This window comes from Helicoverpa zea, chromosome 5 (genome assembly GCF_022581195.2).
Source record: "Helicoverpa zea isolate HzStark_Cry1AcR chromosome 5, ilHelZeax1.1, whole genome shotgun sequence".
Lineage (NCBI taxonomy): Eukaryota > Metazoa > Arthropoda > Insecta > Lepidoptera > Noctuidae > Helicoverpa > Helicoverpa zea.
Genome location: NC_061456.1, coordinates 1,147,353 through 1,219,441, shown reverse-complemented (window position 1 = coordinate 1,219,441; position 72,089 = coordinate 1,147,353). Strand labels below are relative to the sequence as shown.

Below are 72,089 nucleotides of genomic sequence, written 5' to 3'. Positions count from 1 at the left end.
AAAGTTAAAAATGTTATCGTGTTCAGTGGTTTTGGACTACAAAATCTTTTTGCTTTTAGGTTGTATGACAAAAACGGCACGCACATCGCAGACTTCCCGATAGTTAACGCTACATTCAGACCGGGTCTTTTAGCCAAAGACAACAATATGGAATATTTTGCGCAGAGCACGTTCAGAGCTCCATGCAGCCACGCCGATGGCAGTATTGAGGCTGACGTAAGTGAACAAAATGTAAAACCGTTCATATCTAGCAGTATAAATGAATACGGCCTACTTAATGGTGCTTTTAACCCAGTGCAGTAGTGCTGTTAATAAGTAAAATATTTCTGCTATGACCACTCTTCTCGACCACATTTGGGCAAGTTACAATTGGAGTTCAGAATTGCAAAAGAAAAAAAATTACAAGATCACTTTCCTTCTACAATTTTGATCAACTTAATCCTTGATGCCCTCTTACTACTTTTCAGCTGGCCAACAATGGAGCTCCAGGAGTTCAGCTTAGCATTGATATTCCAGCTGGTGATGTGAACAAGGGTCGTAACTTAGGAATACGTCCTTACATAAATTATGTCAAGCACTTCTTAGGGCTCAACATTACAAGTTTTGAAGATCTGGCTGAGCTCATACCGAATGATGTAAGTTTAAGTTTTGTTGATGAGTGCTAAATGTGCCAATGTATTATGGAGATTTGTGTGTCCCTTAATTAGATCAAAAGGATGAAATTTTTTAAACGCTTTTGCTTGCAAGAATCATCCGAACATGGATTGATCTTCATCTTTATATAACGACACCAATAACATGAAATTCTTACGAAACTAATAGCAAATAAACAAATTGTTTCCAGAAACTTCTAATAATGCAAGATTTGTATGAAGACGTCAGAGATATTGATTTGATAGCTGGTCTATGGGTTGAGAAGAAGATGGAAGGGGGTCACATGCCTCTTCTTCTTGCCAAAATTATAAACGAAAATGTTCTAAGGTCTATAAGGAGTGACCGGCATTGGTATGAGAGACCCAACAGACCGTTTGCTTTTAATTTGGGTAAGTGTTGTAACACAACTTAAAACAACCGGCCAAGTGCAAGTCAGATTCGCGCACGAAGGGTTCCGTACTAGCAAAAAATCACGTTTGTTGTATGGGAGCCCCCCAAAATATTTATTTTATTCTTGTTTTCAGTATTTGTTGTTATAGCGGCAATAGAATATCATCTGTGAAAATTTCAACTCTCTATCTATCACGGTTCTTGAGATACAGCCTGGTGACAGACGGATGAACGGACGGACGGACGGACAGAGGAGCGAAAACAATATTGTCCCGTTTTACTCTTTGGGTACGGAACCCTAAAAAGAGGATTTTTAAGTATTTTTGTCTTTGTCGGCTACATTTGAAACATTGTTTTTTTTTTAAATAAGTTTATTCTTATTTTTAGCTCAACTCTTAGAGATAAGGAAAGCATCCTTAGCATCGTTATTGTGCAATGTTGGTGATGGTATCATACAAATACCTAAGCAAGCTTTCCTCAATATTTCTCCTCAGTAAGTTATAGTTCTGAACTTGTAAGACATTCATTAAGTAACTATGTACATATATTTACTAATTTCAATACTTATTTCAGGAATCCATTGGTGAGTTGCAGTGAAATACCGAACATCGACTACAGTGCTTGGTCGGATCCATCCTGCAATAGCAACACTGTTTAATTTCTACAACTGGCTGCCCAAGTAAAAAAACACAGTAAAATCCACAATAGTTAAAAAAGTTTATTATAAAATTCAGTATTATACTTTGTTGCCGATGAAGATATATGGCGCAAACTCATCTCTGCTCGTGTGACTTCCCTGACAATTATTGAACCGCATGCATTACATTATCCTTGCATTATCCTTTATGAGGACGAGTTTTTCTAGCTATAAATATATATTTTTTGGATTGTATAGATTTGCAGTTTACCTTGCATTTGCATTGTATAACTTTTTCAGCCTACTATTGTTATGTAATCGAGTCTTTGTATACATATTGCTTTCTTAAAAATAGTATCTATGGAGTTAGTGTGAAATAAAAACATTTGACATCGATTTGATAATTGAAAATATCGGTATGTTCAGATGATTAACAGATTGTGTATTTTTGCTTTGTCTATCCAATCAAATTTCTTCGTTCCTTTATTTTCCTTGCCTTTTTTCATCTTTACCTACATCTGCATTTACTTCTAAATAAATTAGTTTACCCACATCGGGACTAACAAAATTAGCCTAGAATGCTACTTACTTAATAAGGAAAAACAGCGAACAACACAATTAGGCCAAAATCCCCGAAGCAATTTGTATCAATCACACATAAACTAAGGAAGTATAAAGAAATAAAGCGGCTTACAAACTTTCAATCCTTAGGGATAGCTCGCACTAGCGTGATTGAATTAGTTCAAACAAGTTCGGGTATCGTTTGTGGCTTTCGGAAAAAATTCCCTACTTCTTATATGAAAAACTTAAGCAAAAGTAGCTTGCAAAATAGTCGTTAAGTCAATGGTGTCATTTAAGTTACTATCGCTACATACTTCTCCAATGTCACCACAACAGGAAATTATCCAGATCTTTTTTTTTTTTTTTTTTTTTTTTTTTTTTATCATGCGATTAGTCTTTCTGACTATGAGCAGATAGGGTGTAGGATAGCGGTCGGGTGGAAATGTCCCCCATTAGGAACATCGTCCGTATCAATATAATGGCTCAATCAGTGCTGCCGAGTTTCAATGTCCGTTGACGTTTCAGTCTGTTTGTGGAGGATGGCAACGCGAGCTGGACAGCTAGTTGATTCGGGTGGTTCTCCAGTCTGGTTTTATATTTCCCGGCAAATGTCTCTATTTCTTCCTTTACGGTTGGCATATGTAGGTATTTGTGTATTTCTGAGTTTCTTATGAACCATGGTGCGTTGCTAATTTGTTTAAGTATGTAGTTCTGTGATCTTTGGATTTTATTTATGTTGGATACACATGTGGCTCCCCATAGTTGTATTCCGTAAGTCCACACTGGTTTTATAACAGCCTTATAAATTAAAATTTTATTGTCCAGGGACAGTTTTGAGTTTCTACCCAATAGCCAGTAAAGCCCTTTGTATTTTAGGTTAATTTCATCACGTTTGGTCTCTATGTGTTTTTGCCATGTTAGTCGGCGGTCTAAGTGCAGACCTAGGTATTTTACAGAATTACTGTGTGGTAACTCTCTGCCTCCCAGGTGTACAGGAGGACATGTTTCTCTTCTGAGTGTGAATGTGACCTGGATTGATTTACTGGCACTCGCCTTGATCCTCCATTTGTTGAACCACTTGTTGATTTCTGTGAGGCTCCGTTGTAGTTTTGCTGACGCTTCAGCTGGGTGTTTGCTAGATGATAGTATTGCAGTATCATCTGCATAAGTTGCGATGGTGACATCAGGAGTTACCGGTAAGTCTGCTGTAAAAATTGTATATAAGAGCGGGCCAAGAACTGAGCCTTGTGGAACTCCAGCTGATATATCTTTGAAGGCAGAGGTGCAATTCATCTCTTTCACTTGGAAGATTCTGTCCGCAAGGTACGATTCCAGTATTTGATAGAATGTGTGGGGTAAGAGTAATTTAATCTTACATAGTAGGCCTTTGTGCCACACCCGATCGAAAGCTTGTTGCACATCTATGAATGCTGAGGAGCAGTATTCTTTCCGTTCGAGACTATCGCTGATATATCTACATATCCTGTGGGTTTGTTCTGTAGTCGCATGTTCTGGTCTGAATCCGAACTGGTGGTCCGGAGTCACTGAGTTTTCTTGCATCGCTAGCGAGAGTCTATTCAATAAGACTTTTTCCAGGATCTTCGACATGATTGGAAGGAGACTTATGGGTCTGTAGGATGACGTTATGTGTGGTGGTTTACCTGGCTTGTGAATCATGATCACTTGCGATACCTTCCACAGTGCAGGGAAGTACCCTGTACTGATGATACAGTTGAACAATGTTGTCAAGAATAATACTGCTTTTTGAGGTAATTCAGTGAGGGCTTTTTTGTCTATCAGGTCAAATCCCGGTGCTTTTTTGTTTTCTAAGTGTTTAATAATTCTCTTTATTTCCCGTGGATGTACTGATTTTAGAGGAAGGTCAAGTTGAAAGTCTTGTTGGAGAATTTCGTCAATTTCCGCTTCGTTTGAATCAGAGCTAGGTTCATTGGCTACAAAAACTTTGGCGAGGTGATCAGCAAATGCATCTGCCTTTTCTTGTTTTGATCTGGCCCATTTGTTTCTTGCCAGTTGTAGGGGTGGCTTCGGATTTGTGGGCTGATTCATATTTTTGCAAGTTTTCCATAATGAGTAATTTGTATTGGCAGAAGCGGACAGTGAGAGAATGTTGGCCTCCAGTGTTGCATCGTTATTATCTTTAATAGTCTGTTTCAATAATTTTGTGTAGTTGTTCAATACTCTTTTATCATCAGGGTGTCGACTAGTATGCCAGACTCTCCGCAATCTTCTTTTCTCAAGAATCATGGCTCTTATGCCCTGAGGTACATGATTATGTCTAGGATTCGAGTGATTCGTCTTTTCTGTACTCGCCCAGCAGGACTCTTGAACCGTGCGTGTGAAATCTAGGACAGCATCATCAATTTCATCCCTAGTTTTCAAGCGAGTTTTCAGTTGCAGTGACTCTTCGACCAAAGTTCGAAACAGGTCCCAGTTGGTGTGGTTATTGTATAGCCTTTGTCTTGATTCAAGATTCAAGATATTAGTGCTGATTGTTAGGATAGCTGGGACATGATTTGAAGAGCCATCTAAGCAACAATCTATATTGTAGAAAAGTCGAGAAAGACCCCTCATTATAAAGAAGTCTATTACGTCAGGCAATCGGGCAGGGTCGGACGGCCAGTGGGTGGGCTCGGATGTGGCTATTGCCGTCAGATGGTTTCTATCCAAGCACTTTTTAAGTTCTCTTCCCCGGGTTGTAATCAGTCTGGAACCCCAGTGAGGGTGTTTCGAGTTCCAATCTCCTCCAGCTATAAATCGAGGGCCAAGGGTATTTATATACGTCGTGAATTGTTCCTCTGTTATGTTGTGCCTCGGCGGACAATAAACAGATGAGATATTAAAATGCCCATCCCTATCTTGAATGTTGATTGTGGTAGCCTGTATGTGATCTGTTTTGAACTCGGGAAGTTCGTAGTGTTCTACAGAAGATCTTATAAGGATAGCTGTGCCTCCATGTGCTGTTCCATCGGGATGGTTTGTCGTATAAATGTTGTAGTTCCTTACGTTTATTTGGCTGTTTTTAGTGAAATGAGTCTCAGAGATAAGCAGGACATCAAGATCATGCATTTTTAGTAGCATCTCAACGTCATTTTTGTTCGGCGATAGTCCGTTTATGTTCCAAATGGCTATTTTAGTTTTGTTTATCATTGCGATAATTTATTGACTAGAGTTGTCAAGAGCCCCAACATGTTGCTCATTTGTTGTAAGATAATGTCGATTTTTTCTGATTGCTTTATGAAGATTTCTTCTATTCTGCAAATGAATGGTGCTTGCTCGTGGGATTGTACATCTGGATAATCGTGTTTAGAAGCTATATCCTGTGACTGACCTTTCACGACTTCTCTATATTCTTTTCCAGTTACTGGGTATCTGTTGGACTGGTTTTCATATTGCTCGTCTGGTTGAGAGTTCTTGGTATTATTAGTATTAGGTGGTGATGCGGTTTTATCAACTTTTTTCAATTTGCGTTGTTGTGTTTTTCTGCTCAAGATTTCTCTATATACCTCGCATCCTTTGTAGTTTGATGGGTGTGGCCCTAGGCACAAAGCACAGGTGGCTGGTGTGTTTCGATCAACTTTAGGACAGCTTTTGGTTGGGTGTGAATCCGCACACTTGAGGCATCGAAATGGCCTCATGCAGTAGTTTTTTGTATGGCCATACTGCTGGCACCTCTGGCACTGAACTATGGTGCTTCTTTTTTTAGGGTCTTCGATAGTAACAATTTGATGGTAGATGTGTCTTATTTTTTTTGCTTCTTTGTTATCAGGTCCTGGTAGTAGGTTGATGAAGAAAGTTGAAGTTGGCTTTTTATCGGGGCCAAATCTGGCATTGATAATTTCCCCAGTCACGATGTTACCGGTTGCTTCGAATGCAGCTCTGATATCATCATGTGGAGTTGTGTGATGTAAGTTTCTTATAACGACTCTACAGCTCCTTTCCTCTTTCCTGTTGAAGGTGTGGCCTATAAGACCCTTCTCCCTAATGGATGTTATCAGGGTTTTGTATACTGTTACGTTTTCGCTCACGATTCTTATTTGATTTTTATTTATTATTTTATAATTGAATGATGATTTATCAACAAGTGATTCTAAAAATTCTGTGAGTTTGTTAACATCGTCGATTCCATATAGAATTATTGGTGGGGGTTTGCTCAGCTTTTTTTCCTTGGGTTGTTTCACTTCTTGATTTTTGTCATTTAAAGGTAACCCGGTGAACATATTTGATGTTGGAACTTTTTCAGGGGATTGTTGATTTGACAATTTTCTTTTCTTATTTGGGTTTCTGTTGACTGGAACTCGTTGCCAGTCAGGTAATTCGGAGTCCCCAACAATTCCTGCTTGAAGGTCTTGTTTATTATTTGCCTTGGCATGGTTATTCAAGGTGTTTCCAACTGAAGCACTCCTTGGTCTTGCAAAGAAAATTGGGTTGAGGGCTTGCTGTATATATTTTTTGTTTGTCTCAGTAGAGTTGACTGTCACGGGGGCCTGAGTACCCACCCTCGTGGAGCCTGGAGTAAGCAAAATTTTGCCCCCCCCAGATACGATGGGGCAGCCTGAGTTTCCCTGAGGGCTCTTCTCAGTGAAGGATTCTCCAGAATTACTGGTACCTTCCTGGGGTAATGAGTTGTCAAATCCTGCTTTCATTTCGTTTTTGGCATACGTATCGGGCATGCAACCTAGCCTTTGGTGAACCAACACCTCCATACAAGGCAATATGTTTGGTTTCTTATTCGGAGTACCTTCTCCTAGACCAACTGCCACCCAAGGCTCTCGAGTTTGGTCTACCCGGGTCCGAGCTTTATTTAAAGAGGCGGCTCATACTCGCCTCTGTCATCCAACCGTTAATGGGTTTAGCGCCATTTTGTAGAGGTAACTCAGCCATAAGCAACCCCAGCACCCCTCTAGTTGGACCGCCCAATTGTCCGCGACTGCACAAAGCAGCTAGCTCCCATATCTGGGTGCCGTTTCGCTATCCGCAACCTGCGACGCGTGCGGCGGCATAGGGCCTATGCCTCTGGGAAGGGTCTCCCAGGACCACAAAATTATCCAGATCTAAAACAATAATAGGCGAATAGTTGCGAAACTCCAAAATCTAAAACCAGCAACACATATTTCAAAACAAAACAAAGCTGTTATACCAGTAGCAGCGTAGTGGAACCTCACTCAGGTCGTGACTTGAATCCAATGCTGTTTCATTTGGTTTTCATTGAACGTCCTCATCTTGTTTTTCAGGAATCATTGGAGATTTTGCCTTTATATCGACGCTTTTTTCGATGAGGTGATGTTTTTTTAAATGAATGGTGGTGGAATTTGATTTGATGAATGAAGTTGGGCCGTGGATGGAGTCTAAGATATTATTTTAGTATTTTTTGTACTTTGCTCTATTTAATTAGATAGACGTTTTGATTTTTTTTCTTTACATGAATTATATCTACTTATAGTGTGCTTGAATACGTCATCTACATAAATTAATGTTTTGATAATAGTCTGCAAGTTACTGTTACTGTTACAGCCTTTTTTTTATCGTCCCACTGCTGGGCACAGGCCTCCTCTCACACGGAGAAGGATTGAGCATTAATCACCACGCTTGCTCAATGCGGGTTGGTGATTTCAGACTATATAGTCCAGGTTTCCTCAAGATGTTTTCCTTCACCTTTTTATCAGCCATTGGTGTCCAAGATATACTTAGAAAGTACATACAAACATAGAAAAGTTGCATTGGTACTTGCCTGACCTGGAATCGAACTCCCGCCCTCTCTCGAGAGGATGGTTCTTTACCCACTAGGCCACCACGACTTTTTTTTAGTAGTCCGCATAGTTCATTTTAAACATAATAGCTCACTGTGATTGTGTTCATACAACGTTTGTTCAAATCCTGTATAAGAAATACCACAGCTCTAAGTAACCACAAAACCAATACAGGAAATTACAAAATTCCTATACAATTTTCCGTAAAACTCCGAATAAATTATGGACATGTGAACATTATTTGTCTTTTACACCTGATAATACCGACCACGCCTCAAATGACAGTGGTGAGTGCATATTTGACGTTACGGCATTTATTTAATTTGATATACCGTATATATGTCTTACCATAATTACAGCTTTCTAGAACATTCGTAATAATATTGTGGGGTTTCAGTTTCGTAGAAGACTGTGGTACCTTATTATTGTATTAGAGGGAAATTGCTGTGAAAGTATTGGTTATTACGAATGAAAAACAGAATTGTGTCGGACGTAAATAATAAATTGTGTTTTTATTTAAACAGTTGGATTATTACAGTTTTTAATGTATTTCTGGCGCTTTATTATGGATCCTATCTTTAGTAGTTTCGTAGTAACATACCTACTCAAATATCTAAATATAATAAGATTTTCTACATTTAATTCAATACTATTATGTTTAAAAAGCGCTCTTCGTCCTCTCCTCTAAAAACTAACTTTGCTGTGCCCGACAGGGTCCATAATTGTTTCTTTTAATTTTACCCACCAGCCTGTACACATTATGGAATGCAATAAAGTCATTGAGTATTGAGTATTTTATTATCTATTTTTTATAGTATTTTTATATGCTTTTCATCGACATGATTTAGCTTTTCCATGCCATCGTCATCATCATCAGCCTGTCGCAGTCCACTGCTGGACATAGGCCTCTCCAAGTGCACGCCACTGAGATCGATTTACGGCCATTTTCCATGCCATACTGACGTTATTTCCCAAAAATGATTAAAATCCCATCTGTTATGTTCCAAACCACGTCACCGGTGTCACTAAAAAACCTTAATATGTAACTTTTGACAGATTTTTCATGTAAATTCAGAGGTCAGTTCGGTGACCCAAATAAACCGTAAGGGGGATGCGAAAAGGGTCGACTTTAATACACTAAATGCATATTTGATGATCTCATAAGCTAGGAGGGTGTCGTTAAGCCACGTAAACTAAGATAAGCATGGTTTTAGTTGTTACTACACGCGCCAATATTAGTAAAGTTTTGTTTAAGTCACTATTGAAAATGTACATTGTGCCTTCATAGCCTATCTTGTGTACAGCAATAGGTTGTAATATAGTATTTGGGTCCCCTTAACGAAGGTATGATGGTTAAATGCTCTCTTAGCTCGAACAATAACTTTGGCCGAGTCTATTGTTTTAAGTGTCAAATGCTTTTGACTTTAACTAATTGTATAAAAGGCGGACTGTCGTGCAACAGACAATAATAAAAGGATCACTAAGGATTTTAGTCAAAAGGCTGACACTTCCCGCCCAGCTCGCTTTCTCAATAACTGAAAATCTATAGACACTTTCTACCGTCCAAGTTACCATAACAATAAATATTAAATCTTCAACTCCTGTATTTCTTACTTACTTTAAAAACGAACCCAAATGTTCGATCACATCAACGTCATTGTCAAAGTAGAACTTTCTGGAAAGAACTTTACCATTACGAGTCATGGGCAAGCGGATAGATTTCTTTCACAGTTATTATTAATGATAAAATTTAAATTTTAACGCTTTCCGTCGGAGCTGAGTGTTCAAGCCAAAGAGTTCCTTCGAACTTTTCGAAGTATAACGATAACTTACGGAGTGGTCCAAGTTATAAGCGTAAAGCGTTTAATGCAAATGTAATAAAGGTAAATAGTATATGGACAGCGAAATTCATTTTAAAAAGTAAGCTGTATAAGTTCTATATAATTTTACACAACATAAGAATTTAAAAAATATGTTAATTTCCGCACCAAAAAATGGAATGTAATATAAAGAATGGCTTACTTTTTATCTCGTAAAATTAAAACTTTCGGAATAAATAAGGCCTGCGTATGTGATAAAATGGAAATTATATTTGATAATGTGGTCCCACTATGTGTTACCTAACCACAAAATAGCTAGCTATCTGTTTCCAACTTGCACCAAAAGTTTAAAGACAATACAAAATTTAATTAAACTTTAGTCTGGATAGTTTATTGGTTCGTTGCTGAGGTTTTGTTTTATGAGGCTAGTTCTCTTCGTCTTTTCTTCACTGGGATGAATTTTTAGTGATGCACGCCATCCCGGCTTTGAGATGGGGAAATTGAGCCTTGTAGGAACATGGTATGGTTGGAATGTTAGGAAAATTGCTCGAATTGTAAAGCAATTTGTAGTAATGAAGGAGAACTTTTGAGAGCGAAAGTGTTGTCTTAGACTTAATTGATAAACGACTGAAAAAATTGTATGTAGTGTTCAAAATAGCATCTTTAAAGTGAAATAATATCAGCTAGCTTTTCAGCCTCCATAACAGATTCTATTTATCAGAAGCAAACTCTTGCTGTCAATAACTCGAAAGCAATAACAGACACTAAAACTGCGAAGAAAAAAAGCAATCCAAGGAAACTCAAGCAATACTATAAACTCAAAAGTATCCATGACAAATGTCTCGAAACATTACTCAAACACTCCGGTAACAAGTTATATTTTTCATTTGGAACCGTCTGAGGCACACAATAGGGCCTTTGTGGCGGGTCTAACGAGAACGCTCTATCGGATGCCTTCAGTCGCTTACACTTTGAGAAACTTTATCCCGACTCTCGAGGAAGCGACGGCCATCAAAGTGGGTACGATGCGTTTAATGTACCTTCAACTTTATTGCAAGGGCGAGCACTCGCTTTGTGTACGGATTCATCATTTTTGTTGTGGAGTAGTGTAATTACAAGGTTTCTAGATGGGGCTTTTTTAATATCATAATTATCATGATTATCTATCATTTATAGTAGTAAGGCGTCATTATTTTCATTCATAGTTATCCCCTCCCATATAACATCATCGTCGTCATGTATTTAATATTTTATGATTAAGTATGAAGTAAGTATTACATTGACTTTTCTTGAATCAACTGGTGAATGAAGTTTCATCTAACTTCATTGCGTAGGTTTTGTGCAAGAGTTTGAGTTATTATTTTGAGTTGATGTTATTATTTTTATACTCTGCTTCTAAAACATAGGTTAAATATTTAATGCCGAAGATGATAAAATGCAGCATTGTAATTTCGTATTCCAAAATAATACTTAACCAACAATATTAAATAATCTTGACACAACTCTAAACTTTCTGAAACAAATCTTAAACACAAACCCGGAAACATATTTTTTAAGCACAAAAAATTCGAAACATCTGTCGCGGACAACTCTAAAAAAATGCGAAAGGACAATTTATTCTGTCCTTAAAAGAGTAAATACCATGAAATATTGTCAGAGCCAAGGAAGACAAAAGTTTCTGAGGGCATCAGAAAATAAATTGGTATTTTCTTTGGAGAAGTTGCAGTACAACTTTGGTTGAGTTGTCTAACTAGGAACCTTGGTAGCTGATTGCCATTTCTGAGTCGTGATTGCCAACCCTTTGTTTTGATAAAGGTGTCATTAATATTTCCAGAACTTTGTCTCCCTTTAGAACCTTTGATTGGACCTATCACACAGCAAAGTACAGTATTCTTGAGAACGTCAATCTGTAAAGTTAGTTATTTTTTAAAAGGCCAAAATATATATCAGCTTAATGGAGAATCAACCTTTATATTAACCTCTCTCTCATTCAAAAAAACTTAATGCTTACTATTGAAAATACAAACCTCAAATTAACTGTAACTTAACCAAAACACGCTATCAATTCAGGCAAAACCGCAATCTAAAACAAGTTAAACTTAAATGAAATTTCACTTTCAACTTACGCATAAATATTTGAACAGGACAGTATTATTACAACGGTACGTATTACGGTAATTACCGGGAATCCCCCGACTTACCATTCCCCTATTTTGAACAATAGCTGTATATTACTTGAACTAAACACTTGATATATAAATCTGAAAGGAAATAATAGAGTAAGTAAATGCTTTAGTATAACCTATTTCGTTAATTTAAAGTTTGAAAGAACAGCCTGATTATTTATTAATGTAGGTATCGTTTAAATATCACGTATTTCAACTGTATACAAAAAAAAAAAAACAAACAATATATTTAATCATTATTTAAGGAGATTATGTTTTAGATTCAGTTCATTTTCTATCAAAAATCCATTCAGTGTTCCAGTATTAATTATTCTCGAAACAGATGATACATACCTAAAATAGAACAAACCTTAACGTATTCTCTCAAAATACAATTTTCCTTCGTTCACAAAGACAATATCGCAAGAATTCATTTTGCATCAAACATTTTCGAAGTAAAACTAACAATTCTGTATAAATGAGACATACTGAAAGGATCGCCTTTTGTCAACTGTGAGGCACATCACTTTGTTTCAAGAGTTACTACCTAACAAAGCCTGAGTCCCAACAAAGTTAAAAATATCAAAGGAAATGGAAAAACGAACTCTATTGTTAAGGAAACAAGTATCAATTTGGAATCAAAGTCAAAATTGTGTCTACAATCTATGTCATTTCAAAGGAGACTGCCGAAGCTATCAAAGCTTGGCTTATATTGTACGACAAGAATAAAGTCAATATACTGACATATTATTTTATAACATAATATAGAGACATAATAATATAATCAAAATAATGGATATTATTTTACGATTAAAATGATGTGTTATGTGCAGTGTATTATAAGTTATTGCTACGCATATGCATATTTCACATTAATAGTCGTTCCTTCAGGACTTACATATACCTATATCAGCCGTGTTATAATTTACTAATCTACGAAGAACATTAAAAACTTAAAAAGAAGAAAAAGAAATCAATATTTAAAATAATGACACTATGATCACAAATCCTTAAGCCAAATATGATACGCAAGTCTATAACAATTTATCTAGGCGCCTTCGTCCAAAACCAACGATGCGTACAGTTTTAACTACTCCCGGAGCGACGAAGCCTTTCATAAAGTTACCTCCTGATAATCAAAGAGAATATCTTTCTCTTTTAAACAGTGTTTGATATTATTGTCTTTTTGGGATATAATGGCGAATCGTTCAAAGTACCTGTTTAGATTATTTTGTTATTTTGGAATACAGGGGTAATCTATGCTTTTACTAGTTTACACTCGCGGATTTTCCGGCATTTTAGGGGAACCCTTATTAAAGTTAGCCGACATCCGCTTATAACCAAATTGCATCTTAATCAGTTTAGACGTTTTAGTGTGATTGCGTACTACACACGCAGACTTACTTTCGCATTATGGTGAATATTTTAAAATTATTTATATTTATTTTTTATCTAATATATATGTAGTTGTAGCTAATGCTGCCAGTCATGTCTGTAATGTGCAAAACCCCCTTATACAACACTATTATTGATTTAAACATGACATTATTTTACAAAACAATCTACAACAATTTTTACAGTTTTCCTTTGAAATTGTTAGTTAATTTTGCTCTCAAAAGTATGTAGGTGCCTACTCCAGTTATTAAAGCGACAGTCTTTTGTGGATAGGCACTACAACATGTACTTCATAGACTATACGCAGTTACGCACCTATATCACACTGGAGGGAGGATTTTAATCATACAGAGATTCTTTAACCATTGCCTGACTGGAGTGAGATATTAAAGTAAAACAAAACTCTTTTGTTACCCCTCTCCCTTTGCTTCGCGTGTGTAATTATTCGTTATTTTTTTCGCCATTCCGCCATTTTGAAGGCGTCCCGTGATAGTCTTTTTGCGCGCGTTGTTGTGCCGTTGATATTTTTTCGGTGAAGGGTGTGAATTGTAAATGTGGGGTTTTGAAAATGTGTTCCTTTGGTGAATGGAGTTTTTTTTAACTGTAGATACGTAGGAATAAGTGGAGTTTGAATGTGATTGAATTACAGAAAAAATAAAAATAAGAAGTGAAGTCTTTACCTTTTCGCCATTCACTTGAAAAAGTCTAAAAAGTTTTTGCAGTAATTTAAACGTATTTGCGTATTTATCATATTTTATTTAATCAGTGAATTAAAATAATTTAGCCCTAAACATTCAGTTACCACACCATAAAATAAATATGGCATCTCCAGTGTCCCAAAACTGCAAATGCCGTAGTAATCCCTCATAGTCCCATGATTTTGTGAACAAAGGTAGGCACAGATATCGCCGGGTCACTAGGCCTGCTAATCAGCTAATCTTTCCCAAAGTAATGGCTTGGAATAAAAGCATCGTTTGCGGACCTAAAGTCGTGTGCACATTTCGGTCTTTTGTAAGGACTTTCAAGGCTAATTTAAAAGTGAAAATAGTTATTGTCGTCCATACTTTTTTCGAAAGCGACTTTTTTTGCATGAATCTGTAGGAATTGTTTTTGTCTTGTCACTATTTCATTTATAGCATCTGTCGTCGTCTCATAGCTTACAAATTAGATTATGGGATTTCCTAAAATGCTACTTTGCAAGACTATTAAACTGAATATAATTGCGCCGTCTATATTCGATTTAAGTTGTATATACCTACGGTCAGTTTTTTATTTAATAAAAATATAATTAGGCATGAAACACTGAAACTCATTCAATTTAATAATTGCACTTAATTACAACATCTAAATAAAATAATAAACATATTATTTTTAACCAAATAATACTAATAAATAATCGTTTTACTCGACTACCCAGAAGGGTACTTTTTTATTTTAAAATAACTTTATACACTGAGTAAAATTTTAGTAGTAAGAATAGACACATTAAACACCACATCTCATAGTATTTACTTAGTTTGTTTAACTTACAATGTAAACTAACCCTTACCGAGGGTTGTACCTTTAATTAACGATCGGTCAGGGAAGGCAACTGAAATAATTTAACCGTTGTAAATTACAGTTATGATAATGACTGTTACGCGCTAAAATCCTTTGTTGTTTTCTACTTTGATATTAAACTTATAGTTGTTGAAACAATTAATTTTGAGTTTCGTTTACGAAATAATGTTGTACATTTTTTAATGAGTAAACTTTACATTTTAATAGTATTAATTTCAACAAGAATATAACTTAAAACTATGTTAGGTAAGAGTTTAAAAAATATTATAAACTTCTAAATTGTTTCTTGTGGTTTCAGCCGTTACCGAGCTATTTGGATTCTTGGGATTCTTCTATTCTTTCAAAGATTGTGTGATCTTATTCCGTATTCATCATTCGTCCTATTCTGTATTCATAACTAAAGTACGAAAATCAATTAATCAAAATCAAATAAACCAATTACTACAGGTACAGTACACAACCTTGCAAATATCATAACATTCCATTATCAAGTTACCGTAAAACGTTAAACACAGACGTTTCGCAAATAGTCCATTTATGAAATTGTTCATTGTTAATCAGTTGATCCCTTAGAGCATTCAACACTTTGGATACGCCATTGACATACCTTCTCCTTTGCTGAAGATGCAAGACCGCCTATGATACTTGATTGGGAATCTATGCATCAACTTTATGCGTGTGTTTGATAATTTTGTGGTTTGCCTGCGTAGCGATGTGATCAAAAATGCATAAGTGAGCTATCACAATTTGTATCATAGCATCGGCCCTCTCGCTTAGATAAGCAAATGTTTGGCAAAGACATTTGTGTTCATGGCGGCTCCGGATAGTTGAACGCTCTAAGGTTGATCCCGGTTGTTTGTAAGAGTAAAATGCTAATTAGTGATTCGATTAAGTGATATCCGATTGAATTGTGATGCGAGCAAAACTGATTCGATACTAAATGAATATCGTAATGAGAGAGAAGATTTATATCCATTTTTGATAAACATGTATTTTCGATGAAACAAATGGAATTTTCTCTTCAATTCATTTAATTTACCTTTCTGTGGATATTTTCCCGTTGCGAACTGAATTCAAAGTTGCGCGAATGTGTGATATTTTGCTTATCGTAATATCATTTTATTCAATGTTTTTATTCGCTGAAAATGTGAAGGCGTGGAAGCGGTAGGTAGCGTGAAAGATTATTATCAATTTCATTCTGAAGGCTCCGACGGTAACATTTCTGTTTTTTTTTTTTTTTTACATATCTTCATATGTAATCTAAAAATAGCTTCATTGAAAAACAGTGTAAAAATATTCTAAGTGAGATAGAGGAACTCGTTACGCTGATAAAATGAAGTTTCTAGTAATTAATTAATTCTAGCTGACTTGTATATGTTATACTATTTACCTAATTGCTTATATTCTGTATTGCTTTATACATAATTATGGTTTTCTACATAATTCAATGAAATTCTAGTCTTGATCCAAAAGTACGTAAGCCATTACTGCAAATCGTTGAAAAACATACCAAAATACTGGACACTTAAAAATATTATGTATCCTTTCCAAAACATATCGGTAATCGCAAACAAAATCGAATCGTATACACACGCAAAAACTGATAAACAGCAACCACGTACCCAGATTGAAATTCCGATAAAATTAAATATCATGCCGTTTCTAATAAGCCATTTCATTTCTGGAGGATACAAAATTGCGAATCATTCTCCAAGTATGTTTCTTTGGAGAATTTCACGCAAGGTTATTCACCATACGTATAAAATGTAGGTATGTATGTATGTACGTACATAAGAGATGTTTGCCAAATACATTAAGCGGCTGGCTAACTCAATTTTATGGATGAAACGAGTTTCGGGAAGGTCGCGGAATTGGCTTTTCAAATTATTAGGATATAAGGATTGTGAGGAATATTGTCATTGTTCGGAATTCTTTTCGTTGTGCATGTTATATTTTAACTTTTGTATTATAAAAAAATACAAGAAAGGAAAAAAACCTTTTGTGAAGAAATTACCTTTTTCGTGTTAGGTTCCAATGTTTTGAAGCAAGATGTCCCAAAGTAAATCTCAAGATTAGGTACAATCAAGTGCCCCCAAAATAATAGCCTTCCATAGTGGACCTAATATCTTAATAAGAAAGCCTAAGAGAATTCAGGCGTGACGCACACAACCTCTTCAACAGAAGTGCTTCTCCGAATAACCTACTGAGAGTGGCCTAAAAAAACGAGAAAGACTTTTCTTAGTACGTTACGGTCAGGGATAAAACCGCAAATCGCATTAGGACTGTATCTGACATTACTTGAAGTAGTCTACATCAAAAGGGGTTACTTGAATGGAGTGTCCTTCTTGAACAAAACTGCGAGTGGTCGCGTCCTAATTTGAGGACGAAAAAATTGTGTAGAAACGTCTTTGACTTGAAAATGTTTGTTCTTGACAGCATGTTTTCCTGGTTTCACTCTTATAAAACCTTTTTGGTTAGTCGGTCAGGTGAAACCTGTCTTTGAAGTAAAAATCTTTTAAATTGGTGGTTTTCTGACTGATTACCGAGAACTTTACTTTGGTATGAATTATAATATAGGGGGATTTTGTAACGATGGCAAAAATAATCAAATGACTCCTCACGCTGTGAGTTAGCAGTGGTAAGGGAGCGGTGGGGAAATAGAGTGACCTTGGGGATGGTTACAGGCCAGTCGATTTTTATTAAGTAAGAAAATCTAGTGTCCTAAGGATGCGTGTTATAGCTACTATTCATTGTATTTTTATAAACTCCATAAAGTACCCATTCCAAGAATACCAGGACGGCATAAATAAAAGAAGACACTTCAATCTATTCGCGAGAAAATGACTCAGATACACGTCATTGCCAGTACATTATGAAAACGTCACGCGCAAACTAAAACGGTAATGAAGTGAAAAATGATTTCAAACGGTCCACTGTCGCTTTGAACGCTCTTTTGTTTCTCAATGTTTGTTGAAAGACGCTCTTTGAAACGGTTATTTTTTGGCATATTGTGTTTTTAAAAATATCGTGGAGTGGGTGCGTATGCGAAGTTAGTGACCCCTTGAATGGAAAAGTCTTTTAAATAAATCCTTTGACATACTTTCCATGTACAATTTACTTTCATGTAGAAGGTTTGTTAGAAATTTGTCATTTGTGGTATTCTCAAAATACTATGAAATCGAAATCCAATTGTTTGATTTGCCATCGTAACTGGACCTAGTAGGGATTTGGTTAAAACAATAATTAATCCTAGCTTTCTTACCTTGATACACCATCGTGATAGGGGCATAAAAAGTGAAGATTCATTTAGAAATTTACAACAAACTTTAAACCCAGGCACCCTAACTCAAAGCAACAAAGCAGAGTTAGCCAACAAAATCAATATATCCATCACTCTCAATATTGATAAATGGATGTCCAATATGATGACTTGCTAACGGCGAACGATGTCATTTTTCATGGCTTATTACTTTTTATTGAACAACTTTTTCCTCATAGCTTCTGTGTTTAATCACTGGAAGTTGGCCGACGTTTAATGTTATAGAGAGTAATGATAAGGGCTTTCTTGGTCAGTTGTTGACATTTAAGGCAAGTAGGTATGTTTTTTTCTTAAATGGTCCAGGTTGCTTAGTCATATTTATTCAGAGTTTGAAGATACCTGACTGTTATTCACCAAATTATAGACTTTATTTCATAATGTTTTACACTGTCAATGAATGCGCCATATTTAAAGTATTAAGCACTTAATTCAACATGTACATTTTTTTGGTAAGTATAAGTAGCATTTTTTTTAATAATTAACAAATTTAAATTACCTGATTAGTAAGTGATCACTAGCAATAATTCACTACAGGAGCAAAGCTCTTTACTCACACCGATAATAAAACAATACTGTCCCGTGTAGCAAAATACCGACTCCCAAAGGACCAATCAAAAATCGGAATCAATAAGTTTCTGCTCGGTCACCAGGACCATAACCGTGCTTTAGCCCAATATCACCCCGACCTTAAAGATTTTCCGCACAAATAAGCAATATCGTAGTTTGTCCAAACACTTGTGTGCCAATAACCTGCACGTGTTGGCTCGTATCTCAATTTGATCGCACACTTATTGCCCTCGAAAATCCTTTGGTCATCAACCAAAATAACACCTTCCTTCATCATGACAAAGTTCAAATTTCCTTGACTGCTGCCTAGAAGGTTTATCAGATTTTTCCCAGTTCAGTAGATGAATTAATATCAGATGAAAATGACAAGTAAGATTTTGATGCCAATAAACACTTATGAATATTTATTATTTGGTTAATAATAGTTCTGTGTGTTTAGGCTCTTGAATTATGCGTGGGGGTTATGAAAAATTCATATCTGCTTATTTTGCTCTTGTTTTCATCCATATTATAGGCGCATTGTTTTGTTTTTGCTAGTAAATTAAGTTGTTCATTTATTACAATTATGTAAAAGAAAAAGTTTTAATTTTACTCTATTTAAACTTGACCCAGGACTTGAATAACATAAATATAGGCTATTATTATTTAAATTAATAATCTTATCCATAAAAATTCAAAATAAATAGATCAGCTCCCAAACAATATTCAATAGCCACATATTTTATCGGGAGTACCATCGGATCGTCACATACAGCATTCTGACGGCCTTTCCCTTTGTGTTCGTCACATTTTTCCACAAACGACACGACACGCGCCACAATTTGTCACAATTGTTCCACCCCTGCGTTTAATATATTTCGGCGGTCTCGTCGGTCAGCACTTGCATGTTATTTGGTATCCCCAAACCCGAAAATATTTGATTAAACATGGAACTACCCGTCTTGGGATCGTGCTTGTTACCGAATTCCGGGTTTTTCGGTTGCTAGATATATTTATTGAGCCAGTCTTTTCTACATTCTACTTTCATTGTTTGCATTTTTTTATATTATGAACTTTGAGATCACGAAAAAGAATACTTCTTATTCCAGTAATCGGATACAACTAGAAGATTCCATAAGCAATCCTGATTAAAGTTAAGCATACGACAGAGTCCAAAGTTACATTTATAGGTGCCTGCGTAAAAAACAAAAGCAATAGACAAGAAGTAAAGAAATTAATTTTGATGATCCACGTACAAAAACCAACAAAGCACAACAAAATCCTAAGCCCCCAATCGAAAAACAAAAACCAATCAGCCAAACAAAACACAGATACAGACAATCAACACGAACCAGACATGGTTTCTCCTATCTAATTCTAAACAGTAGAAATCACATATTCACCGTACAATCACCGTATGGCCGTTCCACGTCGTCTCACTAATTGTCATCAATTACAGCCAGCATATTAATTTGCTCCCTCCACTCAATATATGTAAAGCTAGGAACCTTACTTTGTGATGTGTGTAATTGGGCCTGGAATAATAGATGCGGTGATTGATTTGTGTCATTTTAGAGTGGTGAGGAAACTCTTTGATTTGAATTTTAAAGTAGGTGTAATTATTGCTTTGATTCTCACAAATCGCTTAGTGTTTCGATAATACATAAGTTAGAGTACAACTACTGTAAAACTAATGACCACAGCAGCTAGTGATGATAAAAAAATATCCATAGAATACCAAGATACCGAAGTTGTTCTCATTTCAAATATTGAGTCTCGTGAAACAAAGACGCACCTACTTATTACCCTTAAACCATTTCAAGGTCCAATATAATCTTCATCCCCTATTGTCCAAATCTCAAATGAATGGACCAAAATAGAAAATTCTCTCAATCTTTTCAATGAATATCAGTCATAAATCCTCTAGCGTTAGAAGGCTAGTGCCCGACAGTATTGTAAGCTATATTCCACCATAAATTACAGGAGACGACGAAGTTAAAACGGCTATTCAGGTATCAACTTTAATATCTACAAAGATATTATAAAAGTCGTGGTGGCCTAGTGGGCAAAGAACCAACCTCTCGAGTATGAGGGCGTGGATTCGATTCCAGGTCAGGCAAGTACCAATGCAACTTTTCTAAGTTTGTATGTACTTTCTAAGTATATCTTAGACACCAAATGACTGTGTTTCGGATGGCACGTTAAACTGTAGGTCCCGGCTGTCATTGAACATCCTTGGCAGTCGTTACGGGTAGTCAGAAGCCAGTAAGTCTGACACCAGTCTAATCAAGGGGTATCGGGTTGCCCGGGTAACTGGGTTGAGGAGGTCAGATAGGCAGTCGCTTCTTGTAAAGCACTGGTACTCAGCTGTATCCGGTTAGACTGGAAGCCTACCCCAACATAGTTTGGGAAAAAGGCTCGGAGGATGATGATATTATTAAATCTGGCTGAATTGTTCAGTTTAGCAATAAGAGTTATTTATAAAACTTGATTACGTCTAGAACGTTTAAAATTACCTGATACTAAAAGTGATTTGAATGAAAGTGAATTGTTATTATTTAGTTAATTGTGAAATTTTTATAGAAGGAGTACTTAAAGGAGTGATAGGTTACATACATACAAAGTTGAAATATTCCCAGTTTTTAAGTTGAATATTTGAATGTAGATAAATATTTTTAGTCAAAGTGGTCATAGTCAAAATGATTCCTATTTACAAAAGAGTGAAGTGTTTTCTTGATATTCCCAACTTATACATATACTAAGACTTGTCTACACAGGGATGTAAAAATAAAATCCTGAAACACAAAACTATCTTATTTTCTAACGCTCTAGGATGCAGAATGTCTATTCCATTTCAAAGTGAATTGAGACGTTCGGCCGATGCTTGCAAGCAATGGGCTGTGACGTCAAATGTGCCGTCCTACAGATTTCCCATCTACGCTCACTTGTTCTAATTTATGATCCCCTAGTCTATTTTAGAGTTAAGCATGTAAGCTATAAACATTCTGATTATTTTTGTTACTAATGATATTGGGATATTCTTGGAACTGAATTAAATCATAAATTTTATTGCGTTGTAGTCATTATTTCCTTACCAAAACTTAGTTATATTGGCGATGAATTTTTGACGCATTTTAGATATAGTGTTGTTATTTTTATTTTTATTGTTTTACTAGGATAGTTTTTTTTTTGTTGTAAATATCTATGTATATAACTATGTAAATAAATAAAGCAAGCATCGTGATTAAAAAAAAAAGTTATATTGGCGGATAGAAAATAAAAACTTATATTGGGTGCAGGAAATAGTACCATTAGAAGTGATACATAAAACGGTACAAAGAAGATTATGTAAATCCAGTGCCGCCTAGTTAACCAATCTCCAGAACAAGATCAATCCATTATTCCACTTGAGAACTAACTTGCGTGAGATACAACCCAACTGATTGATATACACCATGTTTTCACTTATCTAACCATTTATCTAACACAGACATATTTATTAACACAAATACTTTACTATGCAAAGGTAAGTTCATTAATTTTCCTACAATCAAATCCCGATCAGCATTACATACTAAAATAGTCCATTACATGATATACATAACTCCTTAACTGTACCACAAAATTGGCATTAATCTACATAACTTGCCTATACAACTGTCATTAACCAGTGCACAGAGGTAGGCGCCTGAAGACAACTTATTGCCTATTCATAAGCTTTTAACAACATTGTCGATACACACACCACACTAGACTTCATTAGCAATAGTCTTTATTCCAATAGCAATAAGTCCCAATTTAACCGTACCAAAATTTTCTAATCCGCAAAAAAGTTTATAAAAAGGTGCCAAATGTTTTGCTGTTACACCAACTAATGATAAACAATTCTGATCCTTATTTTGTTTGGCTAAGGTTTAATAAAAGTAAGTTTTCGCTTGCGGTTTCAAAATAATGTATTTATAGTAAAGTCGGGTCTTCGGGTTGTCATTAAGAGATATTTGCAATGGTGCTCTCTTGAAATTTATGTTTTCATGAATATTTTATAGTAAATACTTCTTAGTTTGCCGGGCAGTCATCACGGGTCGTTATAAAGCGGGCTTTGCTTTTTAATATTTGATATTAAATATGGATGAAGACGTTTAAGTATTTTCTGCATCAATTTCACGCCTCAGTCTTGTAATTTGCCGTAAAATTACACGATGCTCACTTTTTGATGTTCGTTTACAAAAAATGTAATCTACATCATAAACACTTTGCGGAGATGTGAGATTATAGGTTCTTTTACAAGAAAAAGGTAAAATACACATTGAGGAATACTGAATACACAGATTAAACTAACTCATTAATATTACTTTAAATTACCTTAACCTCTAACCATAGGGACAAGTGATCGACTTTGTAATACCAAACTTGAACCAGGTACCTTGCTAGGTATGTAAAGGTATTGAAATCTGTCCATTATCAAGTCCCAGACGTAATCATAGCAAGATTAGCATATTTCGGTGCGGGTTCTAGGGTACTAGGAATTAATTCACTCAGTGCGGATACTGTGTAGAAATATTAATTAAAACCCTCAGTGGGGGGCATAGATTAAGTAGCGAAAAGGCAGCTTCAACTACGTACGTAATATGCCTACTTGATTAGAAACTCAGTGATGTTGCTGCTTCTACGTAGATTTTAGAGAGCAGTATTTTTTTTATATATGGATTTTATTCATGACCCAGTATGATGAGTAAGTTAATGAGTGACTAACACAAAATACAGCAAAATCCTTAATCGTTAAGTTTTTAATATGCAAAATTATAATCAAGATTAAACGTGACAAATCAAATAAAAAGTAAGTTTAGAAGAGCCTTTAGGCACAATACTTCTAACGGAAAATCATCATATTTTTATCCTAATCTTTGCCGTAAGGAATTTGCAGACGATTTGCATATTTCTAAATTGTGCGGCGAACGGTAGAAGTGTTTATGTTATCGTCAACAAGCATTTATCTGTGCTTTGACACTGTGTTTTGACACCAAAATTAAATTCTCAAAGTTAACAAACAAAGCCATTTTAACAACTAAAGAAAAAAAAAGTGTTGAGACACTAATTGAAACAAAACGTTTTGACTAGCTTATGCGCACACTACAGACTAAACAGTCGGTATACCTACTGTAACAACTTTAATACATGTTGTTTCTATGTATCCATATATCCATATATTTATCCATGTTTCTAGCAAAATTTTCCTATTTATTATTTCTTATCGGTCTGATACCGGACAAATACCTGATCATTGTTACGTGTGTACTTCCATTCATCCTCATACTGATTTTTGAGCCCCAAACCAATTACCGGCCGACTAAAAGTTTGTAGTGTATTCTTGCAACCTTCTCTCTTCAAACTTGTCCTAATTTAAACAACACCACACAAGTTCCAATTTAAGGCAATTCTAGTTTCCTGACAATTGAAATATAGCAACACTTAGCCTGACAGTGTTTCGATGGAGATGTATGGAGCCCCGCTGTTTCTCTGCTGGACGTCTGGTCGTTTTATATGTTACTGTCAGGATAGGTTAGCTTAGAACTGTTTTAAATTATGTCCTTTGTGTAGATCTTATCACTTTCTTAGGTAAAGTTGTAGCAATTTGTAACAAGTTTACGTTCTTTGGCGTAAAAAACATAATCGGTTTTTGCGGTAAACCCAAAACTTGCTAAAACAACAGTCCAATATCCATTTGCCAGTCCAAATTAAAATTGCCTAAAGGAACTCTTGACCTGAGATGACAGTTTGACTAAGGTTGTCAAACTGTCATCTCAGGTCAAGAGTTTGACCTGTTTTCTATTTTCATTGACTCTGTCACAAAGGTCATTTCTTCCCACTTCCATCTCTATGCAGACGACTTGCAGCTTTACAGACATTTTCCCTGTGCTGATGCAGAAGCTGCCATTGCTGCAATGAATCGTGACCTGGATGCGATTGGTGATTGGGCGCAGTCCTTTGGACTGCAAATTAATCCCAGGAAGTCTCAGGCCGTGATTATTGGTAGCAGATACATGCGTAGCAGGCTAGATATTGCGTCACGACCACCGCTTAGTTTAAATGGGGTTCAGATCGACTACACTAATACAGCGAAAAACCTAGGTGTTATTCTAGATTCTAACTTATCGTGGTCTGCTCAGGTCAATGAAGTTAGTCGCAAAGTTCACTACACTTTTCATACGCTAAAATGTCTTCAACACTTTTTGCCCTTAAAAACCAAAATTTCTCTTGCTCAGACTCTCATCCAACCTATTATAGATTACGCCGATGCCTGTTATCTGGATGCCACAGAGGAGCTTTTAAATAAACTTGAGCGCTTGCAAAATCTTTGTATTCGTTTTGTCTTCAATCTTAAAAAGTATGATCATGTTTCACAATTTCGCAAGGATCTCAAGTGGCTCCCTATTCGTCTTCGCAGGAACACTCGCATTTTGTGTCTTCTATTCAATATCCTCTTCAATCCTAAATCTCCTTCGTACCTGCGGGAACGTTTCTCCTTTCTCCGCTCACCTGATGCTTCCTGCAGGACTCATCTCAAATCCCTACTTAAAATCCCTTCCCACTCCACTGATTTCTATTCCTACTCCTTCACCGTGCACGCTGTACGGCTGTGGAATAAGTTGCCGCCTGAGCTGAGGAGCTACCAAACTGTTGCATTATTTAAACGCAAGTTGAAGGAACACTATCTTTCCTTGTCATCATAGATGCTTATAGTATTTAGTGTATTTATATATTTTTATACATATATATATATATATATTGATATATATTTTATATATACATATTTAGGTTAAGTTAAGGTTATTTCATGTTAGTTATAGCTTCTTTTCTTTTTACGCACTCTATCTGCATCTCTTTCTATTCTAACTCTCTCATAACGGGCCAGCTGGAAGAGATTTCTCATGAAATAAGCTGTGCCTTTGTACTATCTTTTCTATTTTTCTTCTTCTCTGTATTCTGTGTGTGTGTACATAAATTGTTAAATAAATAAATAAATAAATAAGATTCTATTAGGTCGTCTGTTTATCACAATTAAAATCCCATCCATTATTAATACTTTAAGGGATTGTTCACACCAAACGTATTGTCCGCCGCTGACTGTGAATATACTCACAGTCGGCCTCAGTGTGAACGTCGACTCAATCTGCAGTACGCGTACTCACCAAGCCGACAATAGGCTATAGCGTACGATGCGCTACATGTGTGAACAAAAGAATACGCTCGCGTAGGTTCACACTAGATGCGTACGCTGAGCGGCCGACTATTCTACACATAAAAGAGCTCAGTATTTGAAGTTGCTCGTAGTATTTTATAAACGATCTCTGTGATCACTCGTGGTTCCCATACGATAAAACTAGTGTATTTTTTAAAAAAATCGGACGTTTACTGATATTTCAATTAAATGATGCGCATTCAGATAGTTGCCATTTGCGAAGCTCTAGAGGAAGACGAAAATAATAAAAAGAAGAGATTGTGGGTACATCCCTTAAATATGAAGAGATGTTTTCTTGGTCAATTTCATACTTTATATTTCGAATATAGACTTTATCCAAATAAGTTCAAGAAATATTTTCGTATGACAGTAAAAACATTCGCTGAGTTACTATCTTTGCGGCAGAGGCGCGGCGCCTTGCCAGATGATGATCTAGCATTCTCCCCAAATCTCACCCAAAATCCCCCCAAAATGTTAGTGTTTTGAGAGAAAACCCCCCTAGTAATTAGAAAAATATTTATTTAAATACAATAATTTATAACAATTTTGCAATCGCTTCCATTACTGGTTTTGTGTGTGGTTCTATGGTGGAATCAAATGAAGTAGTAAGTAATTTGGTCGCGTTCAGTCATAAAACTTTTCCGAAAAATCCTCCAACTCCCTCCAAGCCAATTTTTAATCCCCCCGCTGATCCCCCCAAAGGATTGTTCCCCCCAAAAAATCCCCCGTGGGCAGAAAATACCCCCAAATTTGGGGGGAATCCCCCCAATCTGGCATCACTGCGCGGCGGTGCGGACGCGGCGGAGCGGCGGTGCGTACGCGGCGGAGCGGCGCTATTCGGCAACTGCGTCCGCGTAGCCAATCCGCGTCCGCCGTGCATAGTCGCGTAGTAAAATAATCGGCTACTGAGAGTCAGCTACAATAGACGACGTAACAGCGTATAGTCGGTTCGGTGTGAACGACAATTTCAAAATATATGGAAAAGCAATAAACTGCGTAACGCGCGCTCACAGTCAGCGGCCGACATTACGTTTGGTCTGAACGATGCCTTAGGTACGAAAATCTCGCCAAAACTGAGGACCTCTCCCGTCCCACAATACATTACTAGCAAAAAGCATACACGAAACACAATGTTTGGAGTCCCTTTAAAATTCAGAGCGCAGCGTATGGTAATCGATACACATTTGGGGAACATTGCTGGTACCTACGTGAGGGGGTTCACGATACGAGACATGAGCTGACCTTTGGCTTTCAAATGAATTTACATTGTTGAGGTAAAATCTTTGTGTTTTGGATGGTTAGGTTTAATTTGTATCCTGTAGTCATTAGACTGTGCTATCTTTCTCAATTAGAATGTCCAACCATTGGATGATATTGAAGTATTTCTTGACTTCCTCTATATTCTATCTGAAATTCTTGAACTTCTAGGTTTTTCACGCGGCTTTCTCTGATATAATCTCTTTCCTTCCCATTATTTTAAACACTAATTCAGAAATGGGCAAAATCCAAATCGGTCCAGATGTCTTAAGTTCAAATACTTCAGTCGCAACAAACACGCCTTTGTTTTATATTATGTGAAGCTTTGATTGTTTGTAATGTCCCAAGCAATGTTCTGACATGTACCACATGACACATATCTGATTCAAGAATCATACCCACAATCTCAACCTCACTAGGACTCCACACCCTCATTGCACTCAAGACTTGTGTACGCTAACATACATTTGTATCCCAAGTATAGCCTTTTCATGCATATTGACACAACTCCAATGGTACCAATAAAATAGCGATTTCGTACAAAAATCTTTGAGCAAACATACAGTTATTAAATTCGGGGTTTGCATAGCGTTGGGATCAGCAGTGAAGGACCAAATATTAAAGTTGGTCCAAAGAAATATATTGCGCGGCAACTGTGGATTAACTTGGTGTCAACACTGGCCCGCTTACTCTGTACACTGCAGTGCAGAATAAGTAGGTCAGTTTGCTTAGTTACATTTTTTGCAGAGCTCAATAAAAATACATAACATTGAGGATTGAATATATTTGTCTAAAAAAACAAATTAGTTTACCAAGGGGTTTTCCCCACTTTTTTAATTTACTGAGTAATAAAAACACGTCTAAACTGGCTAGCTGTTGTTTATATTGCTCACAACATCTCAAATAATAATTCAAATAATAAACTAAGTAGGTACATGCATGTTGATTTACAATTTTAATAGAATAAGATAAAGAAGCTATAAATGTGTTTTTTTTTTTATATAGTTACGTATCCAAAACTTACTTGATGAATGTCTAATGAGCGTGAATACCACTAATAAATTAGGAACCTCCTTGAAATTAAGATTTATTCCATTCTAATACCAAAAACTAATACCACTGGTATTTGTTTCAACTCATATTTTGTTTCTGTTCCGAACGGATACCACTTTTTAAATAATTTAATTTGATGTACGAACGAATACCAACAACTTGAATTTGGTACAGTCAGCGCAGTCAAACCTAATCAAAGTAAATTTGTTTTTCAATATTTTTATGTAATCGTAATATAATGCTTAAAACTTTCCAAATTCACTTCACTCCAATATTTTTACAAAGGTTAGCATAGGTAAGAGTAGTTTTAGTGAATCATCTTGCTATTTTTTTTACCTGCGAGAAAGGGTGAGTTTGCTCTATTGTTCCAAAATTCGAAACAACCAATCAGAGTCAAGTGTGACTGGAATGTTGTGCTTTGACTCGGAGAGAAAGGAGATGGCCAAATCTTTATAGTAAAATAACCCAGAATCGACAGCAACGAAATGGGTACCAATGGGTTCATTAGGATAGACCTTTGATGGTGCCAAAAAGTCCAGCCTGAAATCCATGGGGTATAGGAGCTATATCATATTTTCACAAAAATAGGTTATGTTGAATTTATGTTGATTTTAAAGATTATTTACATAAAGGACCATAAAAAACAAGGTATACTAACATTATACATGCGAATAGTAATATCCCCATAGTTACAGAGTTTGCCTGGTAATTAAAAGGTCTTGAGTTTGACCCCCTCCCGTTGCACTATTGACATGAACCACTCCAGATACGATTAAGTACCCTTCCTTACCTGCTTGAAGAGGTTTCCCTATTATGTGTAAACTTCTGAACTGGCAAAGATTAATTTAAAAATAAAAATTAAAAGTAAAAAAAAAACTTAGAAGTTAAAAAAAAAACCTAGAAGTTTTTTTTGAAAAGTTCTCGTCAATGCGAATAATATAAGCCCAAACACGAGGTAGTTAATATTTACCATTGCCGAGTTTCCTTGACCTTCTCTATTCTCCATCATCAGGTCAGCTCTAAACCTTCACTCGTGTATAGTGCTAACAGACATACACCAGAGTGTAAAGTTTTATCTTATGCACAACTTCTAATGAACAGCAAATAGAAAAGTTATGCTTTTTTAGTACTAAAATCTTCATCGAAAAAACCTTGTAAAAAGAGAACCCCATGGTTTTTAGATGATATGAAATACTTTTTGTAATCTACACATTATACTGAATCCAACCATACATATGAAGTTTCTGTCGACTCTGGGTTTTTTTTTGGCCATCTCCTTTTATCTACATAAATTCCTCAGTACATTTCCGTGCGGTGGCGGTGGCGTATTGGTATCAGAGTGACAGTGATTTTTATTTATTAAGTGTGTTCAGACTTCTTGGTCGTTTCCTCATTTCTTTATTTTTAATTTTTCCTGCCATGACGGGTTTCGCTTTTGTTTTCACTTCTCTTTGAAAAAGTCAAATATTGGTATCGCCTGCGGTTCGTCGCGCGATAAAAATAAAAAAAAAACCCATAAAAGCCCGCGAGAAAGTGTCCCGCTGGCCGGCCGGCATTCGAGTGCCCCGTCGTCGGCAGACTGCCTTCCTGTCCACTTCCCTGTTTCCCAGGTAAGTTTGCCTTTTTCACCTATATTGAGGGTCACGGGGTTTCAACGGGGACTTCAACGGAGTTTGCAGTAACGCCAGCAATTTCTCCAGCGAAGTCCATCCAAAGTGTGTATATTAATTTGTTCTTTTGTATAATTTACTTCTCTTTATTAAAATTAGTGTTATTTAAAATACCTATTATTTGATTTTTTTATCATAATCCAATCAAATGTAAAAGTTACATACAATATATAGTTTTTTTTAGATATGTCTGAGGAAGCTGATAATCAGCCCTCAACATCTTCGGGAAAAACAGGAAGCTTGACTTTCATAACAAGAAATGGTGGCTTGGTTTTAATGAGAGCTGGTTACCAGTACACAAAAAAAAGGGAAAATAAAAATGGATGGACCCATTGGAGATGTGTGAATGTTAAAGAGTGCAGTGGATCTTTACAGATAAAGGTATGTTACCAACTTCTTACATAGAGTTTAACTGGCTTATTTATAATGGATTAGTGGAGCTTTATAAGGCCTTTGTAGGAAGCTTGTTAAAAAAATGGTATTCATAATCGTATTTTAGAGGTAAAAACACTCTTTATTTCTCCATTAAAGTTAATTTGATTTAAAGAAGCCATTACCCTTTTTTAAACGTTCGTTAACAATAAAATGGCCGACATCAATTCTATTCTATTTCTTTAAATGGCAATTAGTACCGATGCCGTTGTCGACAATTCTGTCATTGTCAAAAGTGAATTGGAATAGCAAGAGTAAAAAAAAAACAGTGTTTAAAAATGCATAGACAAATTTTCTGTGACCAGAGGCAAACAACGTTAAAATCGACTAAAATCGCATATTTTTCTACAAAATGGCAACATTGTGTACGATAGTGGCGTTTAGTTATGGGAGCTCTAAGAAACGATTATGAATAAGAATTTTTATCGAACGTTCGGTAGGCTTAAGGTGAATGCTCCAAGGTAGCCCGCGAAATTCAAATTTCCGTACGTTTTTTGCAATTTGCAGCTGAGTATCGGATATTTTATTAATAGAAACTAAATTCGCGGTACTGGCATGTATGTATTTACACAATTATACTTATTAAAACCTTCAATATAATTGTCTAACTTATAGAAAAGAGAAAATGTGCCATTTTAATAATAACTTTACGTTTAATAAAAATTTTTACTTAGTGGGTTACATTGATAAATTTAACTAATATAATGATATAAATACATACATGCCAGTACCGCGAATTTAGTTTCTATTACTAAACTATCCCATACTGAGCTGCAAATTGCAAAAAACTTACGATAATTTGAATTTTGCGGGCCACCCTGGAGCATCCACCTTAACACATGTTTTAACTAATGAAGGTTTATACCTTCGGTAAGCGTTATATTATGAATAAGACAGTTAGTGTTCCATCTTTCAATATGTATTTTTATCCGAAAACTATTTTGCTAAAGCTATTTTGTTGTCCTCACAGGATGGCAATATTTCCAATGAGAAAAATCATAGCTGCGAGCCCGATGAATTCAAAAATGTAATGGCAAAAAAGCTGGATGATTTAAGAGATAAAGTGATGAAGTCTGATTTCGCCCCAATACCAAACATATATAACAAATTCAAATCACAATTCTGCGCTACTGAATCAGATTTGGTGAGAAATATCCCATCGTTTGCAAACATCAAATCAAAATTGTATTATGCAAGAAACAACGCAGCTGGTGTAAAAAAAATTAAATGTAAATCAATTGATGAAGTAGAAGTTCCATTACAATTTAGAGATTTTTTGTTTTACGATTATAAAGATGAGTCTTCCAATACCCGAATAATAATCTTGGTCAGTCCAAATCAACTAGAGAAAATTCCGAGCATTAAATTTTTTGAAAGCGACGGAACATTCGATTGCACCCCTGAGCCTTTTGTGCAGTTATATACTATCCACGGAGATCTGGGAAGTGACGAAGATCACACTCGTATAGTTCCTCTTATTTATGTTTTACTTAACAAAAAAACAGAAGAAACATACAAAAAATTATTTGAAATTTTGAAACAAAACATTCCTGGGTGGGAACCCGTAAAATTTTTAACAGATTTTGAACTAGCCGCAATGAACGCCATTAAAATTGTTTTTCCGTCAGTTGTGATTAAAGGATGCTACTTTCATTATTCCAAAAATGTATGGAAAAAAGCAAAACAGTTGGATCTGACAAAAGATGCTATCAGCCAAAGACATGTAAGACTTTCAGCTTTACTGCCTTTACTTCCTCGTAAATTCATATCAGAAGGATGGTGCTACATAATGGAAGACTGTCCTGATACTGACGCCATTCAAACATTTAATGACTACATGGTGTCACAATGGCTAGAGAACGAGAGTTTTGTAGACATTTGGTGCGTTCATGGTGAACGCCATCGAACCACAAATGCCGTAGAATCTTGGCATAAGAAATTAAACTCGGCTGTGCCAAAGAATGCTAATTTATATCAGCTTCTGAACGTGCTGAAAGAGGACGCAGATTTACAAACAGTGGTTGTTACTCAATATAAATCAAACGCACCCCCCGCAAAACGATGTGCACAGACAACTATTATGAAAAATTCGTGGATCACATACGTAACTGACCAACTCCTCAAAAACAAAATCTCCGTAGGTCACTGCTTAGAAAAATTAAGGGTTTAGCTACTAATTGTTGAAATATAAGAAATTATTTACACGTCATTTAGCTGATTATACTAATAGTTGATTTTCTGTGATATTTTATAATGGGAACTATATTTTTTGTCACCAAAATTTATATTTGTCATCAAGTTGTATCACCTAATAAATAGATCTATCGCCACGAAATATTTTCGTTCTCAGATAAACAAAGACTGTTCCCAGGTATGAATTACCAAATTATTATTAATATAATGTGTAAAATATGAGATGGATAACCAATAAAATTGTAGTGCATTACATGAATATAAACTTCGTTCTTATAATAATAGTTTTATTTCTTAAATAATAGCTTGGTGCTCAAATTGGTAGATCTGTCACCAAATCAATCGATTAATCGATGCCTGACTGCGACTACTTTTTATTTGTTATTTTGTCACCAATATAGTAGTTACATTTTGTTTCGTTCAGTTATTAAAATCATATATTCGTTACCAATTTAATACATCAGTTTATAATTTTAATGAAAATATTATGTTCAAAGGGAAGAGGAAGGGAAGGGAGACAAATTGGCGCGCTTTCGGGCCTCAACGAATGGGTTGTAGGTTGTAGCCCTTCAAAATCTAAACCAGTGCTGATTATTCAGTGATTGTTATTTTTAACAATAAATATTGATTATTTTGACTTGAATTAAGTGTTTTCTTTACTATTCAGCTAGAAATTTAATTTAAATATATTTATACTACCTGTGGACAATTAAAAGCCTTGGGGGAGGCACATGGCCAGTTAAGTAGTAGACTCTTTTGGTTGAAAGGATGATGACGACCACTCTACATTTTTAGACCTTCATGAAATTTTCTAGTGATATAATATATGATTTATTGGTGATCTCTTTAAATTAGTTTGCTTAAATACTATTAGGACAAGCCTATTATTATACATACAAAACCATTTATTTGGTACTTGACCCCATATCTCCATGATTTTCGGTAATTTATTGTGGAATTGATTTTATATTGTTTGGTGACTACATTTTGGTGACAAATCTACTATTTTGAGGGCAAACCCTATTATTTAAGAAACACAAAATGAATTAAATTGGTGACAGCTTAAATCATACCCTTATCGGATTAGCCATACGCTTAAAGCTGGCCAACCCCCCACCAGAAGCAAAAAAATTACTTATCGGCCCGAAAACAAAAAGGGGGCGCCCTTTAAAATCCAAACCAGCGCTGATTATTCAGTGATTGTTATTTTTAACAATAAATATTGATTATTTTGACTTTAATAAATGATTTATTGGTGATCTCTTTAAATTAGTTTGCTTAAATACTATTAGGACAAACCTATTATAATACATTCAAAACCATTTATTTGGTAGTTGACCCCGTATCTCCATGATTTTCGGTAATTTATTGTGGAATTGATTTTATATTGTTTGGTGACTACATTTTGGTGACAAATCTACTATTTTGAGGTTAAACCCTATTATTAAAGAAACACAACATTAATTAAATTGGTGACAGCTTAAATCATACCCTTTTATAATTCTTAGATTATAAGTGAATTATTCATATACTAGCTTTCCGCCCGCGGCTTCGCCCGCGTGGAATTCGGTTCACCCCTCCCGCTGTGGGTTAGCAGCGGTGAGGGAGTGTCAGACTCTTACTGACTAAAATCGTCGTGTTCCGTCCTAGGCCTTTTATATACCAGGGCCGCGGTACCTCTTTCGAACAACCCGCAGCCGCGGCTGGCCCTGGCGCTACTGGGCCCCACTGATTTCAAAACAGACTAATTCGCGGCGAACCTTAACACCACGATACAGAAAAGCACAACGCCATCTATCGAGCTATCGGGAAGCTCGCGATTGAACAATGAGCTACAGGTTAAAGCGCGAGATATCATTGCACTTCTTACGTATCTTAAAAAAAACAACGTCACCACGTTTTAAAAAGCTATCATTCCACTTCTTATGTATTTTAAAAACACATCGTTACCACGTTTTAAAAACACCCAGCGCCATCTATCGCATACCTCAAGAACGAAATAACTTAACTAATACTTATACCAATTAGTAATTCGTTGAATTATAGTTAATTCAGGATAAGTAGATGTAAAAAAAACAGTTAAGACGATAAAACAAATCGTACGTCATCCCTCGGGAATTCCTCATTTTCGAGGATTCATTATCGTATCATTTAGCTTCTAAATTTATATGTTCATATTCGTTTGCAATATATAAGTAGATGTAAAAAAAAAACAGTTTAGACGATTAAACAAATTGTACATCATCCCTCGGGAATTCCTCATTTTCGGGGATTCATTATCGTATCATTTAGCTTCTAAATTTACATGTTTATATTCGTTTGCAATATATTACCTTGTTTTAAACGACACACAGCGCCATCTACAATCCATCCATCAAGCAAACAATATTTTTGTTTTCCCTCGGGAATATCTATTTTTTTCGGGATAAAAAGTACCCTATTATTTAATCCGGACTTCTAACTTTACGTCTGCAAAATTTCAAAGCAATCGGTTCAGTAGTTACGGCGTGAAAGCGGAACAAACAAACAAACAAACAAACAAACTCACTTTCCGATTTATAATATTAGTAAGGATGACATTTTTGCAAAAAAAAATTGCTGATTCATTGCTATATAGGTGAAGAATGACTGATTTGATTAAACAAAAAGTTGATTTTCTGTGTTTTACAATTGTTTAGGTAAGGTTAGAATTCATTGCAAAAAAAAATGCTGATTCATTGCTATGTAAGTGATGAATGACTGATTTGATTATACAAAAAGTTGATTTTCTGTGATATTTTATAATTGTTAGATTTAAAGTGAATTTTTCATATTAGATATTATTGCAAAAAAAATACTGATTCATTGCTATGTAGGTGATGAATGACTGATTAGATTATACAAAAAGTTGATTTTCTGTGATATTTTACAATTGTTAGATAAAAAGTGATTTATTTTTGTTAAAAATTTACCTGACATAGTTGTTATGAGATAGGTAGACGTGAATAATTACGTACCTATCTAATAATAACTATGTCAGATAAATTTCAATATAAATTAAGAGTTAATTTTTTGTGATATTTTGTAATTTTTAGATTGTAAGTAAATTCTTCCTGTTTGATGGTTTTGCAAAAAAAAATATTATACAGGTATAGAGAGGAACTAAAATTATATTAAAGTTGGTTATTTAAGTGATATTTTATCATTGAACAAGACGTTTGCTAACAAAATTTGTTTTTTTTGGAGTTATCTGTTTTTTTTTTTCAATTAAAGGTCTTATATTTACATACAAAGCATTTTTACTGACTGTACCTTATATCTTTGAACTTGTTTTGGTATTAGTTTAAACAATGGTATCCGTTCGGAATAGAAACAAAATATGAGTTGAAACAAATACCAGTGGTATTAGTTTTTGGTATTAGAATGGAATAAATCGAAATTAATTAAATCAAAGAATACCCAAATGTTTTGAAACAAAAGTGTAACGAAATAAATTGCTTAGTTGATTCCCAATCACGTAATTTCACTTTAACTGTCAAATAGAATTTGCAAATTGAGATATTGAGTCAGTTATTTTGAACGCAAGCGTAAGAGGTTTACACGAAGGTTTAACTAACTGACGGTAGTCTGGGTTGATTTATTTGTCTTTAGGTGTAATTTATATTCTAGACTATTGAAATCGGTGTTGAACGGTGAAGTTATTAGCATTTAATGTGGAGTATAAGGTTCAATTCCTTTTCTCTATTAATCAGTATATACTTTGACTTCCTGCAGGTACTTATTTGGTACTTTCTAATCTTTCACAGTAAAAAGGCAAAGGTATGAACATTTTTTGTTTTCACCCTAAAAGTGCCAAAACTACTGAATCTAGACAGAAATATTGAAGACTATCACTGATTAAGATAGGCTGTATTTTGTCCGGCTGCGAGAATTCCGGGACGCGAATAAAAAAACACTAGTATTTTAAACATAATAAAAATTATAATCTTAATATTTTTTATCCCGCATAATTCTAACAAAAGCCGCTTAAACAACAAGAAGCCTATTTCCTATAAAGACGTCTAAAATGCAAATCAGTACGGAAGTTGCAAAAAAAAGTACCTATCTTTTATAACAAACTTTTATTGGAGCACTTTAAATGCTAATAGTGTTCTGTAATTACATCATTCACGACTCTAAGAAACTATAAAGTTAAGTAATTATCTTCTGGATTAAGTGGAACTTGGATTTCTAATTAACTTTAGTATAAGAGTCTCTTTACTTATTTTATTTATGTAGGCACAGAGATTTCATGACTAAATGTTGAAACATTTCTTGGGTTTATAATTAGCTATGGTTGATTACTTCCCACATTTTTATTTAAAATTAACTATTTGTCATGAAACTTTAGAAAAACCGATGCAACCTTTCTAAGTTTGTATGTACTTTTTAGGTGAAGAAAAACTCTTCAGCAGAGCTGGAAGGGAGTCTAAAATCACCGATCCGCATTGACCACGCGTGGTGATTAACGCTCTATCCTTCCCTGTATGAGAAGGGGCCTGAGCCCAGCAGTGTGATGATAAAAAGGTTGGATGATGATGATACCTAAATAATAAAAAGATAGTTTAAAGCTATACCAACAAATAACTTCAAAAATCCAACAAAGAACACACAAATAGTATGACTAATTAAAGGCCTACTCGACGCGTTGTAATTAGTGCTGAGCCTTGATAAATACAATGTATTCATAAACCTTGGAAACTCTAATTAAGTAAACACGCTTGTTATCTCGTAAGAGATCTAATTTTTCTTTAAACAGCTTCAATTATTTGATACTGAGTTAGTATTATTTTTATTTGAAGGATATTTATTTTAAATCCTAATATTTTAAACTAATATCGTAATTGCGAAAGCGATTAAGTATGTCTCTTTGCAATGCTGTTACGCTAGAAACACTTGACTTGAAATCGGGCTGAGAGGTAGATAGAAAAGACGAATATAAGTACACTACATTCATCAGGGTTATGAGAGTGGTTTCCCTTAGAACGCGTATGAAACTGGGGGTGGAAACCAGTATGAGATATTTGCAAGTATATATCTACTTAAAATTATAAGAATAGAATTGGCATTTTATAACACAAATTAATACATTTCAGGTATTACCTATGACTTGCTCAGGAAATGACGATCTGGTTTCCTTACCCGTAACGTACGAATACACTTGCGTGCAAAAGAACATGTACATCAAAATACAAAAAAATCGAGTTAAGGGCAAATCGTTTATCATAAAAACAAAGGAAGTAATACATGATAATATATGTTTAGAACGTAATAGACAGCTTAATTATATCTTAGAACTAGCTTCTGCCTGCGGTGTCACCCGCATCCCGTGGGAACTACTTTCCGTACCGGGATAAAAAGTAGCCTATAGCCTTCCTCGATTAATGGGCTATCTAACACTGAAAGAAATTTTCAAATCGGACCAGTAGTTCCTGAGATTAGCGCGTTCAAACAAACAAACAAACTCTTCACCTTTATAATATTAGTATAGATAGATGAACCAATTTGTTTTATTGTCTTTGTAATTGTTGATCCGGTAATAAATGTAAGTTAATAAAGTAATTCCGATAGTTCTAGTATCAATATATGTATAATAAGTATTAATAAGTAAATGAGTAACTTCTGGTTGCGGTGTCGCTTACTTTCACATTTTAACTTATATTTTGTCGCTTACCTTGTCACATGCTAAATTATATTACAAAGAGGAATTAGTTATATATTTAATCTTACATAGGTAGGTATAATGTACAATGGCGGACTTAACGCCTTAGGCGTTCTCTAACAGTCTAACTCTGGGTGCTGGGGAGAAAGCATTGGCAAGCGGCAAGTTTATTTAAATTTAAAATACCTATAACTACATTATATTATAATACCGAACCAATTACTGAACCGATTTAAGGGTTGTATAGACTATATTTAGTCCAATTACACAAAAAAAAATTGCTTGTGGTAAAAAAAATCCTCAGACAATAGTCATAAATTCACTCATTAAATGCTAAAATATAAATTATGTAACCAGCACACAAATGGCAAAGTTTAAAGCGTTTTAATATTAACTTAGAATTTAATAATTTATCTGTACAACTTTTCAATTATCGCCCTGAAGTGCTCTCAAACATCTTCAGTTCGTGTTTCTAATAAAAGAGAAGTTTATATTGTTAATTGTGCTTAAATTATAAAACATTTTCGGGTCATATAAATCATCTGGACCAAAATTCAATTTTAATATTTACAGAGGTCAAATTAAAGAGATCATAAATAAAATAACCTTTAATTTCTAATTTAACCTAAACTTATCATGTAGACATTAAGAATAACAACAAAATATGTATGTCTTTCTAATTTTATAATAAAATTACCTACTACTTGTAATCTTTATCAAATAAATTAATTGTAAAACAATATTTTATTCAATGCGACCTCGCACCTATTTCTACCTTGCTAGGTAAGAGCTATGAAATCATAATCCTGCTTGAAAGTGAGTTAGTTCCGTTATTTTTGAATTAATTACATTAATATTATTGAATTAAGGTCATAATATAATGTCTGTCAAACAAAGCTCCGTGTTAGATTATGTCACTTTTATATACGATTAAAATCCTACTTATATTATAAATGTGAAAGTTTGTGAGAATGTATGAATGTATGTTTGTTATTCAATCACGCAAAAACGGCTGGACCGATTTGATTGAAATTTGATATGTAGATAGGTGATACCCTGGATTAACACATAGGCTACTTTTTATAAACACAACACGCGGGCGAAGCCGCTGGCGGAAGCTAGTCAGTACATAAACCACAATACCTATTTATTAAAGCAAGGTGAATACTAGTATATTTCTAGCTCACCCATTGTTGGAAATAAGATCATACGTGACAATATGAAATAAATCATTGAAAAATATAACAAAGATCTGATTAATGGCCTGAAAATCTACTAGTGTGGAAACAATATGACTTTGACTAGGTTTCCTTAAAATATGAGTCGTCATCAGCATCTCTTGAGCCTTTTCCCAACTATGTTGGGGTCAGCTTTCAGTCTGATGGGATGCAGCAAGGAGCGACTTCCTATCTGATCTCTTCAACCCAGATAGGTACACGCACAACCCGATACCCTTTGAGACTTACTGGTTTCTTACGAATGCCAATAATGTCAAATAAATTCCTTAAAATATAAGTATTCATTTTTAATTAGTTAACCACCATAACCTTGGGACCATGGGGCCCAAGTGCCCACAGACTCTTTCGAGAAATTAGTAAGCGATTAGTGGAGTCCACTCGTGACCAAAGGGCTGGCCTATACTTCGGTCAAAGGATATGCATTGCCATCCAGCGTGGCAATGCCGCCAGCCTTTTGGGCACGATCCCAGCTGACAGCGATGCGGATGAATATTTTGATACTTAGTTTTAATATTTCCCTATAATAAGATCATTTTGTAAAACTGTTGTAAAGTAAATTAGTTAACAAACTTTAGCCTTTAAGTGTGCACATATCTGTAAAAACTTAATGATACAGATTTATTTACATCTGCTTCTAATTTTTATTACGTTAAAAACTAGACTAACAATTTTTGCGAGACATTTAAAGGTTAATGAATTCCTTTCCATAATTAATGCTAAACGTAAATTAAAGCAGGTTTCAATACTATCATCCCGTGATCATAAGCTTTTGGGTTACATTTTCATGTACCTATCTATCCATACTAATATAGTAGAGATTTTTTTGCTTATTTGTTTGAACCGGCTCCGGAACTAATGAACCGATTTGAAAAGTTCTTTCACTTTAAATAGGTTATATTTGATCCGGGTGCGAGCAGTAGTTACTACGAGCACGAGTGAAACCACGGGAAAACGGATAGTTAAACATAAAAGCTTCAATGAAACCGTATAAAAATTGATTCGAAGAAAGTATTGCTGGATATTATTTTTATTTCGACAGGCAATGGGCACATTTTCGATAAAGACTGCACAGTGCACTTTAAATTAAACAAGTTTCACATATCATTCAGGAAACAGAATATTTTGTATACATTCGTTAAAAGATGAATTGAAATGATTCGTTAAGAGACTTGTACCTTTCAGTTACGAAATAAAGACTTTCATGTGGAATTGAGATTCTTACATTATGGTATATTCAATCAATGTTATTACATTAAAAAGAAACGTGTAATAATTAGTACATATATTTTTTTAATTTGTTATCTGAACTTTTTTTTAATAAGTCTAGCCTCAGTAGGTCCGCAGAACACAACTTAAAATCCAGAAGAAACATGGTGGGTTTTAGTCAGTAAAAGTCTGTCAATCTCAGCGAGATGTAATAGATGTCTCATTTATAGGGAAAGGCTTGTTATTTTCCTAGTACATAAAGTGCGGGATACAGTTAGTTAAAAAATATTTGAACCATTACAAATGGTCTATATTATTAGTGCATTCGTGCTTCACCTATCAAGTTTTACCCTTCACATAGTCCTTGTTAATCCGTCTTTACATGACTAATATAATTCTCAAAACCAAACCAGTTAGTACCGACACTCGAAGCTGCATAATTTTCTTGTATTACTCTATTGTACTTCAATGAGTCCACACGTAAAATGTTGATTTTAATTTATTTAGTTTCGGTCTCGTGCAGTGTGAGGGCAGCGATTTTCTATGACTCGTATTATGGGACTCAGATTACAAGGGAGGATGTGAAAAGACACGATAAGGCTAATACTACTTTGTAAGTATTTTATTGGGTATTTTCTGTCCAATGATGATTGTCCAAAGTTTATGCTTATGTGAAATGAGGTGGATTTTTATTTTTTCAAAATGAGATTTTTTAAAAATAATGTTTGTCCATTTTTTTTATTAAGTAAATAATAATTTATTTCTACATCATCTTTCTTCTTTACCAGTTCCTGTGTTGCTCGTAGATTCCTCTTTAATTTTCTCTTGTACCTTGAGCCCATCAAAGCTGTCTGTTTGGATGGCAGTTTCGAGTTCTCCCACAGGATCTATCCCTGTATATTCTATCATTATTATCAACACCTTAAAGTTCAAATTCCTCTGCAGCTGGTGCGTCAATGAAATAGAGCCATGTGATCCTCACGAAGGCAGGAGAGTGGATGGTTCCTGCAACAACCTGCAACATCCTACCAGAGGAGCCACTCATACTCCTTTTGCGAGGGTATTACCACCTGTCTTTGATAAAAGTGAGTAAATGTCAATTATTTATTTCATTGTCTGCAGTCTTTTACCAATTTTATTGGCCTTGCTTTGTATTATTTAACCAAGCTCTGCTTTTACTAGGGGTAACTAAAGATTGATGTAAGATTTTGGGACCATTTCGTGACCTTGAACACTACACATTAGCAGGAATTAATTATAAGTAGCCAAAAGTATAGTTTTAGATAAACAAGCGCATTAGGTATTGCACCTAAATGTTAGATCTCTCTATTGATTTTAGGCTCTTAGAATTGACCTTCTTAAAAAAATGTTATGCGACACAGTCAAATTTACGAAAAAGTGCAAAATACAACCTACTAATACCCTCATTTTCTTCACAGACTTTGAGCCGAAGAAAGCTGCATCTGGAAATGACCTGCCCTTAGCCAGATACCTGAGAACCCGCCTGGTGTCAGTCGGTCGAGTACCGAGCCCCCTGTTCACGAACCTGGCCATCCACTTCATAGTCTTCATGTCTGCTGATATTGTTTCTTTGCATGACACAGGTATGAAGAGTCGGTTAGTACGTGCTTTAGGGTTTTGATTACAGGTGCTGAAATATATAGAGATGAACTACAACCAAATTATCCCCGATATTCCCTAGCCATATTTTGGCCAGACACAGTTCTTGGAAAGAAACAAATAAAGGTAAAGTACATTTATTTGCGAGAGCATGATGTATATTTAACTTCTCTTGTGGGAATAAAAAAATTAAGAATATTTGTTGTTGTAAACTTTCAGCATTGATTTGCTGATTTTTCCTTAAAAGACATAATTCGGAACTGATCAATTAAATTCAACCTTCCCTTAAACCGTTCGCCATGGTGAACGAGATATTTTTTCAAAATAACATTCACAAAATATAAATAACCAAAATTCACAGTTGCGCAGACTATAAAACTGTGACCTCAGTGCAAACAAAGGTCAGGTAGTGCACTTTTATTTTTATTTTCGAACTGTGTATGTAGATTAATTTAAATGTATCTAAGTTTGCGGAACATTGCAATAAGGAAATGCTTTGTGCGTGACTCACGTATATTTCGAAAAAGATAACTTGAGTTAATCTATGATGAAGTCAACAAGAGCAACAATGCATTTAGGTTGATAGATATCATACTCAATTAAGTTCTTACACTGTTTTTTACATTGAAGGTACTCAAAATTTTATTGTCTTACCTCTTTTTCAATGCTGAACAACTCCTAATTCTGAGTATAAAGGTCCATGCATACATTTTAGTCTATTTTATACATAGCTGTTAATAGATCTTTGTAATATCCCTCGCCTCAACTCACCTCATCTAACCCTCACCTTAACTAAAACTATCCTCCCAAAACAATAACTAAAATATTCCAATTATTTCACAGTAAACTACATAGCATGGAAACCATACTGCTGCCTGGAACGAGGCAAGACTGACTACATGTGCGCCCCCAACAAGATCCCTGATGATGACCCTGTGCACCGCTTCTCTGGCGTCCGATGCGTCAACATGACCAGACCTGAGACTTTCCAGACTATTGGCTGCATTAAGAATGATACTGCTCCTGAAAGAGTGAGTTCTTATATGTCCTTATACAAATGTTAGTAAATGATATGAATGCGTAATTCGGTTTGTGCGTTTGTTTATTGGTGATGGTAGAATAGCTGAATAGATTGAGATGAAATATGCGACTGGGATATGGTAGATATGATTATTATAGTTACGTTAAGTCGTAGTTTTTGTCTGAGTAGTTTCATAGTATAAAGTAATGTAAATGTCGTGAAGTTATGTTTTGAATAGGCATGTGCAAAGGTTGAACTTAATTCTCATATTTGTTGGCAACTCAAATTGTTTTTTTTTTTATTTATGTACAAAAAATTGCCTATTCATTTAAATTTTTAATTATTATACTCACGGAAATAAAGGTATTGTGACTATTATAATTATGTATGAATAATAAGATCAGAAGATAAAACCACCTACTGTATGTGGACAGTATTATTTTAATTACTTAATTATTGTTTTACTTTTGATTCTGTTTTCAACTTATTTAAACATAATTACAAGTATAGGTCCTAGACTTGATCCTTGGGGAACACATCTTAATAGAAAATTATTTATACCCGAAAATAACCGTGTTACAAAATAACAAATACCTGAACATTTGTTTTTGCTTTAGATCGTATCATCAACTCCATTACTGGACCTGTCAGTTATATACGGCAATGCATTGTCTAGCCTGATGCAAAAAGGACGCTCGTTCCAAGGAGGTATGGTGAAGACTGAGTTGGATGACAAAGGAAGGGTATGGCCACCCAGTACTAAGACTCAAGCTAATGTGTGCTTCTTGAATCAAAGACCTCAGGAGACCAGGTGTCATGATATGCGTAAGTAACATCAAATTACCAGCTAGGTATACGTCAAAAGTATCAATCAATCTTTCAAAGATTTGCACGTTATCTAGAAGGTTTGCACATACGTGATGTCTTGGACCGGGAATTGTCAGTGAAATGAACATTCATAATTTGAGTATTCGATGTATTCGCTGTTCGACTAGAAAGCCTTTCGAAATATTGTTCTTTTAATATTTTGTTTAACAGTGTTCAATTGTTTGTGATCGTCATTTGTTTCCTGTATTGTATACTCCCCTACTCAAAGTGTATTTGGTGATTGGTATTATTTTAAAAATAATGTTAAATAATTCTATTTCAGCCGAAGATGGTGGTAACACATTAGCAGGAATAAACCTCATGGTGGTATGGTTCTGGCGGTACCACAACTTCATCGCCAAGCAGCTGGCTGCCGTCAACCCCTGCTGGGACGATGACAAACTGTTCAACGTCACGAGGGATATTAACATAGCTGTGTCGTTACAGATATATTACTATGAGTTGTTGCCGATTTTCATGGGTGAGTATTTTTCAAGTTGGGGGAAATTTCTACATCATCGCCTAAATTAAGTAGCTGATGTACACAATTGTATAGGCATAATTTTTCGATTTCTCATAAAGTGGAATAGGTACCGTTGATATCAGAGTAGCCTTTGAATGTTGAGATTAGGTTCTCAGTTTAGTTTCATTCTTAGAACCTGTACCTATCTTACAACGAGAACCATGGCTTTTGCACTTGATAAGCGTGATTCTAAGGCCTTAATCAAAATGATGTACTTTTTTCCTGCGTCATAGAAATATTGTATCAATGCAAAAATTCAAGTAACATCGTCTCATCCTTTCAATGTTCAGGGTATGAGAACATGGTGAAAGACGGAGTGCTGACATCGACTGGCGGCTTCAAAGATGATTACAACCCACACGTGTTGCCGCAAGTTTCACTCGAATACCCCTTCGTATTGAGATGGGTGCACACTGTGCAAGAAGGTCCGCTCAAGTAAGTCACCAAACCTACATTTATGTACTTACTAAATATTTTTTAAACAAGTAAGTATGTTAAGAAACTGGATTCTATACTAAACTCTAAAGTGCTCATTGAATGTAAGAAACTCTGCTCAGATATCATTCTATTATAAAAAATAAAAAATTGCCAAAAGTAACTTACAGTATGCTTACATTTTCATTGAGCCACAGACTAAACACAGCTTGTGTGTTGTGTGTGATGCTTAGTAGTACAAGTTACAACATCTTAGGAGTCACATAATATTAGCTTATGTTAGAGCTTAATTTAGATACATAACGAAATAAGATAAAAATAAGTACGGTGAGTTTTACTTCCTATGTCCTTGCAAGGGTGACCCTGCGAATATCAGCTAGTAAAAATAAAACAATAACACTATTAATTATATTATTTTGACGAGTTAATTTATTATACTTTATTATCAGACAAAATAATATTTTTTTCTACAAAGCTATTCTGCTTAACTCCGATGTAATAAACACATTGAAATTTTAATTATAACTCAAGGTCAAAATCATAAAACGTGTAAATAGACAACTCTCAACAAAGTTACCGATCTAAAAACGAATTTTAATGTGTGTGTGTTTTTTTTTATATTTCAGATTATATGACAAAGATGGCTACTACCTGAAACAAATACCTATAGTTAATCTTACGTTAAGGACTGGTTACTTCGGCGTTGATGATAATATGGACTATCTGACCCAGGGCAGCTTTAGACAAGGAAGTGCTCAGTTTGATTATATTGCTGATCCTGATGTGAGTAACCTTTCAACTTATGCGTTTCTTGACGGCCGGCTGCGGTGCCGAAGCGGTGCGTTAGGCGTCGTCCTAATTGGGAGCGATCGTACGATGGCGCAATGCGTTTTTCATCTAAGGCGTCGTCCTAATTGACAGCAATCGTACGATGACACGATGCGTTCTCGTCGTGCGATGAGTTCAAACATACAGATTTCATCAGAGTGTCCTATTTGACCTCGCAAGTGAGATCGTGAGATCGTGAGATGAAAAACGCATCGCGCCATCGTACGATCGCTGCCAATTAGGACGACGCCTTAGATGAAAAACGCATCGCGCCATCGTACGATCGCTCCCAATTGCCTACAAAATGTCATGAAATGTCATACAAAAAGCACTGTACGACGCCGGTACGTCGAACGCTCGACAACATTAAGAAACGCATAATCGTAATTCAACTGTTATTGTTTGCTCTAATGGTAAAGTTGATGTCAATGTAGACTTCGTAAGAATGAGTTTCTGTCATGATTCCCTTGATACATTATAGGAAATTTCTATCCCGAATTACGCAAGGATTGTAGTGGAAAATATTGGGAATTTGGAATTTTTCAATCCCTATTAAGTGATTAGGCCTGAGTGACCTAATAAAGCAAAAATTGTATGTCAAGAAATTTATTCAATTAAAAATTTACATTGTAATTCTCATTTATTATTGTTATGTCAATATTTAATTTTCTTCAAAAATGTTTTCAGGTGACAGAGATGGGTCTCGGTCCTCACCAGTACGTATCCGACCTAATGACGAACGACTTAGCAAAGAATCGCTATTTCGGATTCCCACCTTATGTCAAGTACAGAGAGTTCTGTTTCGGAAAGCCGGTCCACAGCTTCGATGATTTACATGGGATCATTGACCCTGAGGTAATATTTAAAATTGAGCATGAAATACATCCGAATTTATTTTTATTTCATTATGATCATCGTAATAAAAGCTCTTTTTAAACTAATTTAAAAATAAAAAGTAAACTGTCCAACAAACGAATCAGATTTGAGATACAAGAATAAAATATATTTTTCTGAGACGTAATAAAATATGGCGACCAATCTTCATTGAAAAAAATAAAAACTGATTCAGATTTTTGACTAAACCACCATTTTGAGACGAAATAACATATACCAACGAAATACTTTTCCTTTTTCAGCGCATAGAAATCCTTAAAGAAGTATACGAGAAAGTAGAAGACATTGATTTACTAGCCGGTATCTGGGTAGAGAAGCCAATACCCGGAGGCTTCGTGCCTTCAACCTTCTACTGCCTGGTGGTGGAACAACTCAGACGAAACACCATATCTGATAGGCATTGGTATGAGAGACCTGACAGGCCTAATGCTTTTAATATTGGTAAGTTGGCTCAGGGTTCAGATAATAGAAGTAATAGGCTCTTAAAAGCCGGTTAAAGCATTTTAGTTTTCAAGAATATACAGATATGAATATGGCAGAGTTTTGAAGCGTTTATATCAAAATCATAAGTATATGTATTATGTTAAATCCATTTAAACCAACGCTTTTGGCTGAAACTAAGAGTAAGAGAACCATGATAATTATATGTTCAGTATAGTTCTCGCCGAGCTTTTCGTCGTCACTGTTGCATATCCACCAAAAACTATAAAGTGCCTTTTTCCAAATCCAATTTTGTCATTCTAAAATGAGTTTTCCCCTGTTTTTTTCAGCACAACTATCTGAAATCAGGAAAGTTACAATAGCAAGACTGCTATGTGATGTCGGGGACACAGTTGACAGGATACAACCTCAAGCGTTCCTGAAAGCTGGTTACGCGTAAGTTATCAATTTATTGATAGAATTTTAAGATTTTGTCAGTTAAAAGCTCGTTTCTTAAGTATTTTTTTACCGTATTTAATTATCTCCCTCCTCTGTTTCAGAAACCAAATGTGTTCCTGTGACGAAATAAACAAAATAGATTTCCACGCTTGGAAAGATGGGAAATGTGAACCTGAAAATCATTGGACCAAATACCTTGTATACTAGAATAATTTTATTATACTTACTATCTATAAAATAGTATTAAGGTGTTTGACCTTATAAAATCCAGTCTAAGTTCACGAATAGTCTAATGAATAATGATGCTATTTTCTATTTGTCCTCGAGTTGAGTATTTGTTTGAATAATTAAATGAATGACAAATGAAAACGGTTTTTTTTATTACTATGGCAACTACTTCTGTTTATTATCTTGAGGTAAACTAAAGGACTGTCATTAAAATGTAGTTACTGACAGACTTCGTTTTTTACTTTGATGTAATAATATGTGAGTTTTGAAAATAAGTTATGTCTGTGTAAATTAAAGAAAAAAAATGCTGTAAGTTGCAGAATATTTTCAAAATCGCATTTTATGCGCAATTGCCTAATATAAATACACTAACAGGCAGATAGATTTAATCAATTTTTTACTCATTCTTATGAAAAAGGTAAAATACTTTTAACCAAAGTTAATTTACTTTAACTAAAGAATTAAAAATGCGAATGAAACATGGTGACAATGCTAGGCTGTATAGCCTAGCATTTTCACCATGTGTGGTAAATTATATAATATGAGGTTTATTGAAACAAGTGCAAGTAGTATGTGGTTTTACTGAAGTAAATAATGAAGCAAGATTTTAACTTTTCACTATTGCAAAATAAACGTTTGTTCATTAAAGTCAGACAGATTGTCAGACACTTTTAACGAGACTACAGAAAAATTTTAAATGTTTTTTTTTTTTGTAATTAAGGGGTGATTGACCCGAAATCTAATCATTACCATACTGACATCATTTGAAACTAGTTTATCGAAATCGATGTTTTAGTGGTTTTGTTAATTTTTGAATTTATTTCAATTCAATGAGTTGACTTGACAAGATGTTACGTCTTGTACTGTTGGGCTTTTTATTCTGTGATGTGAAAGGGGCGCTGTTTTATGATTCGTACCATGGAGTTCCTATAACTATTGAAGATGTGAAACGCCATGACAAGACTAATACGACTTTGTGAGTATTTACATTATTTTTAACCCCCGACGCAAAAACGACCGGGGTGTTATAAGTTTGACGTGTCTGTGTGTGTGTGCGTGTGTGTGTGTGTATGTGGCATCGTAGCTCCCAAACGGATGATCCGATTGTAATGCGGTTTTTTTTGTTTAAAAGGAGTGTCATTCGGGAGTGTTCTTAGCTATGTTTGGTGGAAATCGGTTCAGGTCTTCAAGGTCATCAGCTCGTTTGTTAGGTGTGAGAAGAATGTTACACGCTCAGTTTACTTGCAAGCATGTGTGGGATCTGAAATTTGAAACACTAATGTCTTCTGGAACCACCGAGCTGGTCTGCTGTTAGGGCACGAAGGTAGGAGACGTAACCCTGAACTGCCTTTTAGTAAACCCATCGAGTTTGGGCTCGTTGAATTTGTCTTGACTAGTTCTCTTCAATTGATACTGATACTGGAAATGGGATGTGGCGGATGAAACCCTGGAATGCCGGAATGAAATGGATAAACCGATTTATATCTTCGCTGAAAATCTAGAATGACCAAAGGTTAATCTTTGTTGTTTCTCAATCTGTGCAATTCTCCCAGAGCCAGTATGTTATGAGGATTGTTAAACAGCATCCTTTGTCCGAGATCGCATAGAGCGACCTGACCGACTGAGCACTGGCACAGAAATAGTGAAATAATATTCCTTAATAACAGTAATTATACAGTACAAAGTTCATTCGTTAGAAAGGAAGCCATCCATGGTGGCTCTCTTATAATTGTAACTAATAATTTAAAGTGTAAGGAACGTTCAGATATAGTAAAATTATCAGTCGAGCGCAATGTAGAATTATCATGTGTTGAACTGGAGCAGTTTGTTATAATTTGTGTATACAGGCCTCCTTCAGGTGATTTTAACACTTTTGAATCAGTAATGGAAAATTCTCTCTCTAAACTTAATTCCACTAGTAAATCACTTTTAGTTTGCGGTGACTTCAATGTTAATATTTTAGAATCATCTTCTTTAACTACAAGGTTGCTAAACTTATTTAAATCATTTAACTTAGTAAATTTATTTCTAGAACCAACTCGAATTACGGCAACCTCGTCAACCTGTTTAGATAATATATTTACTAATTGTAGCGCCACAGAGACTCTGATTACCAATGGCCTAACTTCCGATCATTGTGGTCAACTGGCGCGGTTTCCTGATAAAAAGAATAAAATCAAGCGGGAAATAACATGTCGGCCCTTAACAACCAGTCGTTTTAATAGTTTTAAAAATAATATTAACGCGAAACTAGACAATGAAATATTAAATAAAAACAATCCCCATTTAATGTACGGAGCACTATTTGATATAATAAAATACGAATTTAATTCTAGTTTTAAAACCAAAACGCTCGTACTAAAAGAAACGGCTAACTTCAATGAGTGGGCTACCCCCGGCATTTACAAGAGTAGAGTTAAGCTGTATGAGTTGTATGAAATGAAAAATTATAATTTTGATGAAAATTTTATTAGATTTGTTAGGAATTATTCTAAATTGTTTAAAAAAGTTTGTCATGCGGCAAAATCAATGTATTTCAGTAATAAAATTAAGAATAGTAAGAGTATAATAAAAGCGACGTGGAATATTATAAATAGCGAGACCGGGAAAATCAAACAGCGTGATAATCAGTATAAAATCATTAATGAGAATCAAGTTTATGAGAAAGATTCTGATGTAGCTCGCGAATTTAACACATTCTTCTCTAATATTCCAATCAAGACCACTAGCGGCTTAGACTCCTCTGCCACCAACGCCGAAAACCTTTTACGTAGTAGTGTTAGTCAATGTGAAGCCACATTTACCTTTAGTTATATTTCACCTTATGACATAGTAAGAACCTTCAAGTCATTAAATTCAAAAAAGACAGGTGATTTATGGGGTATCTCTGTTAAAGTCTTAAACTGTATTATTGACGATATTGCGCCCTATTTAGCTCGTATATTTAATGAGTGCATTGACTCAGGTACCTTTCCTGAACTTATGAAATACAGTAAAGTTATACCTCTCTTTAAATCCGGGAGCAAGAACGATCTAGGCAACTTTAGACCGATTTCAATTCTGCCCGCGTTGAGCAAAATTTTTGAAAAGCTAATTTTAAATCAACTCCTCCGGCATTTTAATTCGTACAATATTTTACATGCGGAACAATACGGTTTTACAAAGGGTCGCTCCACAACGGATGCCGGAGTTGCTCTACTGAAACATATATTCAGTGCGTGGGAGAAGTCACAGAATGCTATCGGGGTGTTCTGTGATCTCTCTAAGGCGTTCGACTGCGTCCAACATGAAACGCTTACCAAGAAGCTAAAGTATTATGGTATTAGAGACAGCGCACTTAGTGTTATTAGCTCATATTTAAGCGGTAGAATGCAATGTGTTGACGTTAATGGTGTCAAATCTTCCAATCTACCCGTTCATTTGGGCGTACCGCAAGGGTCGATTTTAGGTCATTTTTTGTTTCTTGTATACATTAATGACTTGCCATATTATTTAAAATCATTGTGTGATGTAGTATTGTTTGCTGATGACACATCTCTAATTTTTAAAGTTGATAGGAATAGAGTAGATTTTGATGACGTGAATTCTTGTCTTTCACTAGTAACGCAATGGTTTACAGCCAATAATTTAGTTTTGAATACGAAGAAAACAAAATGTATTAAATTTGCTTTGCCCAATGTAAAAAATCTCGGTCCCGGTGTAATTTTGAACAATGAGGAACTTGAAACGGTACATGCTACGACTTTTCTAGGGATAACAGTAGACTCCAAAATTCAATGGGGTGAGCATATAACTGGCATCACTGGTAAATTAAGCTCTGCTGCGTACGCTGTCAGGAAAGTAAGAGCTCTCACCGATGTAGCCACGGCGCGTTTAGTGTACTTTAGCTATTTTCACTGCATCATGTCCTACGGAATTCTTATGTGGGGCAATGCTGCCGATATCGAGAATGTTTTCGTACTACAGAAGCGCGCTGTCCGTGCTATATACAAACTTGGTGCTAGAGTCTCCCTTAGGGAAAGGTTTAAGGATATTGGTATTCTGACTGTGGCGTCTCAATACATTTATGCCAATATAATATACGTAAGGCAAAACCTAGATTCATATAGTAAAAACAGCGACGTACATCATTTTAATACTAGAAATAAACATAAGTTAACCGCACCTAATTATCGTCTACATAAGGTGCACGGTTCATTTGTGGGGCTTTGTGTACGCATTTATAACAAAATTCCGGTTCATCTGTTGGAATTAACGGACAGTTCCTTTAAAAACAAAATCAAAGAAATTCTTGTTAAAAAGGCATATTATAATGTTAATGATTATTTCACAGATAAACGCAGATGGCAGCTCTGAAGTGGAACAAAAGTGCTTTATTTTATTTTGTATTTTTCGGTGTTTTAAATTAATAATTGATAAAATTGAATTGTATAATTGTAAAATAAATTAATAATAATTAAATTGTATAGACAGCTGTGTTGCTGGGAAGTTTGTTCTTCACCGCTTCTTCTTTCCAGCCATAACACTAGGAAGTGGTGAAAGGGGGGCGTTTTGGGGGTGCTGTCATTCTTGTAAAATCTTGACGTTAAAAAGTGCTAATCGTATTAGCCTATTTTAATAAATGATTTTGACTTTGACTTTGACTTTGACCCCATCTTAAAATAAAAGAAATTAACTGAAAGAAGGGGGACCGCTTTTTACCTTCAAAAACACTTACATAAATCAAATGATACCTACCTAATTACAACATTCGTATAAAACAAAATTATATACACAGTTATAAGTAGTATATACTTAATTACTTCTAACGTTAGGCTAATAAATTAGAGCGGTCCCCCGACACGACAAAATTTAGTTTAGTCTGACATGCTTTAGTTGGTACTTACGTAGTGTTAAAAGTTATTTTTTGCTTTTTATAGGGTTTAGCGTTTTTAACCTTTTGTCATACTAATTGCGTACTTTTTTTGGGTCGGGGGTTTTTTAAAATTTATAATTTTGTTTATAGTATTTGTACCTGCTCAGTTTTTTTTTTTTGAGAAATAGAGAAAAAGTGTATTTTGCTTTGAATTTAATAACAAGTACCTGACATTTATTTCCAATTTCTGAATTCGTCAATTAAGACGAAAGACAGCCACCCGTTTTAATTTTTCTTAGTGGAGTTCAAGTACGATGTATTAAAAATAAAAGTGTACTCATCGAATTTCTAGATTTGGATAAATATTTCTTTTATATAAAAATATAATATAATTCGTTATCAGCTGGTGCGTAACAGAGATAGAACCATGTGATCCTCTAGAAGGGAGACGAGTGGATGGGTCCTGCAACAACCTGAAGAACCCACCCAGAGGAGCCAGCCACACGCCCTTCACTAGGATACTGCCAGCTATTTATGACAAAGGTAATGATAAAATTTTTAATAAGCCTAATGTTGTCTCATTAATGTTTGAAAGGCGGTCTTAAAGTAGACCTTGGAGGCGCTGTCGAAAAATAAGACACTTTCCATAAACCACAACATTCTTCAAACAAAAATGGAAGACTTTGGGCAATATTGTTTGTTAGAATCCTAACAGCTGCTGTCTATTTAAAAATAATAATTTGCTTAAACAATTTGAACATTACACTCATTTTAGTAGAGCTCAAGAAATTGACATGTTTTGTTTTTTCCTGGACTACGATACACGCACAACTATGAAAACTTCAATATTATAATTCAATATCAATATTATTGAAGCCTCTAAAAATTATCATCTACACTATAACGCTGTGTCTTCCAACAGATTTCGAGCCAAAGAAGACACTATCAGGCAACGAAATGCCCCTCGCTCGTCTACTGAGAACACGACTGATATCAGTCGGTAAAGTGCCCAGTCAGAGGTACACGCAGCTGGCTATTCATGCCTTCGTCTTCTTGTCTGGTGATGTCGTTTCTCTACATGATACAGGTAAGATATTGTTGTTGTTATTATTATCATTAGTCATTGAAGTTCTTTTCTTACAATCGGAGCTTGTTGGCTACTGCTTCCCTGCGAATTTCAAGCTAAAGTTCTTCTAATATATGTATTATGTAGTGCGAATGAAAACTGCAGGCATGCAGGACTAATTTTGCTTATCAATCACAAGAATTACAGTTAATTATGGTATTCAGGTTTTTTGCAAACTTTTTCGAGTGTTAATGCTCTCAACTGATTATTTGCTTTCCTGCCTGTTTTTCACATTCACAGTTCTTACGAAATATCGATATTCCTCGCAATATTTTTCTATCGTATTTTGTCCATGTTCATGTCCATCGTATTCGTAATCTATCATTCTTCTTTCAGTAAACTACATTCTATGGCGCCCATACTGTTGTATGGAGAAAGGTAAATCAGACCCATACTGCGTCCCTAACAAGATTCCTGAAGATGACCCGGTGCATCGCTTCTCCGGTATCCGTTGTTTGAACATGACCAGACCAGAGTCTTTCCAGAGCATTGGGTGCATACCTAAAGGGACTACACCAGAAAGAGTAAGTAACATTTTCTGTTGAATTAAGAAACTGAATCTTGATTTTTGACCAAACAATTTTGAAAAAATCTCGTGAGAAACTACTTAAAGGTATCTAGACTAAGCAAATTGTGCTGGATCCAGACTCATCCCATATCATGGGCAGAAAAAAGGATTTAAATAATGATAATTTACCCAGATCTTCTTTTGTTTATCCTGCAGATAATTTCTTCAACACCCCTCATAGACCTTTCTGTAGTGTACGGCAATTACATAAAGAACTTACAAGAAAAGGGCAGGTTGTTCAAAGGAGGACTATTGAAGTTCGAAGTGGATAATGGTAGGATCTGGCCTCCCAGTAGTAAGACGACAGCTAACGTCTGTTTCTTGAACCAAAGACCTCATGAGACTAGATGTCATGATATGCGTAAGTATTTTTCATAAGATAGTAATTGGTAACTAGCAACACAATGAATACAATTAACGGATACATCAAATATTAACAATTTTTTTAAATGATTTTTACTACAAATAAAAATTATGAGTCATCATTCTATTCAGCTGTCTGTTTTAGAAACTATAATAATTATTTTTACTGAGTTCTAATTTGAATTATTATTAAATGAACCTATTAGCTTGCTAATTTTAATAACGTCTACACTATTCAGAGCCATACGAAGAACTTAGTACCTCTTCTAATAATTCCTTACGTTTACAGCTGAAGACGGAGGCAATACCTTAGGTTCTATCAACCTCATGGCTGTCTGGTTTTGGAGAAACCACAACTTCATCGCTACAGAGTTGGCTAAGGTCAACCCTTGTTGGAACGATGAGAAACTATTTGCCACTGCCAGAGATATAAATATTGCTGTTTTCATCCAAATGAATTATTATGAGCTGCTTCCAGTGTTTTTAGGTAAGAACAGTGCCAAAAAAATAATATTTATCAATTTCTGTAAAGTATTTTCTCCAAAGTATTTTACATACAAAGATTTGATCCCACTTAGTAACCGCAACATGTTTCAACGATGTATCAACTTTTTAACTTATGGGTAAATTGTTTCTAGAGCACATAAAAGAAAGAATCCCGCTACAATGAATATTAATTTATGTAAAAACTTTTTTGGATCAAAGACCTTCAAATTTCGTACTTACACGATACACGATAATATTTTGTGGTAATTTATGAAAATGATATTAATGTATGCTGGACTAAAACGTACTTTAGAGTGAAAATATTTTCTATTTAATTACTACTAGACTAACAAGGTTTCATAGTCTCTTTGAGTTAAAATTTTCTATCGCACAGTTTTATGAAGCTTTTGCTTTTTGTAGTAAAATATGCTTTATATGCTCCTAAGTACTGTAGAGATGTAGTACTGAAGTAGATTAGAAGTAGGTTTTATTAATTGTAATTGATACTGGCCGGACAATGATATAAATAGAAATAGAATAGTTTTTATATTGAGGTGTGTCACTTCACCCCCGAGTCAGCGAATAAACGCAAAGTTAAAGTTATTATTGAATGTTTTAATTTAATATCCTGAGGATCCCCGGTTCCTGGCGCACCACGCGCTACAGTACTTATGAATATTTCAGGATATGAAAACCTAGTCAAAGATGGTGTCATAGTACCCAATGGAGGTTTCAGGGATATTTATAATGAGAAAGTACTGCCTCAAGTGTCTCTGGAATATCCATTCGCTTTAAGATGGCTGCACACCGTCCAAGAAGGCTCTTTGAAGTGAGTTCATGTTTTTCCTTCTCTAGTTTATATAAATGTATGCTTTTCTTATATGGCAAAATATGTCGTTATTAAATAAGTAAATCTCCTGCAGTCCATTTCGCTTCTTTCAAGCATTGCGTATACGGATTGCATATCGTATATCATCTTTACCAAATTTACTTCAAGAAAATTCTTAAGTCAGTCTTTTGAAGAAAAACCTTTATATCTTATTTTTCAGGATGTACGACAAAGACGGCCATTACCTAAAACAGTTCCCCATAGTGAACCTTACCTTGAGGACTGGTTTCTTCGGAGTAGACAACAATATGGACTATATTACTCAGGGCAGTTTTAGACAAGGAAGTGCTAACATTGATTATATTGCTGATCCTGATGTAAGTAGAGTACCTAATCACTATCTGATGAAGAAACTCCAGTGATCCTATTATTTCAAACTAGCCGTCTTTTCGCGGTTTCACCCGTGTCCCGTGGGAACTACTGCCCGTATCGGGATAAAACATAGCCTATGGAATATTGTAGCTATCATCAGTGAAAGAATTCTAGAAATCCGACCAACTTACAAATTCTACCTCTTTATAACATTAGTATAGATCTATGATCAAGACTATAATCTAAACTGTTATGTCATTATGTAAACGGATCTAAATCATTAACAAAAATTATGTCACCTTAACGCGTGTTGCGTTAAGGTGACATAATTTTAATCCTAATTTCATATTAATGGATGTTTCAATCTTCATTATAGATGACAGAACAGGGTCTAGGGCCTCATCAAAGGGTGTCCGATTTGATGACCAATGATATGGCAAAAAACCGTTACTTCGGTTTTCAACCTTATGTCAAGTACAGAGAGGTGTGTTTCGGAAAGCCAGTCAGAAGCTTTGGTGATCTTCGTGGAATTATTGATCCTGAGGTTCGTAATATTTAGTTTTCAAAGTCATCACGATTTTTTATTATTGTCGTCTTTTCATCTTATCACCTTAGACAGAATAATCGGAACTATACCTCTAATGTTCATCATCATTAAATATTTCTTCATTTTCAGAGGATTGAAGTCCTAAGAGAAATGTATGAAAGAGTAGAAGACATGGATCTTCTAGCTGGCATATGGACGGAAAGACCGATACGCGGAGGTTTTGTGCCTCCAACCTTCTACTGTCTCGTCATTGACCAGCTAAGACGTAATATTATAGCTGACAGACATTGGTACGAAAGACCGAATCGTCCTAATGCTTTCAATGCTCGTAAGTATTTTGTATCGATTGAACAAGTTTGAAATAACTAGAATTGTCCAATTTCTACATTTCTTCTTCCTCCTGCCCTGTTCCCTCAATAGTTTTTTTTAAACGTCCCATAACTTGGTGTTACTCATTATAATAAAAATGTTGCTTTCAGTACAACTGGCAGAAATAAGGAAGATTACAATTGCAAGAATTCTCTGTGATGTCGGAGACACAGTAACAAAGATTCAACCACGTGCATTTTTGAAGGCTGGCATCAAGTAAGTTTACAAAATTGATTTTATTAAAAAAAAAATAAAATACCTATTCTTCTTTTTTACTTCGCGGAAATATTTTCTTCTAGTGTTGCTATTCAAAAAAAAATACATATATACTATTTTTGATACTGATGTTTTATGTATTTTCTAATAACTACGACTTTTATTATTTTTAGCAACAAAATTGACAGCTGCAACAAAATTCCCCAAATAGACTACAGAGCTTGGAAGGATGTATCGTGTGAACGACCTTTATATTGGAATCAATATAAACCGATATAAACATGATAATGTGAAACCATATTATGTAAATAAGTTGTTATATAACCTGAGGTGTTTGACCCCTTCAAACTGGTCGCCATTAATATTTTATTTACAATCTAGATAATGAACTTGAAATATTAATAAAAGCTTGATAATATAAAATCGATTATTAAATAATCAGTTATTATCTACCGGTAAATAGTTTTATTTTCTTTATTTATCTCCTTTATTAGTAATTATTAATACTTAACTGTAACACTCTAAATTTTCGTACGCTTATACTATTAGTTCCAAATCTGTATTAACTATGAATTTCAATCAATTAAGATGCTGATTTAGGTATATATATCTCCGCGTAACTAGGTAGGTAATCGATTTTTACAAGTTTATTAGAATTACTACTAAGATTAAGTTTTCCAAATGTTATTTTAATCATTTTAATTATCTTATCCGCAAGTAGCAAGACGTAAGGTTCTCAATTTACAGGTCATCATCGGTGGGTTAATAAAAATAAACATTAATCCATTTAGATAAAGAATCTTAATTGATTTGTAATCGCTCAATTCATTAAACAAATGGCAGGCGGTTTCAATAAATACTAATTGATTACTTTTCCTTTCATAAAAAATTACTTTGTATTGTTACAAAAACAAAATAAACACGAATTACTCGTGTTTCTATTTTTCTATTGTTTTTCACTATACAATCAATTAATATTTGAATGTCGATTTTTGAGTGATTAGTGGAATATATCGAAGTATAAAACGAAGGTTCCACCGAGATTTGAACTCGGATCGCTGGATTCAAAGTCCAGAGTGCTAACCATTACACCATGGAACCGGTTGATATGATACGCGAAATGGCGCTTCCCTTTCACTACACGCATTTCGCATGACGTCACTTATTGATAAGTTTTATGTCTCACGATTCACTTCATGCACGATTTAGATTGTAAACATACTATTCACACATATTCTGTGTTGTGTGGTCACAGCTGTTAAGTTTATTTGATTGTTTACTTTCTAATACCTACGACGTTTCCTATACGAGAATCGCATTGTTAACATTGTTCGTAGAATTCACGCAGATGGGTTAGATTATAAATCTTTCTCTTATAATAGGTTATTCAAAATTACTTTGAAATAATATTCTAATATTGGTAAAAAAATATTAACACGGAACACTGAAAGGTAAAAGTTACTGAATGCACAGTTAAAAGAACACTTAAAACATCTTTTATTCTATAATCGATTTAAGCCTATTTCATAATTTAACTTAATTTATTAAATAATTAGTCACACGGTGACTTAATTTTTTTGCCGCAAGTGTAGTCTTTCCAGGCTTTTATGTTGATATCTGGTATTTCTTCACAACTTTGCATTGGATTCCTGTAAAAAAATAAAATCAAAAAACGTTCTAGGAAGGTAAGGTTTCGATAAAATATTAATACAATTTTGAATCGAAAAATTGTCCTTCTATTACACACATAATTAGGACTTAAATCTTTTGGTGCCATACACATAATGATGACCAAACTGTAAGGGAATATAGATGTTTTAGAATGTTAACTTACTCAGGTCCAATTCTTAGGAAGGCTCTCGCTTGTATATGAGAGACAGTATCTCCAACATCGCATAAAACTCTTGCAATCGACACCTTTCTTATTTCTTGAAGTTGTTCTGTACAACAAAAAAGTCATCATCAAGCAAAACAAGCAGTAATGACATTTTCGATCATCAAATAACTACATTTGTGAAAACCCACTGCCATTTTATAAATAATGTACCTAAGTGATGCAGAAGAATGAGTTAATGACTATCATGTTGGGACGAAGGTCTAGGCATGAATGATAATGGATATATGTAGAAGAAGGAGACGACCAAAGGAACGATGGATGGATTGTGTGAAAGTCAATATGGTAGCCATAACAGTATTACCTGTGAGTTAATGACAGATAGAAAAGTGAGAGAAGGAAACCTGCTGTGCTGACTCAACTCACCGATGGTAAACGCATGAGGTCTATTAGGCCTCTCATACCAGTGCCGATCAGACTGCATAGTACGAAGCAACTGTTCCACAACTATACAGTAGAACATGTGAGGAACCCGACCACCATCTAGTGGCTTTTCCACCCACATGGCTGCTAGTAAGTCTATGTCTTCCACCGAATTGTATAGCTCTGTAAGCTTTTCTAAAACCTGTAAAAGGACATGATTTTTATAATGGCTTCCTTTTGTTGCGATCAGTTCACTTTACATTGCCACACTCGCTTATAGTCCGATTGATCGGTAGGTAATTCAACACGACACAACAGAGAAAGAGATAAGTTGCAGAATCGACAAATACGTACTCTCTGATGCATCGAAGGTTGTACCAATAATCAAGTCCAGATTCCGGACTGCTTTTGAAAGTTTCTTAAAATCCCCAAAATTATTTCCACTTGACTCTTATGATGGTCAAATCATATTGAAATATCTTACCTCTGGTTCAAAGTACTCCGCAAGGTCTTCGAAACTGCTGATAGTTCTACCACTAAAGTGCTCCAAATACTTCACATAAGGCTGAATGTACATGAGGCGGTTTTTAGCCAAATCACTGGAAAATGTGTCCTGGGAGACTTGGAATATTCCGGCCATTCTCTCGGCCATCTGGAATAACATAAGTAAATATTATGATACAATGATGGTACATCAATCAAATGACGGGGAATTACTTCCTTTACCAGGATGAAAAGTGGACTAATGTTTGTCACCGCAGTAGGTACCTATTTATTTATCTTTTGTATCAATCAGTTTAGCCACTAGTTTGGGACTAGATATAAATTGGTATTAGTAAGTTATAGTTTTAAGACATTAAAATGAAATCTTGTTTTAAAACTTCATAATAATTTTAAAACTTTACTAATTTTACTTTTGGCTTTTGAGGAGAAAATTATTTTATTAAACACAGATAGAACTCAAAAATCCTGTGTTTACTTCTTCCTCCTAAAATTTAAATAAACCCTTACATCAGGATCCACAACATGATCATCCATCTTAGCACTGGGTTGTCTGAAGCTGCCTTGTGTCAGGTAGTCTATATTATTGTCTACTGCCAAGTAACCTGTTCTTATAGACAGGTCAACTATCGCCTCCTTCTTTATGTAGGTACCGTTGGCATCGTACATCCTAGAAAAGAAAACAAGAATTAAGAAAAACATTTGACATATAAATTCAAGAAATAAATTTGACATATAAATTAAAGAAAAACATTTGACATATAAAGACAAGAATTAAAAAAAACACAGTATTCTTTTGTTATATCCACGTATCTAGAGCTAGCTACGTCTTGTGTCCGCAAACATTTGACGATCTCAGTTTCTTTGCAAAACTCTCAACCGGTTAAGCGGTATTAGAGTGAAATATACTAACTTACCATATTCATAAGTTACTAAGGAATTCAATTAGGTACAGATGAATCATAATTGCCCTAAAGGACAGTGTCAATAATACTTTTACATCCAAAAATTATTGAGTAAATAAACGATGTGACAAATTAAAATAATATATTGCTTACTTTATAGTGCCTTCCTGCATCTTATGTAACCATCGTAATGTTAGCGGAAATTCCATAGATAACTGTGGCGTTAGTTGCTCTTTGTAAATGTCTCTGAAACCATGCGGGTGCAAAACTCCATCGTTAATAAGGTTTTCGTATCCTGAAAAACAAAACTGCTTGTTAAATTAACGTAAAATAATTGCTAAAATGACTTAATAAATTTTTAATTTGGAACGATCAATAAAAATGAAAAGTACAGTTTGATTGGCATTAAGGTAAATTATTATGAACAATTTAACTTCTATTTTTACTTACATTTGGTTTCAATTATTTGGGTGCAAGTAAAGAGAGCAATGAGTCCTAATTAGGGAGTCAAAGGGTAATAATAATAAAAAACGTTTAAAAACAACGCCGTACGTCTCACGGACTCCACTTCTTATTACGGTCTTTCAAATCTGTCGGTCACGTGACCTCTAGAAGTGAAAAGTTAAAAAGAAGTTTCCACATCAAAAAACTAATGACTACATAAGTTCTTACCCATCATCATCGGCAGTAGCTCATACAACAGAATCTGGGCCTGTATAGCTATATTAATGTCTCTTGTGGTATAAAACAATCTCTCATCATCCCAACAGGGATTCATCTTCGCTAGTCGGTTAGCTATGTGGTTGTGAAGTCTCCAGAACCAAATAGTTACGATGTTTATTGGCATTAAAGAGTTTATTTCGTCAGATGCTGGAAATAAAATAATAGATTTTATTTTAAACCATAAAAAATTACATAATTTCAGCAAAACGCATCAATTTCAAAGAGCATAAAACAGCTCCGCACGGCGTATTCTGAAAATTTTATCCATAGAGACGCAAGATTTTGCGTGCTATTTGAAGCACATAAGAAGACATTGCTCACCCATCCATTATTAAAAATAAAGAATTTAAATCTTACTATTCCCCAGATCTGCACAAAAACTAATTACTACACGGTTCTTAAATAATGTGTTACGATTGAAGTAGGAAATAAGTATAATACTCGTACCTAATTCTTCATTATGTTCAACGCGCTGTTTATGAATTTAACTTTACATAATTATGATTACGGTAATTGCTACAATGGCTTATCGCTAAGAGCAAACTCTTGACCAAGACAAAAATAGAACCCATGTATGTTTAAATTAAAATGCGCAGTTTAAAGCGAATCAACGGTCTGCAAAAATAATATGAGCTAAATAACTTACGCGTCTTATGACATCTCGTTTCATAAGGTTTTTGGTTCCTAAGACAAGATGTATGATTGACATCTTGTGGTGGCCAAACTCTGCCATGTTCAACCTCATACTTCAACAATCCACCTTTGAACAGTCTCCCTTCTAGCGCTTTGTCCAAAGAATTTCCATAAACGCTCGATAAATCGAATAGTGGTGTGGCACTCATTATCTGAAAAGAAAATGGATCTCTGTTATGTTAGCTTGTCCGTATCTATGTGTGTATGAATAAGTGAGACAAAAAACAGATTTGGAAATCCGTAATACTTTGGTCGATTTGGATTGCGTAAATGATGACATGACAGCAAAGAGTGTTATTTGCGACATCTGATAGGAAGGTATGGAAGAAGAAATAATAAATTTAGGATAGAGTTAATGACGACTTCAGTTGATTTGATAACATTCCCAACAATCACAACTTCTAAGCTCTTTCATATAGTCTTTGCATAATAAGATTTAAGAAGATCACTCGTTCTTACCCGTTCAGGAAACGTATCTTTTTTTCGACATCCCTGACTTTGGAAAGTCATAGGTCTCGTCAAGTTAAAGCATCGAATACCAGAGAAGCGATGCACTGGGTCATCAGCTGGCACTTGTATAGGGGCGCACATTTCATCCTCCTGGCCTTTAGGAAGGCAGCAGTATGGAGTCCAGAGAATGTAGTTTACTGAAAAATGTGGCAGAAGCACAAGAATATGAGAAAAATATGTATTTTATATATAAGTTCAAAGAACTACAAAGTAGAATGTGTGTATACCCTTACAAAATAGAGATCGAGAATAACAATTCAAGGGTGTTGACATACTGGCAAAATTAAAAAATAACAGGACAAATACAGATTCTGTAAATATCGTATGTAGTTTTCCCAGAAGATAATAAGTCAGTTACAAGTATTTGGGATTTAACCTGGCTTGATCTTGACTTAATACCTATTTTCCTTGATACCTTACCAGTTCAACGCGTCCGCTTTTTTATCCAAGAATCGAAACACAAATAAACAAGATCTTGACCACAAATTACAACAAGTATAACAACATAGTTTTGCATTTACATCTATAAAACGCATTCTTACTTAAGTTACTATTACGGAAAATTTGCTAAGAGAATGCACACTGCAAACAATTAGTCGGCCGATAGTTCGTTTTAGGCTCATAAATCAGAGTGAAGATGAACGATAGTACGCACATTTCAAGATCACCTGATATTTAACCGCTATTAGACATACTAAAAACTTTGATTTTAATAAATATTTTTTTAAGAAAATATTTTGGTTAACCATCGGGTCAACTATTGGATGAATGTTAAGTTTGCAGTCTGAGGGTGTTCTAACTGACAGTGAGTTCATTACTTGTGTCATGTAGATTGCTGACATCTGTCGATACAAACACGAGAAAGTATGAAGCCAGTACTGTGAATGTTTGATCTGGAACTTGAGCTTCTGACAGAAAATTGGTTCTAACTCGTCTTACAAGAGGCAGGTCTGACTTTGAGTTTGAACCACAATCTGTAAAAAATATAGTATTAATTAATGGTAAATGTGACCTATGAATACCTGTTTAAGTTTTCTTCCACTTCGATGTCTCTTAAAATGGCAATGATTATGTAAATGTTGCTTTTTAATACTTTTACTTATTATTGAGCAATATTTAGTTTTAAGCGATATTAAAGATCAAACCTAAGAAATAATATACTATTTAATTTTATGCAATCTCCTTTATTAATAAAAAATCTGGACCCGACACTATACCGTATTTACTTACGAAGGTGGTAAAAATTATTTACCTTTATCAGAAACTGCCGGTAGCATTCGGTAAAATGGTGTATGAGTAGTTCCTCTGGCCGGGTGTCTCAAATTGTTGCAAGATCCATCTAAACGTCTCCATTCTTCTGCATCACAAGGTTGAATATCGTTTATGCACCAACTGAAAGGTGTTTAGGGTTAAAATAGAGGAGATAAGATGTACTAAGCTCAAGATTATGTGGGAAATCATTAAGCTATGCTGTTTAGAGCTAATGTTAAAATTACTATAAAGCTTTGTGAAATAATATTAATTTAAATTTAGAATGCATTTTATTAAAATTGGGCCGAAAAAATTGCAAATTTTTCTGGGAATCAGAACTATTGCAAAGTATTTGAAAATATAAAATAACAATGTAAGTAGTTCTATGATGTTTAGTTAAAATAGAATAATGGTGTTGTTATGCTACCTGTTAGTTTTAACCACAGAATATTAATTAAGGCCGATTACATTTAACCTTGAACCATGAACAATTACGATCTACTTAACTTAAGTACGATAACTTAATCATCTGGTATCTAAGCTTATTACTTATTTATACGCAATTACAGGTTCTTATTAATTCAAAATGTAAAGGTACTGACTTATATTTTCTCCAAAAAAGGACGTAATATGGAAGATTTTATTCAGGGTCATATTTTAAGATGAAGCAAATTTTTCTGTGTATCTAGGAACTTCATTTTCTTCTAACTCAACCTCAAAATCGTTAATTCGAAGGCTGATAAAATAGAACTGTTCGAATGTCAAAAACAAAAGACAGTCCCCAAAAGACCCACCCTTCACCACTTCCTATGTGTTTCTGCTTATATAATAACGCTATATAAAACATGCCATAATTCTTTCACAAGAATAAAATAAATATAGGTTCTAAACTCACAAAGTTGTATTATCCTTAATATGTCGCGTAACCACATCATGACTTACAGGAGTTCCCGTAAAGCTATCGTACACAATCCCTCTACCTGAACTAAATACACTAAAACACAAAACTATGAGAAAAAACATGTTTATTCTCTTTGCAACTATTTGTTACTTATTATAGTCATTCGTTACATATCCTTATATATGTTCAAACTTGCTATTGTTTATGTGTGTGCGTTTACCAGTGAGTAAAGAAAGATGAGCGGAGATGCCATAATGCAGGTAGGTCAGAATCTTTCTTCTAGGGGCAAATGCGCACGGTGGGCATGAACAAAACGATCAGATATGAGTGAACTAAGAAGTCGCTGGGGTGCTTTAAGATATCTGTCAACGATTTTTGGTATTACAAAAAAGGCTAAGGTTACTATTCCCTCGAACACCAACATTTTGGCTCGCTACGTTGTTAAGGGATTTTCCATTATGGCACCTCCGCAGGGCATTTAGTTGTCCGTGGCGTTTACACACATTGGTCATGTTTACTTATAGGTGTGTGACTGTACTAGTTAGTGAGAATTTTAAGGCTTTTCGTAAAACATATGACTAGCCAACAGACTAATTACTTCATAGAATTGAAAATAAAGTGGTGTGTTAATCCTTGATTTCAGGATATACATAGTGGTGCTTTGTATAAAAATAATAAACATAGTCTAAATAATCACTAGACCATCAAGGCTTGATTCAAAAGATTCAATTTAGTAACTCTAATTTTGAAGACGATTAAGATTTTTAGTGGGACAGTCCTCGCCACAAATATAGTCGGTAGTCGTGGTGGCCTAGTGGGTAAAGGACTAACCTCTCAAGTATGAGGGCGCGGGTTCGATCCCAGGTCAGGCAAGTACTTACCAATGCAACTTTTCTAAGCTTGTATGTACTTTCTAAGTATATCTTAGGCATCATTGACTGTGTTTCGGATGGCACGTTAAACTATAGGTCACGGCTGGCATTGAACATTCTTGGCAGTCGTTACGGGTAGTCAGAAGCCAGTAAGTACGACACCAGTCTAACCAAGGGGTATCGGGTCGCCCGGGTAACTGGGTTGAGGAGGTCAGATAGGCAGTCGCTTCTTGTAAAGCACTGGTGCTCAGCTGAATCCGGTTAGACTGGAATCCGACCACAACATGATTGGGAAAAAGGCTCGGAGGATGAGTCCTCGCCACAAATAAAAATTATTACTCACTAATTTTACATAGTTTTTTGAGATTTTTATGTACTTAATTAAAATTATCTTGGTAAACTTTAGACGCAAAATTCACTTTGACGAAGTTTTTTGATGTCTATCTTTAGAATAAAATAGGTATCTAGTTTGTAAGTATTATTTTTTCTAATTTAAATGCTAATTGCCAAAGCGATGTCCCAGTTATTCGTTATTTATATTTGTTGCTATAATTTGTATGACATCAACAACTAACTTTGACAACAAAAAGTATGGAAGATTTTGAGGTCTTGTGAAGTCGGTAATAAAGTCCTCAGAAAGTCTGTAATTTTATGACTGAATACTCAAATGCTTTCTTTATTCAATCAGTAGCTAGGGTTTTTCTACGGTATCACCCGTGAAATAATTTTCCGTAGCCGGATAGAATCGAAAAATAATTTTTAAACTCTTGCAGTATCGGAGCTTTTTTTAGAGTACAAACAAACAAAAAAATATTCTTCATAATATTATGAAATACCTACATGTTAATACCTCTATAAAAATACAACGTTTTGTAATTTTTGGCCTCGAAAAATTAATTGCCATTACATAAAATCAAAACAGTTGTAAATCATGTTTTTTATACACATAAAAGGCATTGACCAGAAAATTGTGAGAATAACATAGTATCATAACATTGGTCTTCTACATAATATAACAGGTGAGGAAGAGTTGAGGTGATACCTGTATGTACTTTTGTATAGATACGTAACTATTGTACAGGATGATTTGTAATCAGATCACAACTGGTCTGATATAAAAAAAAAAAAAAAATCTTATCCAAATTGTCATAACACCCACATTTTGCTTAGAAACACATTTTACGTACAACTTTTTTTAATTCAACCATAAACACATCTAGGAATAAACCAGTAGGTGTAAACGCCTGAACAATAAAACCTTCAAATTTTAATGAAAACGTCATTATTCCATGAAATTCCAAAAAAAAAACTAGCACAAAGACATTTATGACGACATTCATCCTTGAAATCCCAAAAAAAACCTAAGGCGAGTACAAAGACTGTTATGAAAGTCTCTCAAACACTTTTGTACGTAAAAGATGTTTCTAGTTTAATATTTGCATGATATTGCGTTTCCGAGCTATGTGCCGCGCATATTACCTCCTTTCAGTGATTTGTTCAAGAGTTTCAGGAGAACAATATTTAGGATATTGTTTCGGGTAGATTGTTCCTAATCTGGGTATATTGTGTCGTGAGATTTTGGATGTAAGTAGGAAATAATGAGTTTTCTAAAAATGGTAGACATGGCAGTATGTATATGTCTTAAGGTCGGACTGGGATTTTAGAACGATTTGCGAAGGCAGTTTTCTACAGTTTTCTCTTAATTTGAATCGTAAATTATATCGAACTTAGCTTCAGTTTCCTCCAGCGGTTTCTCTTTCGCCAGCCCTTGGGAACTTATTTGCTCACTCTTTCTCAACAAAATGGCTATCTAACAGTTAAAGATTTTTTCATATCGAACCTGTAAATTCCTGAGATTAGCGCAATTAAACCATCTTTGATAAAAAAAATATATTTTATTGCACTTTTTCAATGTAAATTCACCTTAAAATTCTCCCTTATACTATATTAGTCTAATTGTCACTAGTTAAATCTACCCCTATCAATCTCTGCCGCACCCAGGCAAGTCCCTTACAGCTTCAGCTGACCGTGCGAGTGACGCGAACACTGAACACTTAATTACAATAACACACCGATGACGTCAACACGTGCACCTCGTTATGTTCACACGCTGGGTTTGACCGGTGTGTAGTGGTGTGAGTCATAAGCGGGAGCGATTTGACAAAAAAGATATTGATTTAGCGGTACAAAAATTGAGAGATATTAGAAACGTAGAGAAGCGAGTATAGAATAACTGAACTATTAAATTCAAAATGAAACTGAAGTTTCAATTAAAATTATGCATATCTCAGCTCATGTCACATTAAGCCAGTATCATCATCAACTCATTAACCGTTTATTAAGTAACTGAAGTTTCAACGACCAATATAAAGGTAAAACTAAACTCCTATGACTTAAGGCAGCCAGCATGCAAATATAAGACCTAAGCAGTACATTTTTTATTTCCAATTTGCATTTTTACATAATACTCTTGCGTAGTGTACATGCTAAAAAAAACAGCTACCATATTTATTTAAATAATATACATTGGATTTAGGTATAGAGAAATCATTATTTAAACTTACCTTTATATGGCTAGAAGTATATTATTTATTTACATCTTTATTTATTTACATCATCGCTTACATCTTGTGCCTTATAAGTTGGTAAAATGTTCTAATCGATCGAATGAAGTTGGACTAATTGGCGAAAACTTTGGGATGATTGCTTCCGAATTAAATTGCTATAAAATTAATGCTGTTGCACCCCATTTGTATGCTTAATTTGTATGTTGAAAGCATTTTTAACATGACTAAAGAGATCGGATGGCAGAAAACATTCATCAAATTCACCACTCGTCCCCATCAGTCAAGAACTACGATACCTACCAAATGTACCTACATCCGAGGGCAAAACCTATATTCCCTTCGTCCCGGGGAGCCGTCAATTAGTCGCCCTGGTAATCATTATTCACACACGAACGACCGACATCTGCTTCTAATGATCGACACGCGACCACTGAGGAAAACGTGTGCCAAATGCCTGGTGAATGTCAAAAAAATTGACGCTGATTTGCGGAATATTTTTGGGGTTATTGATATATTTGTAATTTATTAGGGGTTTTTAGGTGTTTAGGTAACGTTTGGTCAATCGTATTTTTTTCGTATGTTTCGCACACATTTAACCGTATGTCCCTGAAGGGTAAAACTGTAATAAATCAAGCCGTTCAGGAAAGATTTTCCATTGTCATCAATTTCGTTTTAACGTTGTAAATATGAGGTATGTTTGATGAAAATTCTAAAACTTTCTGTAACCTTAATATAATGGAACAAGCTTTAAGAACTCCCGTGTAACATCATGAAGTTTTAAAACATAAGTTGTAGAAGCTAATGAACAATCCACTACAAGACTCATCACGTCATTCACAGAAAAATGATAATTTTCCAGGAACAACCAGTATAATCTGACCTCCCCATTGTTGATAGCCGAAGCAATTCCGCTTCAATCGTAGATACACCACGGGTCAAGCACAGCTGGACCTTTGTTACAGGTTGTTCAGAAAAATTGGCATTTTTTTTATATGTTCATTTTTGTCTTCGTTAAATAAAAAATAAATAAATAGTTTGCGTAGGCATATCAATTTTAATATTCTCATCGTAAAGAAACACATTATTTCCATGCATTTTTACCATAATTACTACATTGTAATAATTATGGATCTACATAGGAAATATTACTGAATGACTTTTTATAAATATCAAACATTTGCATCCGCAGTGTCACTTACATAAGTTAAGAATTATTTAACTAACCAGTTTAGCCCGCAACCCGTCCAGGCTAAAACATGCGCACATGAAAATAAGCCTCTTATTTAACCTAACCGGATACCATAGCATTCCTTTTATTTCGAGCAAAAACAAAAGAGGAAGAACCATTCTAACAAAAAAAAGAAAACATGGTTTTAATATGAAACCACCCTGTATACTGTCAGTTTGCAACGCAACGTCGGGGTGCTGTCAGACGCACGGTACAATTTTTACATCGTTTCACTTTATCTGTGGTATATTGTTGCTTCCATAAGCTGTGATGGCAATGTTACTTTACTAATATCATTAATGTTTTATTGACTTTAACCGATTAAACTACTCATAATTTTGGTTCAAAAAGTCGTTTGAAGATGTAAATTAGATTATAATTATAGATAGATTTATAATATCTAATTGTATGCATGGATTGGATTAAAATAGTAATTATTATTAACTAACTGCAAACTTCACTCCTTCGAGCACTTCTATTGTTACCCGTTTGATTAAATTTATTGCAGTTGGCTCATCCTCGGACTTCGGAAGACACAAATTATTAACTATTAAAACATTAAAAAAATATTTCGATCAGTGATGGTGGTTATTATTTGTCTTGTCTTGATAACTCCTCAGCATCCGTAATAATATTGTTAGCTTACCAACGACAACAATAATTGCTTAACCTTGCAGAATGATTGAATATCCAATGCAATAACACCATCAACGCTTAGCAGTTCATTGAACTATGATCTACAGTCTACAGAGGTCTGCCATCTGTATGGGATGGTTTGTGGTCAAACATTCACTAATTGGACACCACAAATTAGTTGTCAACGGGTCAGCTCTGCGAGGCTGTTACTAATTTATCTATTGTGAACGTTCAATTGTTTTGGGATGATAATTAGCTAAGCTGGACTATTGTTGAGCAAGGCTTGTTATTGGAGAAAGGAATTAGGTACCTAGAAATTGTTGCTGATTAGCTAGCTAAGAAGGTACTACAGTGAAGCTTTCAGTAAAACAAAATTAAAAAAAACATTGAAGATGGTATTTTAGAACATGTCATATTTTGATAAGCACAAAAATATACGCACACTAAGTTTTAGCGGAGCAATTTGCTGCGCGTTTCGAGTTCGGAATGGAACAATAAATGCCCAATTAGGATAGGTGTGGTAAATAATGTACATATTTATAGAATACGTAACTTCAGTATATCAATATTAAGACCTTAATATGGCAGGACTTTGGAGCAACATGGAGAACAAAATGTCTAGGATGGGACTTTCTCAATAAAAGCCACATCCCAATTAGAAATTCTAGACAGCGCGTCGCAATTCAGGCTCAAAATACTACAAGTGATAAACACAGGACATCCAGGGACGGATGTCCAGGAGTTTATGTGCCAATATAAAAGTCAATAATGTCGCGATTGTCAGAACCGTTCACAATTCCGCTGGCGATCGCTGACTCAATCGCTGACCGTTTTACATGCGAGCCTCGTGCGAGATTTGAGGAGTAGACGGGCGGATAGTTTTTCTTGGGCGAAAAAAAAGTATTTTAACATACAGGTATTGCTTAGGTGTAAAATATAAATTTAATTTCTTAAAAATAGGTCGTGGTTGGTCATGATATTAAGAATTTTGAATCACTATAAAAAAGAAAGTGCTATGAACTTTGGTGAATAATCCGTTTAATTATGTTAAAGATTCCAAATATTTTTTTTTTATCTGACCAATATTAGTTTGTAAAATTGTTTTAAAACTCGTGAATAATTACAATATTTCAAAGGAGGTGTCTATTTTTGAAGCAAAATTCAGGAAGCGTGTTATTAAATTAATTTCAGCGTTCCAACCGCAGCGTTTCTCCCGCCGGTCTACCCACCCACCA

At 34.9% G+C, this 72,089-nt stretch overlaps 4 protein-coding genes and 1 non-coding gene across 5 annotated transcripts in view; 3 read left to right on the top strand and 2 right to left on the bottom strand.

Moving 5' to 3' along the window:
- The window catches only part of LOC124630521 (peroxidase-like), a 4,844-nt gene extending 3,110 nt beyond the window's left edge, over positions 1–1,734 (top strand). Inside the window, exons 8-12 of the mRNA XM_047164466.1 lie at positions 60–216; positions 468–635; positions 845–1,043; positions 1,432–1,537; positions 1,618–1,734. Of these exons, the coding sequence (XP_047020422.1) occupies positions 60–216; positions 468–635; positions 845–1,043; positions 1,432–1,537; positions 1,618–1,702 (715 nt within the window). The 3' untranslated portion in view covers positions 1,703–1,734. The remainder of the gene's footprint in view (positions 1–59; positions 217–467; positions 636–844; positions 1,044–1,431; positions 1,538–1,617) is intronic.
- A 39,459-nt stretch (positions 1,735–41,193) lies between these two features.
- On the top strand, positions 41,194–48,220 carry LOC124630433 (peroxidase-like). Its single transcript, XM_047164336.1, has 12 exons — positions 41,194–41,397; positions 41,730–41,869; positions 42,224–42,388; positions 43,248–43,435; positions 44,043–44,250; positions 44,576–44,773; positions 45,106–45,250; positions 45,877–46,033; positions 46,766–46,933; positions 47,215–47,413; positions 47,743–47,848; positions 47,953–48,220. Exons 1-12 carry the CDS (start codon positions 41,270–41,272, stop codon positions 48,056–48,058), a joined length of 1,908 nt encoding a protein of 635 aa, XP_047020292.1. The 5' UTR covers positions 41,194–41,269; the 3' UTR covers positions 48,059–48,220.
- Positions 48,221–48,927: 707 nt separating this feature from the next.
- Positions 48,928–58,120, top strand: LOC124630734 (peroxidase-like). The gene is made up of 12 exons (XM_047164712.1): positions 48,928–49,055; positions 53,338–53,477; positions 53,857–54,021; positions 54,397–54,584; positions 54,785–54,989; positions 55,281–55,478; positions 56,162–56,306; positions 56,527–56,683; positions 57,055–57,222; positions 57,355–57,553; positions 57,705–57,810; positions 57,984–58,120. Exons 1-12 carry the CDS (start codon positions 48,928–48,930, stop codon positions 58,087–58,089), a joined length of 1,905 nt encoding a protein of 634 aa, XP_047020668.1. The 3' UTR covers positions 58,090–58,120.
- Positions 58,121–58,839: 719 nt separating this feature from the next.
- On the bottom strand, positions 58,840–58,911 carry Trnaq-uug. Its single transcript has one exon. It is a non-coding gene; the product is annotated as a tRNA-Gln (tRNA).
- Positions 58,912–59,295: 384 nt separating this feature from the next.
- LOC124630614 (peroxidase-like) lies at positions 59,296–64,676 on the bottom strand. Its single transcript, XM_047164577.1, has 11 exons — positions 64,652–64,676; positions 64,218–64,373; positions 63,349–63,536; positions 62,843–63,041; positions 62,146–62,343; positions 61,627–61,768; positions 61,079–61,238; positions 60,552–60,719; positions 60,071–60,269; positions 59,645–59,750; positions 59,296–59,459 (listed from the first exon to the last, which is right to left on the bottom strand). Exons 1-11 carry the CDS (start codon positions 64,674–64,676, stop codon positions 59,363–59,365), a joined length of 1,638 nt encoding a protein of 545 aa, XP_047020533.1. The 3' UTR covers positions 59,296–59,362.
- Between the last annotated feature and the right edge of the window lie 7,413 nt (positions 64,677–72,089).

Excerpts from the sequence above, each read along its gene's own strand:
- LOC124630433 (XM_047164336.1), top strand. The coding sequence starts at position 41,270 with ATGTTGATTTTAATTTATTTAGTTTCGGTCTCGTGCAGTGTGAGGGCA. Across the intron at positions 41,398-41,729 it reads GATAAGGCTAATACTACTTT|CTGGTGCGTCAATGAAATAG; the intron begins GTAAGTATTTTA and ends ATTCCTCTGCAG. Across the intron at positions 42,389-43,247 it reads TGTTTCTTTGCATGACACAG|TAAACTACATAGCATGGAAA; the intron begins GTATGAAGAGTC and ends ATTATTTCACAG.
- LOC124630734 (XM_047164712.1), top strand. The coding sequence starts at position 48,928 with ATGTTACGTCTTGTACTGTTGGGCTTTTTATTCTGTGATGTGAAAGGG. Across the intron at positions 57,223-57,354 it reads GTGGAATTATTGATCCTGAG|AGGATTGAAGTCCTAAGAGA; the intron begins GTTCGTAATATT and ends CTTCATTTTCAG. Across the intron at positions 57,554-57,704 it reads TCCTAATGCTTTCAATGCTC|TACAACTGGCAGAAATAAGG; the intron begins GTAAGTATTTTG and ends TGTTGCTTTCAG.
- LOC124630614 (XM_047164577.1), bottom strand. The coding sequence starts at position 64,676 with ATGCTACCGGCAGTTTCTGATAAAG. Across the intron at positions 64,374-64,651 it reads ACCGGCAGTTTCTGATAAAG|ATTGTGGTTCAAACTCAAAG; the intron begins GTAAATAATTTT and ends TATTTTTTACAG. Across the intron at positions 59,460-59,644 it reads TTCCTAAGAATTGGACCTGA|GAATCCAATGCAAAGTTGTG; the intron begins GTAAGTTAACAT and ends ATTTTTTTACAG.